Raw genomic sequence first — 72089 nt, forward strand, 5'->3', positions numbered from 1 at the left:
ATGTGTTCAGACGTCGTATCATGGATTGCCTCACTCTTTCGCACGTTGCGGCCTCTCGCGGAATAGCGTCACAAGCGTCGTGAACACGCTGTTGAAGGGTCTGCAAATCAGGAACTGGTTCAGCATACACAACGCTTTTCAGATGTCCTCAGAGGTAAAAGTGGAGGGGGTTTAAGTCCGGTGAACCAGGATGCCATGAATCAGGGCCTCCGCGTCCTATCCAGCGCCTGGGGAAGATGTTGTTGAGGTGCTGGCGAACTGTCATGCAAAAGTAGGGTGGTGCTCCATCATGCAGAAACCACATAACCTGTCTTATTTCCAAAGGAACATTCTCAAAAATCCAGGCAGTATTCTGCAGTAAGTCTTGGTACGTTCCTCCGTTGAGGCGTTGTGGAATAATAACTGGTCCAAGTATGTGGTCGCCAAGAATCCCTGCCCAAACATTGATGCTGAACCGATGCTGGAGAGACGCTTCAACCATTCCCGGGGATTTTCTGTAGCCCACAGATGAAGATTGCGTAGATTGACGATGCCATTTCTGGTAAAGGTTGCTTCATCGGTAAAGGGGACTGACGACAGAAATCCCATAACTGTGATGGCCTGGTGCAAAAACCATCGACAAAATCCTTCCCGTAGAGGGAAATCCGCTGCTGATAATCCTTTCATTCGTCGTTGCAGGTGATAGGGATAATAGCGGTTGTCATGCAGGATGCACATAATCGTAGTCTGGCTTACACCATGTTAGCGGGCCACTTGCCCGGAGCTTGTTCTAGGGTTCGTCTCAATGTCCTGCAGAACCTGTTCCTCCAGATTTGGTGTACGCACAGTTCGCCGCCTCCCTACACGTTCGTCTGTATGAAAGGACCCACGATCACACAAACGCCCAAAAATGGCTTGAAACGTTGTGTAATGTGGTTGGTGTCTGTGAGGGTACTTGTTTTGGTATGGCCTGCAGCCTCTCGACTGTTTCCATTGGCTTGGCCGTACACAAACACCATCTCGACTTGTTACCGACATGAATACCGGACCATTCTGCTTCCGACAGTACGCTTCTCAATCACACTATCTGCAACAGAAGAAACACACTGCAAGTAGTCAGAGAAAATTTCATTCGTCAGTGCCATCTAGCGTCGCAACGATGCATTTCTGGACACATATTCATAGGACATTTTTCCTCCATTTCCAGTCAGGAATAAGTCCCTGCAGTTTGTCGGTTTTATTAAAGTTCACCCTGTATAGATGAACAATGCACGACAGTGACCTTATTGTCCTTTGAAATAGTCCCCTACCATAACTATGCACTGCTGAGATCGGCGATACATGTCCTGGAAACTTTGCAAGAATGCTTCCTTTAGGATGGTGTTCAAAAACTTCGTCACGTTTCGTTGGATGCCAGGAATATCGTCAAATCTCTTTCCTTTAAAAGCGAGTGATGCGTGACTTTTCGGCTCTGACCTTTTTCCGACGAGGGGATCCCGGAGATCGCCATTCTGAGCTTTGCCGTTTCGTTTCAGGGTCGTATACCTCAGACACCAGGTTGCATCCTCAGTGACAATACAGTTGAAGGAATTTGGTGTCACATCCACTGTTTCGACAAAATCCTGTGAAGCTTTTAAACGTGCCTGCTTCTGATCGTCCGTCAAGTGATGTGGTACAAGACGAGAACACGTTTTCCTCTTTCCTAACTTCTGGGTAACGATTTGTCGCACGAATTCACGGTTAATCTGCAGTCCATCCGCTATCATGCGCACAGTTAATCGCCGATCGTTCGTGATTAATGTCCTCACCTTCTCAAAGTTTTCGTCACTGACAGCGGTCGCCGGTCTTCCGCTACGGGGGTTACAGAAACACTTTCCCGGCCTCCTCGAAAAGGGGCGATCTACTCGTACACTTACTTCAAGGACAGTGCTTGATCTTCATAAACACGTACCAGCACCGCATGCATTTCTTTCGGTGTCTTGCCAAACTTAAGACAAAACTGTACATTGATCTTTTGGTCGTTCATTTTCCTGTTAGCAGTTCAGAACCAAGTGTACCACCTCCCCTTAACCAAGCCTTTGGTGGAAGAATCGAAATATCTGACTGCTTTCGCTACTGACTGGAACCTGTGCCCCAAGAAGGACGCAGAGGATTTAGCAAAAGATACCATTGACAATCCAGCTTTACGGAGGCATTTTAGAACTTTCTCTAGATGAGCTAAGTGTCCTTCAAAGGTCTCAGAGAAAATAACAACATCGTCTAGATAATGGTACAGATATTCAAATTTAATAATAATAATAATAATAATGTTATTTATTTTACGTCCCACTAACTACTTTTTAAGGTCTTCGGAGACGCCGAGGTGCCGGAATTTAGTCCCGCAGGAATTCTTTTACGTGCCAGTAAATCTACCGACACGGGGCTGTCGTATTTGAGCACCTTCAAATACCACCGGACTGAGCCAGGATCGAACCTGCCAAGTTGGGGTTAGAAGGCCAGCGCCTTAACCGTCTGAGCCCCACACTTCGTACTATAAGTGCCACTCTAACTGATGGTCCCTTGTTAATCCGTGATATAGCGAAATACCAACGTGAATATCCAGTTCTGGCTCCTATTATGGAAACTCTTTCTTCAGGGAAACATGTTGTCGCTTATGTTTTTAGGAATGGGGTTCTGTGTTGCCCTTCGAAGCACGACCAGAAGATGGAAATTGTGGTTCTAGCTGTTCTACTGATATGATTTTCGAGTATTGCCATGAGACCCCCTTAGTGGGACATCTGGGCATCTTCAAAACTAGAGAGAAGATAAGAGGGATGTTTATGTGGATGAGTGTGGACAACGAGATTAGGGAACTGGTTAAGACATGCAAGTCTTGTTTGAGTAGCAAACCCACGTTGTCTACCAAGGTAGAGCTATTGTCATCACACCAAGCATGTCTCTCTATGGAGCGATTGTACATTGATTACGTCGGACCCTTCCCTCTATCTAAAGGGAATGTGAATAAATTCATTCTTGTGTGTGGGGATGGTTTCACACGGTTATCATAGCTGTTTCCGAGTAGGCTTCCAACTGCTCAGTCATCTATTTCCTGTCTCAATACAATTTTTGCGTCTTTCGTACCCTGTCAATACATTGTTTCTTATAAAGCTAAGGCGTTCACCTCTAATTTACTTTGTAGGTTCTGTTTCTATCTCTCTATCTCACAAGACACGACGTCCGCGTACCGCCCACAGCCATCTATAGCTGAGCGGTTAATCGTAATCTTTGATCTGCCCTTATTGCTTTTCACCACGAAGATCATTCTCGTTGGGACACTTTCTTACACTGGTTATCATTAGCCTTTAACCCAACCGTTCATGGGCCAAACAAATATTTTCTCCAATTTGTCTTATGTTTAAGTTTGTCCCAAGTACAACTTTATCAAATTTGTGTTCGATCAATGAGCTTATGTCAGATACAATAGATCCAGAGAATACTTGGGATTTATGGAGAAACGCTAGAAATGATCTTAAGGTCCAGTATAACCTAGCCAGCGGTCGGAGGCAGATGTACTGAGTTGAGTGTGCCGGGAGACCAGGAGTGGAGTGTGAGCGAAGAGTGGAAAAAGAAAGACGGGTGGGAAGAGGAAGATGATTGGTGTGGATCAATATCGGGTAGTTATTGGAAGATGGCAGGGGAGATAGAAGAAGGAAACAGCCAGGATTGAAGGAGGTAATGTGGAAACAATAATGACGGGTGAGATGATACTGGTCGCAGCGGTGATTATGGTACTGCTAGTTATAGGGGGTGTGGAAGTAAACCCCGGCCCAACTCCCAGTGGTAACATTAGCTGGGAAGAAGTGGAAGTCATAAGAAGAGTGGTTAAAGAAGTTGTGGAAGAAGTATGCCCGTTTGAGCAGATTAAAAATATGATGGTGGAACAAGTGAAAGAATTTGAAAGTATGAGGCGCTGGATACAGGGAAAAACAGATGAAACAATGACCAAAGTGGAAACCAACGAGAGAGAAATTATATCAATCAAGGTGAAAATAAGGGAGATGGAGGAAGAGATGGTGAAGCTGAAGGCAGAAATAGAAGACGGTAGCCTAGAACGCAGGAAGAAATACCTATTTATATATGGAGTGCCGGAAGAAAAAGGAGAGGACAAAGTGCTGACCATCTACAAAGTTGTGGAAGTCATCGAAAAACTGATGAAAATTAACTTTAGTGAAGCTGATATGTGGAAAGGATAGGTACAGCGCGGGGTAATAGGCCGATAAAAGTGAAGTTGTTTTCCACCCTGATGGCGGAAATTGTGATAAGAGGTGCGGAGAATATACGGAGGACAAGAATTTGAATTAAAAGAGACATGGGAAGAGAAGGGATTAAGAATATAAACACGCTGAAGAAACTCTTGGTCAGGGCTAGATTGCAAGGGTTAAGAGCCTACATTTAGGGTCTATTATTAGTGGTAACCAATGGACAATGGATCAAACTTTGGACAGTAACGAAATTACGTGAAATGGAGGAGAATATGAAGAATGAAGTGGTAATGTAGAATAGAGTGTATGAAAGGCTATTTAGAGACAGTAAAGTTTGTGAAGACGGGCATGGGGATAAAGAAAAAACCAAGGAAAATAGGGCACTGGAACAGAACTTGCAGCTAAAAGAAAGTAACAGAACAGAGGAGGTCGCGCAGGCTATCTTCGAATCGTTCATAGAAGGAGCCAGGGAAGCAGCAACTGAGATGAGGAGGGAGACCAGGGCAATATTTAAGGAGATGAGGATGGAGATCAGTGCGAGAGGAGAAAAGAAGATACAGGGAATGAATGCGGGGGGTGAAGCACAAGATGTGACAAGTGTACATAAACGAAGTGAAAATACGGCCTGGAGGGAGAAAACAGAAGCACGAGGTGCCATGACGAAAGGGATAAGCTTGAGCCTAAAGGAAATGTGGGATAAGACGAGTAAATTGGACGTAGGCGTAACGACGAGAAGTAAAAAAGCAAGCAACAGCAGTAAATAAATTGGTTAAGCACATGAGAAGAGTGGAGGGTGTGTGTTACTTCGTAACTGAGATAAGAGCGATTAAGTAGTTAAATTAATAGGCGGTGAAGTGTGTACTTAATATAGTGAGATGGTAAAATGTAGTGGTATAATTTAATATGGTGAGAGGCTTGTGTGGATATAGTTGAGATACTTTGGTTGGTGTATACAAGTATAATCCTTGATTTTCTTACTCCTGTCACACCCTCTTGGTGAGCAAGCCAGAAACTGAACGGATTTTTAGGGTTCACTTGTCTCAAGTAAAACCTCTGTGAATTCCTTTGCTTTTTCATTGTATGCCACCAAGGGATCATGTTGTTGAATTAATTATATATCTTTCCTTAGCATCTTATTAGTATATGTTTCATGTAAGCAAAGTAAGAAAAAATAGGCGTTCTTCCCCTGTTGGTTGTCAGAAATTGTATTTATAAGTTATAGCCTAAGTTAACTTTCATTTTTTGTTTGAAACCGTTTGTGAAAACTTTCTCTTCGATAATTCCTTTTCTGCCGTTACGACCCCTGCCTCCAAACCTGAGTCAGAAACTCCGTGCACTCATCTTCCAAAGTCGCCAACCTTACCTGCACCACATATAACACTGTCCGTGAATCAGTTCCTGTTTGTCCTAAAATTAAATGTTACAGTGCCCTACTTTCACCTGAGGCCACGTCGTGTCAACTTGCGAGAGACGCCAGCGCGGGGTATGGTGCCACCTCGTTCCAGCCAAGACTCCATCTAAACTGCCTCCTTTGGGACTGTCATCATTGGGAATAGCTTGGAAGCTGGACTCCAACCGCCCACTCTATCCTTGGGTCGAACAATGCTACTTGGTCCTTGATGACCATTACCTTGGCTGTTCCCCTCAATATACGGGAGGATGGTATTTCAGGATATTTTTGGGGTTTGGGCGACCCCATCCTGATATCAGCAGCGGCGGCCCTCTTGACACCAACTATGAGCACAACAGCCCGAACTTCTACTACTTCGCAAAAACCATCAAGATTACCTCATCAAGAAACAAACTAGAACGGACTCTCTACCAAGATATAGTCCAATTTTACATGATTTTCTCAAAATTTATGTGTTTGAAGATGAAGATTTCAAAACTATTCATACCGTGGTAAAACTTAACGGGGTAGAGGTCTGTACCGGGGGTACACATTCTCCATCCAGTTAAACTGCGCGCCTTCTATAAGGCCATCTATCTAATTGAGCTTGAACTAATGTTTTGCAAGAAACTTGAATTTCCAACTATTAGATGTCTCTACCATCGGCGTAAGTGCCCCCTCTGGCGAAATTAAGGACAATTAATTCTTAAGGGAAAGTTAATTTTCAGAGGTTGCTAAACTTAGTTTTGAAGATTGTTTTGTTCTTGTATCATGGTTGTCACTAATTCTGCCCCCCCTCTCAATCTCCAGTATTTATCAACTAATTAGAAATTGTGTGAAAATTTTATCTAGCCAAATAAAATTGGAGGTGTGTACAGGTATCCAGCCTATCTGTAAAGATTTCTGGAAACTTTCCCTCGTGATATCTTAAAAGCTGGGCACTTTAGGGCCGTGTGGTCATCACCCTTGCTCCAGTTTAGTGAGTGCGGCGTGTTCTTCGGGGTCAGTGGCCGCAGGTCGGCGTTTGGAAACTCAGCGACTCAAGGTAATGGCAGAATTTTCTTAACATGTGATAGCTCCGGCAGATAGCTTGAGGGGAAGATTTCAAACTTATTTTATTCGTGTACAGTTCTAACTTCATGGTTTAAATGTAGATTTTCGGCAAGTCTGAGGACACTGTTCAAATCCCTGCTGGGAAACATATTATGTAAGAAAACAAAGAGTGATTTCCCTCTGTTGATTCCCATTCAACTGGGTATGGGGTGACTAAAGTTCCTAATCATCTAAAATTCTTAACACTCTTTCGGAATTTGATGTTTTTCATTTAGGCACCAGGCGTAGAATAGGCTTAGCCTGTCTATCATAGGGCCATAAGCCCATGTAGGGTTTAAAAAACTTGAATAAGGAGTAAAACTGTTTCGCCTCCTAGCATTTTGTTCCTGGAACATTATGTACAACTATTTTTTTCCTTTCATTAAGGCCATTTAGTTTTGGCACTCATTGTCCCTGTTTACGTTTTTTAAGTGAAAATGTGAAGATAAGCCCAAACCAGGTATGCGTGACTGTAAATAACCTATTTTGAAGATTATGAAGTACTCCAACCATGTGCGCTGTAAGGAACGTATGCCTCTGAGAGGCTGGACTGCCGACGAGCTCACTATTAGTTATTGTTGCTTATTCAGATTTTCTGTCTATCAAATTTTAAGACGAAAAGGGAAGGATAGAAGTAACATTTCAAAATTTTGTGTTTTACTTACGCTCTGATCATTTCCTTGTCCGCCCATTCACACCTTTCTTACACCTCTGTAATCCACGATATCCCGGAACAATTGTATTTTAAATTGTCTTGGATGTGATTTCGGGGATGTTAATCAATGAATTAATAAACTATACCAGGCGGTCTGCCAGCACCGTACTTACTACCTATAAGTGTCCTTCATGTGGTAATGATGAAATACATGTCTAATAACTGATTTTCACAGGGTATTACTGCCTGCAGTTTAGTTACGTCACAATTTGAAAGGATAACAACCGAACGGCACTTATTTTCGAACGTTCGGTAGTAGGCTGGTAGTTAGTACAGTTGCTGTCATCATATCAATAGTGGCTAGTGTGTTCAGCAAGGACGAATACACAGACATAATTTTTATCTATGGAGAATCTGGTCGGAATGTAGCCTAAGCTCACAGACGATATGCGGAGAAGTTTCCAAATAGCCTCCTGCCTCCTATAAGCGTATTTCTCCCAATAGATTTACATTAAAAGCAGCCAATTGTTCGTTCAAGGTACATATAACATACAAGCAACTGTTTTGGTAGACTGGAATGTCTATATGCGTATGAATTAATCAGTTATTGAACTTTATTTTCTGCACCTTTGGCTTGTTTACAAATGCATCCGGTTACATAATGTAACAAAATGACTACGGTATTTGTTTCAAATCCGAAATACAGCACGTTGTAGTGCTCCTTTGTTAGCCAGCGAATAGGCATCCCATTCATCATTAGTGCGCGAGGGACACTTATAATTCGAATGTACGGGCCAGCACAGCCACCTGATATAATTTAACGAATTTTGAATTCTTGTGCCTCGCTTATATTTAATTTAATTTAGTAGAGTTAAGAGTGGAAAATTAGTCAATCAATCATTCAATCAATTAATCAATCATCATTGATCTGCATTTAGGCAGATTCCCTGTGAACGCTGCTTTAATTCGAAGGAAACTCACATGGATGTACAGGTAAATAAAATATAATTCCTTATGTATTTTAACACAGCATATTATTTATTTATATATATTTATACATCATTATATATATTTATATATTTATATATATTTATACATCATCACAATTTACAAACCAAAGGAGGTAGATATATAGTTGACGGATAGTTGTTTAGTGAACAAAGATCGATAGTCTTGGAATAAATAATTTCTTAGAATGGAATCTAAGTAGTGGGTCTTAAAATAAGTGCTGTGTGAAAAATAATGCAATAATACTGAAAATAATTCCCTTCTTTGAGTACTTATTAGTATATAGATAATACAAGAACAATTGCTGTCAGCAGTACATAACATGAAGAGTGACTTGCAGATCCATTCTCTGGACTATTGGCAGATTCTTGATATGAACAGTCGCGTTTATAACTCCCACCATCCATAATTATCTCAGTAGTAGAACAAAGTGGGCGTTTATGACAGACGATGTTAGGTCCTGAGATTGCTATATTCGTGAAAGGTGGCATTCCTAAAGTCCAGTTAGGTGACTTTAGATATGCATTGGTATTCAATATGGATACATATTTCAGAGAAGATGTGTACAGAAATGGAGAGTATTTATTAATCTCTAAAAGGTAGTTGTCGTCCAAAATAAGACGGCCCAACTTCGAATTTCTCCTAATAAGTCCTTGTGGCAAAGTCTTAAAATTATTATTTGATAGGTTAATTTCCGTCAGTTGTTCGTTACGGGCAAAAATATCCGTGTATAAATATTCAATGTTGTTACTATCCAGGAAAAGCTTTATAAGTTGCCTGTTATTACTGAATATTTCATCTGGTAATGTTTTTAGACAGTTCTCAGATAAATATAGATGCTGAAGATTTATCTGTGAATGAAACGTAGTTACCTCTATGTGTACAATATTGTTGCCACTCAGATCCAACTTCTGTAGATTCGTATTTTCCTTGAAAATATCTTTGCTTAATTTTGATAATTTATTATTTCGCATGTATAACTCCTTAAGGTGCTGTAATTGGGTAAATGTATTGGAATGCACAGAGCTCAACTGATTTTCATTCAATGATATTAATTGAAGTTCCTTGTTGTTGGAAAATTCAGTTCCTACCAGTGACGTTAAGTTGTTACGATCTAAATAAATCTCCCGAAGTTGTACGCTGTACTCGAATATTTTTCCGATATCTTCAATTTTATTTTCACTCAGGTCAATTATGTTTAGTTTGTCAAGATGGATCAGGGATTTGGACATTATGTTTTGTAGATTATTTTTTGATAGATACAACTCGCATAGTTCTTTGAGAGACGACAAGGAATCGGGAGGAATGTCAGTCAGTCCAATACCTTTCATTGAAAGAGTGTTTAACTCTGTACTATGAAGTAGGAAGCCCACTTCCGATAGAAAATTGTTAAATGATACATTCAGTGTTTTCAACCTAACTGTCGATTCCAGAGCATTTTTATCAATGTACGTCAAATTATTATATGAGAAATCTAGCGATATGAGGTCCGTAGCACTTTTCAAGTCGTAAGCTTCAACCTTTGTGATGCGGTTTCTGGACAAATTTAAGATTTTGACTCCTTGAAGATTTCTTGGTACATTTAGTAACCCAGAACCAGCATAGTCTCGTATTTCGTCACACACCACAGCAACAAGAAAAATGACGAACAACTGCAACACACTCACGGCTGTCTTCATATCTGTACAAAAGAAACAGACATCCATTCAGAATCTTAAGGTATACTCTGCAATAGTACAAGGTATCAGAGAACATTCATAAAAAGTAAAGTACATCACGTGATGATGAAATCCTTAGTCTAATTAAACAACACAGACTATATTGAAAATGAAATATAAAGAAGAAGTATTCGCCATGATTCAAATTTTCTACGAACCGTATTAGCGTGGTTCTAGTAGTGGCCCCATGACGTTGCACACCAGGTTTGCTTTAAATGGAGTCTGTGCTGTGCAAGAGTGTTAGTTACCTGTGAGACTAGACAGAGTGACTGTGAGTGGATCAAGAATGCCTTTACGAAGACAAAGAGGCCAGTATCACTGCGGTAGAACGTGGCCGTATAATAAGGTGGATTTTCCTTCTGCGCCATTGCAGAACGACTTGGCAGGAATGTCTCCACTGTGCATGCGTGCTGGCAGTGCTAGTCACGAGAAGGTACGCTCTCAAGAAGACTGGGCTCCCCACGTCCACGTGACACCACCGAGAAGGAGAACCGCCGTATTCTGCGCATGTGTGTGGCACAGCGGACTGCGTCTACATCAGCAACTCGAGCCGCAATTGGCACCGCAGTGACGCAACGAATGTTCGAAATCGGTTACTCCAAGGACAGCTCCGAGTCGGATGCCCTACGGCGTGTATACAACTTACTCCAAACCACCTCCGTCTTCAACTTGACTGGTGTCAAGCGAGAGCTCATTTGAGGATGGAGTGGAGGTCCGTTGTGTTTTCCGTTGAAAGCCGATTCTGCCTTGGTGCCAGTGATGACCGTGTGTTGGCTAGAAGGGGGCCAGGTTAGCGTCTGCATTCAACCTGTTTGCGGCGTTGACAAACTGGACCTACACCGGGAGTTCTGATCTCGGGGGCAATTTCCTATGACATGAGGAGCACTCCTCGTGGTTACCACAAACACTCTGAATGCAGATGTGTACGTCCATCTGGTGATTCGACCTGTTGTGCTCCCATTCATGAACAGCATACCCGGGAGTGTTTTCCAACAGGAAAATGCAAGCCACCATGTCGCTGTTGTAACCGAACGTGCTCTACAGAGTGTCGAAATGCTACCTTGGCCTGCTCAATCTCCCGATCTATCCCCAGTCGAGCACGTATCGGAGATCATTGGACGACAACTCCAGCGTCATCCACAACCGACATTAACCGTCCCTGTATTGACCGACCAAGTGCAACAGGCATTGAATTCTCTCCCGCCAGCTGACATCCGGTACCTGTACGACACAATGCATGCACGTTTGCATTCCTGCATTCAACAATCAGGCAGTCACATCGGTTATTAATGGACCAGCCTGGCACATTTGCGATGAATATTCTAGCGCGGATATTAACCTATAGTCTTGTACCTTTAAGCAATTAAATGTGTTACATCAATAAATATATTGCCAACATTTCTGTATTTTACATTAGTTATTTCATGGTGTTTAGATATTTTTTTCCCGCCAGTGAATATAAATAAAGTTGTAGGAGGTCCGCTGTTTTTAATTTCATTTATCCTGCCAGCTTGTCAGATATTTATCCGTTTTAGGTCAATTCAAGGTCTTATCAGTGGTTTTTAGCTTTCCTGTCTATTTTTCTGTCTGTTTGACCGTTTGTGCCATCACGAGGAAACGGATGGATAGATCTCGACCAAACTTCGGATATGTATACAATTTAAAAATCACGGAACAGACTGAAGCTTATAGGGAGATCAAACGAGTTATATCATATTTTATCATACATTATTGATTTTCTGTAAAATCTGGTAGACTGTACTGTATATGAAACGTCCATTCATTTTAAATATCTTTTGTTATCTCCATAATCTCTCTTACTCTTCAAATGACGAAGAAAATTGCTACTTTCTGCGGGTTTCGTGCTCTGCTTTGAACGACGGATACCCTCGCAGACCGAGAACGAACTTACCGGTTACCATGGCAACGTCTCTGGCTGCTTGCCAGCAGGGAAGTGACGTATTGCATTTTCGTCATCATTCCTGTAAACTCGTGGTTGTTCGTTGCGTAGAAGGCGGGTGAGAATTCAGGCTGCCATTCTGCAGGATATTTGCGGAACACCGTTGGAGGTTACAGTCGTCTTCGAATAGCACCAAGGGTGGCTGTCAATATGTCAACAGTACCGTGGAGTGCAGAATCACTCCGTGTAGTGTTTTCTGGAATTTGCTAAAGTTTTTAATGTATTTCCCGTCTACTTCCGTTTTTGTACCTCTGCCTTGCTTCTTTAGGCTTAAGTAATAATACCATAATTCATATTCTTATCTGATTACCTAGAATTCCTGCGACTACATTTCTCCTCTTTCACTGCTTTTCTTTAAGTCCGTAATTCATATCATCACAATTTAGTGAGTGTCATTTCAATTTTCCAATACATCCGCTAGGTATTTACATATTGTCGCTGAAAAGGTAAAAGGTTGTATTCCACAAAGCTCTTCCTATCAATTATTCTCCTTAAGACTGGTCACGCCTCCCAGCCACATATGGATACTCAGTCCATCAGAACAATGTCCGTTGTGTTCGTTTTCCTATGTCAACGACTAAACGAAAATGAACCTTACATGCATTGTATACTAGGAGTGCGCAAATACGTAATGCAAACGTACTTTCCTACAGTACGGTACTGTAAGGTTCATTTTCCTTTACACATGGGCATAGGAAAATGAACACAACAAAATTTGTTCTGATGGACTGCATATCCATACGTGGCTGGGAAGCGTGACCAGTCTTAAGGAGAATAATTGATAGGAGGAGCTTTGTGGAAAACAACCTTTTACCTTCCCAGCGACGATATTTGTCCCATCCGGCTGTCCTCAGTTATCATCCAGTCTTCAACTAATGTCAACTTTCTTCGTTAATTTCTCCCTATGTATACGAGTGTTAATCCCGAAACCTGGACACTCTTTCCTTTGAAGAAAATTTAAAACTGTTCGATCGTGTAACATTTTGGCCCCGAAAAATATCGAAATATGGAGGCGTAACAGATATTTTAGATTCTGGAGGTCAAATGTTCTGTATCGCAATTGACCTGTTGATAAGGTAGATCATGGGAGAATGATGACAAAAATGTGTGCATTTGGACTAGAGCAAAGTATAACTGAATGGATTGCTATATTTATAGGAAAGAGAGCTCAGAGAATTAGAATAGGTGCAGCACTATCATGTCCTGCAATCATTAATAGGGATGTTCCTCAGGGCAATATCATTGGACCTTTGTATAATTAATTGGAGTAAAGAGCTGGAATCACAAATACGTCTTTTTGCGGATGATGTTATACTGCTAAGAGTAGTAAATAAGTCAGAAGCGTGTGAGCGACTGCAGAAAGGCTTCGACAGTGTTTGAGATGTTTAAACGTTAACGTGAAGAGACAGTGTAAAGAATACAACAGCTGGTTTCATTGTAGTTGTGTGCAATGAAAGGATGACGGCGTTAAATTTCTCTATGCATCAGGCAAGAAGTGGCATTACAAGAAATGTTCAAACTCCAGGCGAATCGGTCTGAATCCTGAAACATCCTTACCAACTGACGAACGTATTAACATACCTACAATAAGTGAAATGTAAAACCTGTTAGTATATATCAACAGTGAACGTAAATCAATCAAGAAATCTAATAAAATGACAATGAATGAACTCGGTAAGTCATTGAATTTGGCCCAAGATAAACTTGACGAAACTGCAAATTTACTGAAGGTTTATGGTGAAGCTTCAAAAATATGTCTTCACACTATCGAGAGTTTGAAAAGCGAAAATGTGTTATTACAAAAAGAACTGAGTTGTGTTTGGGCAGTATGGTGGGAGGTGGGTCACAGTGCCCAATGAGAACACGTATGATGTTGTGAAGACTGTCAAGCATTGTATGTTACAAATAATATGATGCATTTATGTCATCGGCTAAGAAAGGGTAATAATGAGAATAATGCTGGAATCATAGTTAAAATTATTAGGCGTTCTGATATGGATGTATTTGTCAATAGGCGCAAAATCAAGGAAAATCTTAATGTTAATTATATTGGTTTCACTTCAGAAATGCCTGTTTACATAAATCAAAGCCTGACAAGCAATGTTGGAAAGTAGTTTTTTTACCAAAGTCCGGAAATTAGTGAAAGATAAGAACTTGGCATATATATGGGTTGAAGAAATTGGTAGTATCAGGTTAAAGGAAGAAGGAAAATGATCGATTTTGTTATATTTTAAAATCAATTCAAGGTATTAATGCCTTGATTTAATCAATGGACGCATTGCATAAGTTTATATCAATTTACCACCAAAATGTTAGGAGACTTAACACTAAACTTTGTGACCGGTACGATAACATTCTTGCTTCAGATTCTGAAAGAATAATACTCACCGAAACTTGGCTGACTAGCAGTGCATAATGAAGTAAATGATGATAGACATAATACAATATTTTTCGACAAGAGCAAATAAATAAGCGTGGTGGAGGAGAGTTACTTGCTATACTGAAGTGTAAGACATCTAAAATAGAAATAAGTGTTGATAATGCAGAAATGATGTACGGTATGTTTAGGTAATAGGGTTATTATATTTTTGCTGTATTTTTCTTTTCAAACTCGAAAATTGATACATAATTAATTTTATTGGAGAGGTGTAGCAATCCAACTGATGAGCCCACTGCTACACTGGGGTGAAACGCTGGTAATTTCAAGTAAATTTATAACAAGCATATAGAATTAAATTTGTGATCATTTATGTCTTCTGTATTTTTACCGGAAATTTCGATTTTGGTTGCTAAGTCCATTTCAACGCCGAAGCGCAAGAAAATAGGTGAACAGAATTTAATGAGAATCAGTATGTAAACTTCGGGAATAAGGTGCTACAGTCTAGGTTATAAATAATTTTTATTCACGCAGGATGAAATGCTAGTTTAAGGGCAGGTGCAGAAATTTAATTTTTTTAAGTACCTACGTTGTTGGTCCTATCGATGAGTATTAAATACCGTAACAACAGTTTTAGAGAATACAAATTCCAATCATTTATGTCTTGTACATTTTTTTTGTTGCTATTTGCTTTACGTCGCACTGACACAGATAGGTCTTATGGCGACGATGGGATAGGAAAGGCCTAGGAGATGGAAGGAAGCGGTCGTGGCCTTAATTATGGTACAGCCCCGGCATTTGCCTGATGTGAAAATAGGAAACCACGGAAAACCATCTTCAAGGTTGCCGACAGTGGGACTCGAACCCACTATCTTCCGATTACTGGATACTGGCCGCACTTAAGCGACTGCAGCTATCGAGCTCGGTATTGTACAGTTTTACCGTGCCGACTATGATAATAGAATAATGAATGTGAACTTCTGTTGTTTAGTCCATTTCAACGCCAAGAATTGTTAACATAGAAATATTGTTTAATTATGTCAACTGGCAATGGTTTTTGTCTTGATTGTCTTAAGGTGTAAAAGCGCGTGATCGTCAGTCCATATCGATGAGGAAAAATGTGAAGATGACTATAAAAATTGAGAAAAACCGTGAAGGAACGATCGCTTGAAGAATAAGACAAGAGGGAGTTATGAAAGAAGGAAGAACTGCCTTTACATTAGATGCTCTAATATCTCAGACTCGTAAGAAAACGAAATGTGAAGGCCTGCAGATTTGAATGTTCATAAAACTGATGAACAATAACATTACATTGACCATTGTTGTGATGTGATTTGTCTCTTCTGCTTTCAGTCATGTCCGATAGATGGAATTACTGACGTGTCCCGAGTAAAACATCATGACTGAATATCGGCGGAAAGTCCCGTCAACGACGTGTACTACAGGTAGTATGTATTAAAGGTATGTGCAGAGTTATTGGAGGACTCCCCTCCCCCCCTTTCTAACTCCCAATCGCCACTACTGCCATGAGGTACGTATTATTCAGTGGCGTATGCTAGTATCAAGACGTGGGCTAGGTTACCCCTTTCGATAGTTGAGCTGCGGTCAATAGCCGACGGAGAACCCTGCTGTGTTGTCAAGGCTGCTTCGCAAGCTACTGCCCTGGCCTCTGCTACTGCCAATGCTCAACAACTGATCAGTGCAGGTTTAGCAAATTAGAGTCCGACTTTGTGGCTAAATGGAGAGAATGCTTGTCTTTGGTCTGATAGGCCCGGTTCAGTTTTCAGAATCAATCCCTTCACACTGTTAATTCCCCTGGCTTGGGGACTGGGTATTTATGATGTATTCGCCATTCATTTTATCCTCATTAGAACACCACCAAGCCTATACAGATGCCATGCACCATTACTATTATTATTATTATTTTTATTACTATTATTACGGTATTATTATCTATATATATAAAGAGTTTTAACTCCGCCATTGCCGGTCCCAAGCCCGGAGCCTCATCTTCCAAGTGATGGGGAAGGAGGAGGGGGAGGAGTAACATCCTCGTAAAAAAAAACTGCGATCATCTGGCTCCGGATGGTAGCACCCTGTAAGGGTCAACGCTCTCGAAGGCGGATGAGGAATTTGATGTCCCAACGGCGGAGAGAGCGGAAGAACCTAGTGGAGTAAAGCACGAATAAAAAATCATTTCGGACTAACAATCCGATCTTATCTTGGAATTAATTTCCTACCTTATACAAACAATTTCAATTGCAGAATAGAAAGTCCGCTGAATGAAAGCACTACCCCAGGTGGTAGCTCGGAAGAGAAATCCACCATTGCGTTATGAAATGCATCGGGACCTAGGGTTCTGGGGAGTTCCACCATTTGCAGTAAGGGTGAGTCAAAGCATCCTTGGAATCCTTTCAGACTTAAATTTAGGAAGAAATTCTTTGCAGGCACTCTTAATGTAAATTCCTTGCTAAAATGGCAAAGAGAAAGAACTGAAAATTTTCTTAGACAGACACAAATCTAGACCTTAGCAGCTCATGAGATACGGTTTATGGATGAGAATGTAACAGAAACCAAAAATTATAGAATCTTTAAAGGTAAACCAGCAATCAAAATTATGAAAGGAATGCCACTACTAGGTACCGCCTTTTATGTCTATAAAACAATAGTTGATAATGTTATGGAATTCAAATCTAGTTCAGAAATGTTATCTCTTCTCACACTTAAATGCAATAACAAAAAGTATACATTTGTTAACTGTCATGCACCAATAAATGAAGATAATAGCAAGAACCTACGTAAAACTGAAGAATTCTGGAGTCTTCTAGATGATGAAATCTCAAAAATTCCAAAATCAAATGTTATTATTCTACTAGGTAATTTTAATGCACAGATAGGCAAAGAAAAAGTTTTCAGCAAAATAGTAGGGGCATATCTGGCACACAAAAGAACAAACAAAAAATGGCATGAGACTAATTAATCTCTGTAAATTCTTTCACCTAAAATTAATGTCGACCTTCTTTAAGAAATTTCCAAGAAAGGCTAAAACATGAGTGTCCCCAAACCCGATGTTAGGTGAGTTTCAATTGGACCATGTAGCTATTTCTCGAAAAAGTATTACACCCTTCCGGGTCTCGAATTGAAGACCCGCGCATAAGAATGCCTCCACATAACTGGGTAAACACCCACGGATGAGACTAGAGTAAGTGGGGCTCGACTAGCCTAACGAGCTTCGAACCGATTCCCTTCCTACTTTCTGTGCTAGCCGCGGCAGCCCGAGCACTTGGGGGAGTGGTTACGTTCGAAAGAAAGAAAAAAACAACAAATATTTAAGGTGGAGCCTTATCTAATATGAAAGTAGGATTCTCCGGGTTTAACTATTACTGGATACTGCTTAACATAACTATAAATGACAAGAATCATATAATGTGGGGTTACGAATACTAATTTATTCAAAATATGACATAATAAAAGAAGGAAAATACACAACCCTATACAATGAACTCTCCGCATACGGGAGGACAAGGAAGTAAATAACACTCTAAATATGACTCGCCTGAGGGCGTCGTCTGCACAACGGTATAATTGAGGTTTTGCGACCACTTTCGTCCATCTTTCCCTCGTATGTTCATGCCGTTTCATTACATTTTATTCTTCTGTCGATCACATCGTGTACTATGAGATGATGTCCACTTACATAATACATTACATTCTTAGCACGTAATCAACCGGTCCCTACGTTACATAATTGACACATCAAAGAGATATTTACACAATACACAACAAAACACACATATTATTTAGCTAAACCCCGGACTTCCTCATCTGTCACCAAGACCACACAACGTTGTACAAAGGTTCTGTTTGAACTCAAAAATATATGCACATTAAATATTAAACATACACACATATATATATATATATATATACACTTCATGCATAAAGGAGAGCCATTCCTGGAAGGAAACAACATGGTTATCACTGTCTCCGGCCCAAGGCGCAAGCTTAGGGGCAGCTCGCTCAAGGGGGCTATCCTGATCCGGGGTCGAACTGGCCGACTCCCAACCGAGAGGTACTGTGGATTCCTGAAAATCCCTAGACTACCTACAGTCTCATATTACCGGATATTTAGGGGAGATCCCTACTCGTTTATTAATTACCTTCTAAATCACCGTGATATTATCATTGCCGGCAGTGTTTTAGTTGAACCATTTAAACAACAGTAATTTACGGGGGAAGCCCATAGCCTCAAACCTTAACTACAATAGCACAGCGGGACCAGCTCTGTCGTGAAGGACGAGGAGCAAACACTCACAAAAAAAAGAAGGGAAGGTCATTCGCTACTACAGTCATCACTCATTCATTAGCCACGTCAGATTCTTGACCCCTCTCAATTACAATGGCCAGCCGGGGCACATATCCCTGGCCCATTTCATTTGTTTATATCATCTTACCGCTGAGTTCCCAAGAAATACACATTTATTCTCTCCCTTCTCATTATTACCGCTGAACGCCGACTGTGGGCACGATCACTTCTAACTCATCTCATCGTAAACTCCTCGGGCATTTGGCCCTCTCATTACGTCTCATATCGCGTATCTTCCTTCCTTGGGCATAGGGCTCCCATGACTCCTCAGTCAACCTTTCCCATACTCCTCGCTCCTCGCACAGGAAATATACATATATTTAAATCTTTTGACCAAAGATTAGAGACTCCTGCCTTTGTGGCTCACCCCGGCTATAGATTAAAAAAACACTCCAGACAATTCTGGCCAATTAATCAAAAATCAAGGGAGACTCGCACATGGTCCCTCACAACTACCTAAATAACACAGCATATACCTCTCCCGGCCGGGATTTCTTCTCTCTTGCTGTACATGCACTGATTATATGTGTAAGCTAGGCATGCATTGTCTGACTGACCCATGAGTTTCCCCAGCATATACGATAGCCACATGGGACAGTAACTAACAACATTTTGACATGGTTGTCCCTGCTCGCCAGCATTATTGTTCCAGCCACCCCTAAGGGAAACTCAAATATTCTCCTAACCTTGTTCCCATATTTGCTAGGACATTCTACATATTACTAAAAATAACCCTCACGATAAGCTAATCATTAAGAAAAAAATGGGTCGTCCGGGAATTCAGCTCCTTTGAATTTACTTTAATATTATAAAGATCAATAAAATTTCCATATTAGGACATGCATTATCTTACAACATGTGAATCTTTACAAATGACAGCTCATCCTACCCCCGGTCATACATTATCGTGCTTAAGAAATTTATATTTGACATCAACTCATCTGTTTGGTGGCCGTGGTTTTTCCTTCCACGGGAGACCCATGGTGGAGTTTACTCCTGCATGACCTCGGCACTGGCGTCGAGCGTGCTGTCCTGTGACCCTGGTACACACAGGTCCGACGTTCTGGCTGGCTCGTTCACTGCTGAAATCTTAAAGTAATCCAAGGAGTAACACTCCACAACTCGTCACACGGTCCTGCTGTTACCACGACACGAACACAGAATCTACCCCACGAACAAGCAGGTTATGCCACTTACAGCGAGCGCGTTCACAGCATGAATCGGGTAGCTCACAACACCTGAGCCCCTGACTTAGAGTAGCAACTTGGGTGATACCAATTTACTAATATCACGGACTCATTTAGGCTGGCATTATACATAGCCGAACCCGCTACTCGTTTATAAACTCTACTTGTAGCTTATTTACTGACACGCGGCACAGAAACATCCGCCTGGGCTCGCTTGGCTTCCCGTCCGCACTTCACAAAGGCTTCGTATTTCACCGCCGTGAAGGACACAATAGCACTGTTTTAATACGCTGACAATAGGGTTCTGACTGTAAAACTGGGGCACAACGTGACACAATGTCCCCTCTCAACGACCCGCTAAGAACTGTCTTCAGCGAGGGTCAGCTCAGCTTTTATGGTATACGCACCGGAAGATAATGGGCGTAAACGATTCACGGTTCATTATGGACAAGAGCTCCTTTCACCCCAGGAATTCAGACCATTTAAATAGTGGATATTGTAGCCCTCTTTTTCCTCTCTTTATTGATCCAGGTACGCTTAACCAACGATCGGTAATTATCCCGTAATTCGACTCCCGCCTTTAATTATTTCAGTAGCGTCCCTCGGGGGTGGAGTCATATTTTGAGCGCGACTCTTAGCTTGGGTGACGCTGTTGTATTCACATGTGCTTGCAATCTGTTAAATCTGAACATCTGGTGACCTCCTTTCTTCCCCTGAATAAAGTATTACATATTTTTAGTCTGGGAAACGCAGAAAATTCAGCTCTATTCATTGGTGTGTCTCACATAATTTTCCAATGTCTGAATCAAAATATCATCCCATTTTTACGCGCCTAAATCCGACGTTGGCACACGTTACACGTGCATAAAAAACCGGAAGTTCCTTATGTTAGTCTGGAACTCTGGGAAGCTAAGCCACACCTCGGGGCGTATCTGAATACTCCAGCATCGCGTCCTCTTCTAGCTCTCTCCGCAAGTTGAGAGGGTCTTTTCGCAGGGGCTTGGCTCTTGCTCAGTCTTCCCTTTGTTTTCCAGGCGCTCTTTCGCGGGTTCCGTTCTGGCCGGACGCTGCTCGATCCCCATCGCCCATACTACTACCAATGACGCGACCTTTAGGAGTGATTTTAATGAAGTAGAAAGGCACCCATAATTCCAATGAGTTGTACAGGACACTGTACGGTTTCAGTATTCAGGAAATTATGAATGTTAAAGTAATCACAAGTGGGAAGTTTGACTCCGATCACTACCTCTCTAAAATTAATCTAAAGCTTCTACCTCGCAGGAATCAAAGAAGGCCGAGAGAATTAATGAAATACAACACAGATAGGCTCAACATTACACAAGCAACTATGGAAAACTTTCAGGAAGAAATTATAATAACTCAGCATGGCAAATGGCCAGAATTATCTAAACAGATTAATAGTGCAACGAAGAAAGTATTTGGATCAGTTAAAACTAAAACGAAAGTACGGTGGAATAACGTATGTGAGGAAGCAGTAATGGAAAGAACGAAAAAATGGAAATGTTTCGGAAAGAATGAACACTATGAGCTATTTAAACAACAAAGAAAAGAAACAACAAGAATAAGAAGGCGGGTTAAAAGATATTTTGAAAAATCGCAGCTGGTAGAAATTGACAATAATTTTGTAAGAAATAACTCCCGAAATTTCTATCAAACCTTTAAGAATAACCTGAAAAGTTATCAATCCCCGAGTATTTGCTTCATAGATGCAAATGGTAATATTGGCCTTAACAATGCCGAGAACTGTGAGATTCTGGCAAAACACTTCCAACACCTGCTGAACTGCCCTGAGCCAAATCATAAATTAGAATTTTCAGAAATTCATGAAAAATCAAGAAGCTGATTCACCTGCAACAGCGGAAGAAATTAAGGAAGCATTAAAACTCTTAAAAATAACAAAGCTAGTGGGGAAGACTCCATAACAGCTGAACTTTTAAAATAGGTTGAACCGTAAGTTATAGAAGATCTACAAATAATCTTTGAAGAAATTTTGGAAACAGAAAAGATCCAAGAGGATTAGAAAGTGGCTCTAATACACCCATTACACAAGAAGGGTAACAAGCAAGATGTCAACAACTACAGAGGTATATCTCTCTTGCCAGTTGCTTACAAGATATTCTCAACAATACTACTAAACAGAGTAAAATCAACACTGGACAGTCAATTGGGCGAATATCAAGGTGGAATTCGAGAGGGAAGATCTTGCTCCGAACAGATTTTCAACCTGAAATCTATAATTCGACACAAATGAATAAACTCCAAAGACATAGTTGTAACATTTATTGGCTTTAAAAAAGCTTTTGACCCAGTTGATAGGGAAACCCTAGATAAAGTAATCCGTGAATTTGGAGTTAAAACTAAATTGGCCAACCTAATTCGTAAAACACCTACAGACACCATTTCGAAAGTAAAATTTATGGGTGAAATATCTCGACCTTTCAAAATAAATACAGGTGTCAGGCAGGGCGATGGTCTATCTCCACTCCTTTTCAATTGTGTCATGGAGAAAATTGTAAGAATTTGGAATGAAAAACTGAAAGGATCCAAAATATTGCCACTCATGCTGGGGAAGAAGAACAAAGGTGTTGCAATAAATTGCCTAGCATTTGCAGATGACTTTGCCATACTTTCAGAAAGCCTTACAGATGCAGCAATGCAAGTCATTCTCCTTGAAAAGACAGCCAACATTCAACATTTTGGCGAATATAAAAAGTGCCCCGAAGTTTTTAGTAACGGATATTGGTCAAATAGAAAAGGTAAAGAAATTCAAATATTTGGGTGAGACAATTCAAGAAAATGGTTTAGAAAAATCTGCTATAGAGGAGAGGATACAAAAGATGGAAAGAGCTTACGGTAGAACTAAGAATACTTACAACAAAATGTGCTTATCAACAAAACTTAAAATAAAGCACTACAACACAGTAGTGAAACCAGAATGCCTGTATGCCAGCAAATGTCTAGTACTGAACTACAAGCTTGATAAATTAGAAATATTAGAAATAAGAATTATAAGGAAAATATTAGGTCCTCTAAGAATTGCAGAGTTTTGGAAATTAAGAAGTAACGATGAAATTTACCAGAACATAGAAAACATATCAGAAACAATAAGAAAAAGGAGATTGCTATTTCTTGGACACATTTACAGAATGGATGACAATAGACTAACTAAACGAATCTTCAAGTACCTTTGGGAAAAGAAATCAACTACCACCTGGATTCAAGAAGTCAGGAAAGAGCAGGAAAGGAACAATATACGAGAAGAAGAATTATTGGAAAGAAAGATTTTTAGGAAGAAAATCTTACAAATGGAAGGGTTCTAAGGGAGGAAGGAAAAGAAAACAGGCACAAAGTGGACTGAAGACAGGAAAATGAAGCACAGTGAAACAATGAAAGAATACTGGAAGAAAAGGAAAGAACAACTAAGGAGGAAGAATTGAAATTGTAACGTGGTCCTTAGAAGGCCGGAAGGCAAGAAGAAGGAAATAAGAGTTTTGTCTGAACATTGCTCAGAATTTAAAAAAGGATGGTATTTCTGTATCAGCCGTGTCCACAGTAACAAGGAAATGCACTTTTTAATTTTCCGTCCGTCCGTCTGTCTGTCTGTCTGTCTGTCTGTCTGTCTGTCTGTACACGCAACACGAGAAAATGGCTGAAGAGAATTTAATGAAAATCGGTATGCATAGTCGGGGAATAAGTCGCTACAATCTAGGCCATAAATAATTTTAATCACGCCGAGTGAATTGGTAGTTTAAGGGAAGGCCTAAAATTTAATTCTCAAATATTTTTGTTATTAGCGGCCGTATCTTAATGAAAATCGGTATGCAAAGTCGGGAAATAAGTTGCTATAATCCAGGCTATAAATAATTGTATTCACGCTGAGTAAAATGGTAGTTTAGGGGAAGGCCTAAAATTTAATTCTCAAATATTTATGTTATTAGTCGTCATATCTTAACGAAAATAGGTAGCTGCCTCTGTGGATCCGTGGTAGAGTGTCGGTCTCCGAATCCCAAGATAGCGGGTTCAAGCCCGGCAGAGGTAGTTGCATTTTTGAAGGGCGGAAAAAAGTCCATACGACACTCCATGTCGTACGATGTCGGCATGTAAAAGATCTCTGGTGATACATTTGGTATTTACCCGACAAAATTAATTAATTCTCAGCCATAGATGCCCAAGAGAGATCCTGTTTACTCTGTCTGCCATCTAGCGGACCTAGAGTAAAACGGAACGTCGAAATTGACGAGCAGACAGCCAGATGGGGTCAAATCGAAATGTCTGCACACGGTAGCTGAGGCCATACAATTATTATTATTTTTATTATTATTATTATTATTATTATTATTATTATTATTATTATTATTATTATTAACGAAAATAGGTAGGCGAAGTCGCGGTATTAGTCGCTACAATATAGGTCATATATAATTGTATTCACGCTGAGTAAAATAGTAGTTTAGGGGAAGGTCTAACATTTAATTCTCAAATATTCATGTTATTAGTGGTCCTATTTTGCTAAAAAGTCGAGGAATAAGTCGCTACAATCTAGGCCATAAATAATTGTATTCACGCTGAGTAAAATGGTAGTTTAGGGGAAGACCTAAAATTTAATTCTCAAATATTTATCTTATTAGTGGTCGTATTGATAAATATTACATAACTAAAGTTATATAGTTTTAAATTTCCGAGCATTTATGTCTTATACATTGTTATCGTACCGGCTATGATCACAAATATATTAATGAATTTGGATTGTTGTTACTATGTCCATATCAAGGCCGAGTCACGAGAAAATGGGTAAAAAGAATATAATTAAAATCGGTATGTGAAGTCGGAGAATAAGAAACTACAGTCTAGGTTATAAATCTTTTTATAAGACGCCCTAATATCACAGAGTCGAAAGAAAACTAAATGTTAAGGCCTACAATATAGAAAGCTAATAAAATTGATCAACAATAGCATTACATTGACCATTGTTTGTGATGTGCTTTGTATCTTCTGTTGCCACTCATTTACGATAGACAGGATTACTGCTGCGTACCGAGTATATTTTTTTAAATTTGCCTTACGTCGCACCGACACAGATAGGTCTTATGGCAACGATTGGATAGGAAAGGGCTAGGAGTGGAAAGGAAGTGGCCTTGGCCTTAATTACGATACAGCCCCAGCATTTGCCTGGTGTGAAAATGGGAAACCACGTAATAACATCTTCAGGGCTGCCGACAGTACGGTTCGAATCCATTATCTCCCGGATGTAAGCTCACAGCTGCCCGCCCCTAACCACACGGCCAACTCGCCCGGTCGCAGCGAGTGTAACAGCCGGCCTGAATATTGGCGGGAAGTAGCTGGAGAGTTAGATAAATTTCTTCTTTAGCATTCCATTCCTGTGGTTCATACACTTTATGATACTACTGGTACGTAACAAACTGGTTCATCATAGCATTCCCTACACTGAGCCACTGATTGGAATGAGCTGTGTGCATATATAACGGAATAATGGCAGAGGAGTGTTCACAGTTGTCTGCGGCCTGGTCCTTCCAGCTCTGGAACTTTGGACTGTTAGATTGGCATCGTAGTACTGTTCGTTAAAAGTGAGAAAATGTGCGGGTTTCCATTTGATCGAGTATTTTATATGATGATATTGCTTTTAATCGCTACTTTCCTACTGACGTTTGTGTAATGACCTATGTTGATTTCAGTTAGGAAAACCACAAGGGTAGTCTCTCTAAGCATCCAATCCCGTAGCGAAGCACGGGTACTTGAGCTAGTATTAAATAAACATGTTGAATTCTACAGCGGTCTTACCCATCGTTCACTGGTTAATTACCTCCCTGGAGGTCAGTGGTGGTGTCCGACCTATGATAACGGCTTCGAGTCCAAGCAACAAAAGAGAACACTAAACCTGAAAGAATGCATTTCATTCTAGCAGACCTGCCTATAAAAAGAAAACTATATTACTCCTATAACAGCAGCCCTGCAGTGTCTTCCTACAAGGATGTAGAAGTAAACAGGAGTGAAATACCAGCGCTCTGTTATCTATAAAATTAAGTCAGAAGTATGAGGTGAGGAAGTATATACTATGAGGTCTATGAGTAACGCATGGTTGATACCTAGCAGTGGCGATCTGACGGAACGACGGTCCTAGCACTTATCGGACATGCGTCAGCAAGTCGCGCGATGTGGGTCGAGGGGAGAGGGACGACAGTCTGGGCTGCAGTAGCATGGTTGATACCTAGCAGTGGCGATCTGACGGAACGACGGTCCTAGCACTTATCGGACATGCGTCAGCAAGTCGCGCGATGTGGGTCGAGGGGAGAGGGACGACAGTCTGGGCTGCAGTATCAGTCTCCGATGCCTTGCTCTCAGAAATACGTGCGGCGTTTTTTTTCTCACAGCTTCCAAGTTTTGTAAATGAAACAATGCGTCAGATGCTTACATTATAATGTGCTTTAGACTTCCATCATTCTCAATTGACGTTGGGGCTTCACCGATAGCCTTGGTAGCCCTCATTGTATGCCACTGGTATTATTACTGTCTTCTAACTGCTCCGTTCCTTTAAGACACAACGATGCATTGCTTACACTTCGGAGCAGAAACGACTAAAAATGCATTGCATGGTATGGATATTTCTTTGGAGAAAATAATGGAAGTAGTAATCAACCTGAATATACAGACACAACTTCGAAACACATAAACTCTGTCGAAGCTTTATTTCTTGTGTGCAAGGAAAGATGAGATTTTACAGTGTTTAATGATGTAGAGAAATGGTACGTACCTGATACCATAGCTTTACCCGCCATGGTTATGGAACACCTCGAACACCATTTACACACCCACTCTCTCTCTGTCCGCCTAACTCGGTGGAACTGACGAACCTGTAGAAGAGTTAAGCAGCTACTAACACTGATTGCAGCATTCTGTAACGCTCCTTTCACACTACACGGTTTTGACCGTACGGCAAAAAAAAAAAAAACGGACGGCACTTTGCCGTGGAGATGTTGCTTTCTCACTACAACGGTTTTTTTTTTTTTTTGCCGTACGGTTTTTTTTGCCGTGGGAAGCTCAGTGCATGTCTTGATGCTAGTCATACAAGAGAGTCATTTTAATAATAACATGATTTCTTAATATTAGTAGTTTGTGGCTGAACATTAAACTGTGAAATTGTATCATAAGTAGGCTATATATTTGTGAATTTGTATTATGTAATAATATACACTATATATATATATAATATACTGAAAAAACACTTCAGTTACCAAACACATTCTTTTCTTTGTCTTAAATTAGATCAAAATCTGGTTTCATTTCTAAGTAAACTTCAATTCAGGCATTTCTTGGTCGCAATCCGATCTTTATAAATGCAGTAGCGTCGATTAGGGGGGCGAGGGGGTGCGGTCGCCCCCGTCCCACTTTGTGGAGAAAACATTACATTATTATTCCATTTTAGGTGGCTGAAACTAGGACTTATTTTAATTATTTTAAAAAGCAATTTGCACAAGCCCTGTTGTCTTATCAGATAAATATTTCTTTTATTTTCTTTAATTATCAATACAATTATTAGCCGGAATATGCATAACATGTAGTTTGTCGCGGTTAACCGATTTATATAGCGCCATACCAAGTAGTGGAGATTGTGAGGAAGGGTGGCAGGGGTATATTTTATTGCCAAGGTCATGGACACTGAGGTATGATTCACTTGCTTGCCGCGCGCATTCGTCTATGTGGCAATCTCTTTAGTGTGGTGTTTAGTTTGGTGTATATACCTACTCCCACCCCCCACGCTATACACCATAAACCCGGGAACGTTTTGTTGTTTGTACATTTCGCCCCCCTCCCCTCCCCCAACACACACGTCCAATACCCATATCGACCAGAGTAATAAGAATATCAGAATCTACGTCAGCTATTTCACAAAACCAACGATAAATCCTACAAAGCAATGCACTGAACATTTTAACAACAAAGTAAAACAATAAAACAATAATGTTATTGGCTTTACGTCCCACTAACTACTTTTACGGTTTTCGGAGACGCCGAGGTGCTGGAACTTAGTCCCGCAGGAGTTCTTTTACGTGCCAGTAAATCTACCGACACGAGGCTGCCGTATTTGAGCACCTTCAAATACCACCGGACTGAGCCAGGATCGAACCTGCCAAGTTGGGGTCAGAAGGCCAGCGCCTCAACCGTCTGAGCCACTCGGCCCGGCAAACAATAAAACACTACCGTATGACACTAATGCGTATATAAGTTGTGTCTAGATACCCTCGCGTTATCTCCTCTACAGCTGCTCGAGAGCTGCCGTACGATTAAAAAACCGTACAGTGTGAAAGCACGCATTTAGCTGTGTGCGGCACTGAGTCAACGGCAGCCGTCCATTCCAGTGGCAAGACACGGCTGCTACACGGCACGGCAACAGCACGGCTGCCGTGCCGTGTAATGTGAAAGGTCTAATGCTCTTCTTCACGCCACAAAAGGAATGTCACCGTACGGTTTTTTTGCCGTACGGTCGAAACCATGTAGTGTGAAAGGAGCCTAAGGAGGCGGGGCTCCAGCCTGATCGTGGACGTTAGTGGGGAACCCGTAGCTGTCAGATCGTACTTCGTACACGAGAAGTTAGTTAAATTATCTGTGTAGATGTGGTGTCTGCACTGATGTGTGCATTTGTAATACAGTGAAACCTCTACACGACGGAACCGCATGGAACCACAAGTATCTTCCGTTGTGCACAGGTTTCCTTTTACAACGAGTACAACCGATGGAGTTGGCGAGGCTGTAAAATTGCACTCGGGAGATGGAGATTCGAATCCCACCATCGAAAGCCCTGAGGATAGTTTTCCGTGCTTTCCCATGTTCACACTAGGCAAGAGCAAGGGAATGTGGGCGTGAAACATAATATTAAAATTCATGTTTTAATTTTTTCACTTATTTGAAGAGAGCTTTCCTGAATACAAAAATATAAGATATGTGTATGTTCCTGTAACAAACGTGTATTAAATGGCTATTTAAATATGGCGCCATATTCTCGGCTTTGACATTTTTTCCGACATTTTTCGGTACACTTCTCTACTCGGAGAAAAATATATATTTCCCTGAAATGTAAATAATATGGCAAATATCATATCCAGATTGTTTACGGGAAAGAATTTTAAATGTATTTTTTAGCCGATTTTAATAGGGGGGGGAGCCTCCGTGGCTCAGACGGCAGCGCGTCGGCCTCTCACCGCTGGATACCGTGGTTCAAAATTCCAGTCACTCCATGTGAGATTTGTGCTGGACAAAGCGGAGGCGGGACAGGTTTTTCTCCGGGTACTCCGGTTTTCCCTGTCATCTTTCATTCCAGCAACACTCTCCATTCTCATTTCATAGCATTTATTAGTCATTAATTAATCACTTTGGGAGTGGCGACCCCATCGTACTAATAGCCTATATCTGAATCATTCATTACATCCCTGACCCGGTCAAAGACTGGAAAACAGGTTGTAGGTTTTCATTTTCATTTAATAGGGGGTGCTTCGACTACTTAGTCCGCAGTGTGTTCGTAACCCTCGTGGCGTGCAGTTGCTTGTATGTTCGCTCTGTGTGACTCACGCTCACTTATCGTACGACAGTACGGACTTTTTAGTTGTGTGGACATTCATTCGTGCATTTCAGTGACTACGTCTACTAGTGTGTAGCCTAATGACATACCTCGCAGTTTAATTAGCAGTTAGTGCTATGGACGGAGGCCTATATGGGGAGGGTGTTTTTCCCCCCATATCACAGTCTAATGTGCTCATACCGAACAGTATACAGCAGGTGTCTCATAGTGTCGGGAGTGCTTTGGCGGTTCTAAATCAACCACCTACCTACGCTTGTAATATGAAGGCGAGTTTTCCACCTGTTGTGGCGGCCAACAAGCGAGCATTAGAAGAACCTTCAGGTAACATCGATAAGAAACAAGCAGTTACACCAGAAAATGCTACAGGTAATGTTTCACAACAGATATCTTCTCCCAGTGATTCAGGATATAGCTCAGCTTCTAGTCACGGTGATAGTGCTTCTGACATGAATGCGGTACAAGCTGTGATTTCCTCCTCAAAATAGTGGAGCACCGCCTCGGCTCAATGCATATGATTATAACAAAGCGAACCGGTATCACATTGATTCTTCAGGGCCTTACTGCATCTATGTGGAAGGGAAAGAAGGAAACATAGGTAAACTACATCCGATGGCGTTTGGTAAAATAATTTATCGGGAGTGTCCATCTCAACGTCGAAATATCAAAGATATATCTCCCGTCGGGAAAAATCGTCTTAAAATGGAATTTCATTCAGCGCAAGCAGCAAACTGGTTCGTTAGTTCTACTTTCTTTTCCTCACATCAATTAGAATGTTACATTCCGTCTCATGTCATAACTCGACATGTACGAGATGTACATACAGAAATAGAGGAAGACGAACTATTACAAGTGATAGATTATTCTGTTAAAATCCGACGAGTCCGTCGTGTGTATAGGCGCACAATAAAGGACAATGTTTCAACTGCTGTTCCAATACGGACTTATGTGGTTACTTTTGACTCTCAGACGCTACCAGACAGTGTGTCAATCTATGGGGCACGTTGTGCGGTTTCTCTATATGTGGCTCCAGTACGTATTTGTTACAATTGCTTGCGCTTCGGCCACATAAGTAAACACTGTCGTTCACAGGGTAGATGCAATAACTGTGGTGTGTCACGTACTCCAAACCCCTGCTCACTGCCTCAGCCTCAGTGCGTACATTGTCAAGGTCAACACAGTGCCCTCAGTAAAGATTGCCCGAGTATAACAAACGATTAGAGATAAACAAGGTTTCGGCCAGATATAACATGCCATTCAAGGAAGCTAAGGAAGCTCTTATGAAAAAACCGTACGCTGAAATGGTTCACCCATTACCCCTCATACATGAGCAAGCTTTCCCTCACTTACCAAGACAACAAAATCACAAAATTACCGTGTTCCAACCACCATCTACCCCCCCCCCACCCACCGGTATTTTACCATCCCCATGAAGTCAGTGGTGGTCCAGTGGGCCCACACCGTTATCCACCTCAGCCGCATTTAATGGCACCCCGTAGTGCAAGTCCCTTGCCTGGCAGCTCTTCTCAACCACCACTTACCTCATCAGAATCCCTTATTACTGGCATCCTTAACCTAGTTACACAGCTTCTACACGGAATTCGCCTATCTAATCGTGGTATCCCTTCGGCATCGGAACTTCGCGAAACGATAACACAAAACATTCAGAGAAGCTTTTAAAATATTGCAGTGGAATAGCCAATCAGCGCTGACTCATAAATACAGTCTTCAAAAAGAATTACATGATCGGCACATCAACTTGGCAGCATTATCCGAGACTTGGTTTCGTGCAGGTATACCAGTTATGTTCCCTGGATATCGTGTTCTGCGTTCAGACAGAGATGATGGGTATGGAGGAAGTGGTCTGTTAATAGGCAACAATATTCGTCACAGTGCAATATCCCTTACTTTTTCCGGAGTTCTTTCATTCCAAGTGGTAGCGGCTCGTATCTACCTCCCTACGGTGGGATTTACATTAATATCTATCTATTGTCCATCACGTCTTGTAATTCAACGAGGCAAATGGGACAGTTTATTTACCCACCTGGAACCTCCGTACATTATATGTGGAGATCTGACGCCCATAGTGTAGCTTGGGGGTGTGCTTATGCGGACCGTGCTGGAATAGCCCTTCAAGATATGATGGATGACTACCACCTAGTCATACTCAACGACGGTAGTCCTATAGTCCTACCCTTATATCTCGGCCTGAACATCGACCTTACGCAGTAGATGTAACTATTTGTTCTCCAGCCATCGCTGCCAACCTAACCTGGGAAGCACGACGATACTCCCTGGGATCTGATCATCTTCCTATCGAAATTCATTTACAAAACAGCTAACCCTTACCTACAACCTTCTACCCCACCACCAGATGGAACACCAAACGAGCAAATTGGATTGCCTTCAGCGAGAACATAGACTCCAAACTTCGTACTGCAGCTCTCCCTACCGACCCACTTTAAAAATACGACTGTTTAATACACATCATAAATGCTGCAGCTTCGGTTAGTTTCCCAGTGGAACAGCCTTCCTGTTTTCCGAAACATACTCCTACGCAGTGGTGAGACACAGAATGTTCCCGAATGATTGCAAGAAGAAAACTTGCTTTTAAACAATATCGACGTCTTTCATCCTGGGAAAATTATTCTAATTATCAACGCATCAACGCACAGGCCAAAAGATTTTTAAAACAGAAAAAGCGATCCAGTTGTCGAAGATACTGTGAAGAAATTAGCAGAGAAACCCCGCCCACTACAACCTGGAATAAAGTAAGATCCTTAAAATGGGTGGGGAGTAGCTCCCCACGTTCTTCATTTCCGCCTGATTCCCTCGGGGCTTTTCATAGTCATATTGCTCCACCGACTGTGCCGCAGTTGCCCGGTTGGCGCACTCATTTCCTGTTACAGCCATTTACTTATACGTAACTCCAGCTGTCGTTAAAACATAACAACACTGCCCCTGGTAAGGACTACATCCAGTACTCGATGTTATCCCATCTCCCTCGCACAGCACATTTTCTATTACTAGACATTTTAACAACGTTTGGACACGGGAAGAATTGCCTTTGGACAGGATTACTCAAATTGTCATCCCTATTCTGAAGCCTGGAAAGGACCCTAGTGACCCTTCTCCTTATAGAGCAATTGCTCTTTCCTCGTGTGTGGTAAACACTCTGGAAAGGATGGTGAAAACACGACTTGAGTGGTGGTTAGAACACCAGCAGCTGCTTCCTCAGTCGCAGTATGGATTCCGCCGTGGGAGAGGAACATGGGACCATCTCAGTATATTCACTTCTGCAATAGAACATCCTTTTGCGATTAATGGATATCTTACGGCTCTCTCACTGGATATCAGCTAAGCTTACGATAACGTCAGTATACCGGTTCTCTTCAGTAAGCTTCAAAGATTCATATACCCTCCAGCTTTTATATATGGTTTCCATACAATGTTTCAAGAACGACATATCTACGTACGAGATGGACACAGTCGTTTCCATGGCCCTCGTTGCGTGTGTAAAGGTCTCCCACAGGGTGCTGTGCTCAGCCCCCTTTTGTAAACAATTTATACTGCTGATCTTGAGCATCTGTTCAGCCCCTCGATTCATGTTTTACATTACGCAGACGATGTGTGTATTTACTCTACTTCCTCTAGCTTCGAGGTTACATCTCTTCGTTTACGTTATGTGGCCTGCGATCTGGCAAAATGGTTGCATAATAATGGTCTTGAATTGTCTCCATCGAAATCTACTGTGGTGACTTTTACCCGGAAGAGGACTTTACCTCAGCTTGGTGATATCCATTTAGGACCATTCACATTTCCAGTGAAATCATCCTTACGCCTATTAGGTATGCACTTTGACAGTCGATTAACTTGGAGTTGCCATACTGCTCACATTCTTCCGAAAATTGAACGAGCCATTAATATTCTCCGTTTTGTGACCCGTACCTGGTGGGGAGCTGATCCTGTTAAACTTTTGACTCTGTATCGTTCTATGATACGCTCTATGATTGATTATGGGTGTTTTTTGAATGGGAATGCTCCTGCATACGCCACGAAAAAACTCGACACCATACAATTTCGGGCGATCCGCATCTGTTTGGGTGTTATGGGATCCACACCAACAAATGCTCTCTTAAAAGAAGCTGGAATAATTATCTTTGCAAATGCACCGAGAAATGATAGGCACGAAATTTCTGTTACAACGTTCTTCTATTTCACAGCATCCCATTCTTATTGCACTTCAACGATTGACCCTGTTCGAGGAGAGACATGGACGACGCTCACGATACAACCCACAGCTTCTGTACGCTGCTACAACGAACTGAAAATGATTTTCGCACTCTCTCAAAACACGAACCATGCCCGGATTTGAAGTCAGCCTTCAGTGTTCTTCATATCGACTGCCGATATACTATCTACCTAGATATCTCACCACAGAAGCTCATACACAGAACTGCATTCCGACTCTGAATTCGCTCCATGTGGCCCAATAGTACTTATATCGTCACGGATGGTTCCAAATTCGCCGACTCGGTGGGATATGCATATTACTGCCAACAAACGGGCGAATGTGGTAGCTTCAAACTGCCGCCTGAAACCTCTATTTATACAGCGGAAATTTTAGCTATCTGTGCTGCACTTCGGTTTTGGCAAAACAAGCGATTCGCTTCCGCTCTCATCATTACGGAATCCCAAAGTGTTATGAAGAAATTACAAAATCTCAAGTGGGATCTCCAAACGCATGGTTACTTGTATGACATCGCGAAGCGAGCTTTTAACATCTACTCTTCAGGTTGCTCCATAGCATTTCTTTGGGTCAAAGGACATAGTGGAATTTTCGGCAATGAAAAAGCCGACGTACTACCCAAACGTGGTGCATCGGAAGGGCTATTTACAGCGCTGCAACTCGCATGGATGGATTTTCTTCCCAGTATTCGACAATAAATTCGTCACAAATGGTCTACGGAATGGGAAACATCTCAACAGCATAAAGGTAGAGCTTATGCTCTCGTACAACCCAACATCCCTCCTAAGCCGCGGTTTTATGAGTTTCATCGGTCACGAGGTTTAACGGTATCCGTCATCCGAATGCGGCTCAATCATGGATCATTCCCTTCACATCTCCATCGCATAGGAGTTTTGGCTTCACCGCGCTGTCGATGTCAGTATGCGGAGGATGGAGACCTCAACCATATTTTCTTTAAGTGTGGCCTTTATGAAGCCTCTCCAAGCCGCTTTTCGTCTGAACTATCTGATCTACAAGTGCCGTTCCCGACCAGCGCATCATTGGTGTTGCACGGTGAAAACAGTTCAGTTCTCAATGCTGTGATGGACGTTTTGAGAACCGCAGAAATAAGAATTTGACTTTGTGCTCTTCGCATTGTTGCACAGTGTTTTGTGTTTTGTATTGTGTTGTGTTTGTTCCCCCCTCTTCCCCAGGAAGAGAGATTCAGTGTAGTGTTCTCTACTTGAAGACTGTGGCAGTTTGATCTTCACATTCTTATATGTCCTTTCCACTGACTTTTTTTTTTTTTTTTTGATGTGTGCTGTGAGTGTTCCTTGTACATGGAGGATGACCAAATGTTGTACCAACAAACTGTCAATTAAATAAAAAAAATTAAAATTAAAAAGACTACTTAGTCCGCAACGCGATTTTCTTCTCGCGATGTCATTTTAAGTAATTAAATTTGATTTAGTGCTTAATAAAAATAGTTTCTAACCACAACACTTTTTTAAAATGTGGAAATATCGAAATGCTTACTACTATTAACTGTATTATTAAAACTGCTGCAGTGTAATTTGCAATTATATTAACATTTTAGTAGGAAGAGGTACATTTTAGGTCCGTTAAATAGTAATTCTAGCAGTCTGAAACTGTATTTTAGGTGCCTAACATGTACTGTAGGTTTTATTATTACTATTTACGTCGCACCGACACAGATAGGACAGGGACAGGGCTAGGAGTGGGATGGAAGCGACTGTGGCTTTAATTAAGGTACAGCCCCTGCATTTGCCTGGTGTAAAAATGGGAAACCACGGAAAATATCTTCAGGGCTGCCGACAGTGGGGTTCGAACCCACTATCTCCCGAGTACTGGCCGCATTTAAGCGATTGCAGCTATCGAGCTCGGTTTTTTATTCACTTTTAGGATTACTTTTGGAGCATGGGGTATATTAGGTACCGTTACTGAAAGTTGATTTCCAGGACTATTTATCAGTAGAGAAGAAGCCTAAGAGGATTGAATGCCGGGTAGAGAATACGAAACTGGAACAGGTGCATCATTTCAAGTACTTATGATGTACATTCTGCCATGATGGTAGTTGCGATCAACGGTATTCACGGGCATGAAAGCTGGGTGGGCTTGGGATATCTTATTCGCAAGTTAGAAGTAGCAGACATGGAAGTAGGGAGAACAATTGATGGTACAAACAGGTGAGAATAATGGTAGGAGGGTACTCGAAGTGAGGGGATAAGGCAAAGTTAGTAATTAATCGATGGATGAAGCTGTACGTACACACCGGCTTCAGTGGTATGATCATGTGAGGCGAATGGAGGATGGAGATAGTAACGTATTAGTGGTTTCTCTCTCGTGAAACATTATTAATTGTCGAATTCAAAGAATTCCACCCTGGGCCCGTTGTTATTCTTGGCATTTATAAACGACTTATTTGAAAGTTATGTACCCCCATGACGTACTGTATGCCGATGATTGCAGATTATTCTCAGCTTTAGTAATTATGCTTCACTGTAACGTACCCAAGTGCGTATCTATGACCTTGACTCGCTCTTAACCTAGCCACTAGCTACTAGCGTAGGAACTGTGTATCAGGGTGATTGATGTAACCTTTACCACTAGTCACTTGCTTACAAAGCGCATATGAGTGTAACAGGGACAACGCTGAGAAGCAGTAGCGGCGTTTGGGAATTACAAAAGCAAGGGAGGGGGGGGAGAGGGTGAAGTGTATAGACAACAAAAGTACCCGGATTTGTGGGGATATCGCGTGTGGGCGGGGAAGGAGTGTATATACATCAAAACTGAAAATAATGCTACACAATTATAAGTTTTTTATGCTCTCTGACCGAATTTCGACATTCAGTAAAGAGGTAAAGTTTGACATTTCGGTAATAATAGTTTTCTGAGATTATACTTCTTATGCAATATAACTCTCACCAATTGAACAATTACACATGTATTACAATTAATTTGATGTGCGCAGTGATTATACAATTAAAAGCCAGTTAGTATTGGAGTACACAATAAGAAACTAACAGACTGCCAGACGAATGTCCATGAACTGTGCAAAAGAACCTGCTACCTTTCCTTACAGCATATACAAAGACTCCACTACTTGCTGTGGCGCTATACAAATCGGTTAGCCGCGACGAACGACATGCATTTCCGCCAAACATTGTATTAACCCTGCTGTTCTGTTCGGGTCTATATGACTCGAAAAGAATATACACGTCATTTTTCATATATGTTTATGAAACTCGGTGACTTTGTCTGAAAATAGAAGAGCAGCACGGTTTTAAGTAAGTTTTTAAATAGTTTAAGTAGTTTGGGCATAAAATGTAATAGTTACTTATGTAACGTTCGGGTCATTATGACCCTACCCAAATATGAATACTGTAATTCGGATTTATTAAAAAAAAATAGAAATGTTGAACTTTATTTTTGTTTTATTTCATGGGAATACAGTAGTGGTTTTTATCATTCCAGCTTAACAATCAACTAACCCTCCATGCGTTTACAACAGTGGGCTTGTTTCTTGATTTTCCTAGGAAATCAGCTCTCAACAATCTCAATGCTTTGTTTCTGCTCAGTTTGAATTGTGACACCATGGCGATTAGACCATTGACTGATGAAGAGTTGTAAGAATCAGTAAGTGCCTAGGCAGATGAAGAGTCACTTTCTGAGTTCGAAGATCATGTCAGTAATGCATCTGAAAGAGTGTGTTCTGATGAAAATTACAACAGTTCACAGCTTGTACAAAATAGTGTAGAAACTAAAAATGGGAATATAAAATGGCAGATGCATCCACCAGCAGAACATGGCCACCTACCAGTTTCGGACATCATCAAGAGTACCTCTGGATTTAGCGGGCAATCGGAGTGGCACCAGAAAGAAATCAGAGAATGAGGGTAGAATCTGATCTCACTTTTGAGTTACATAATCAGAATACCACGTGTAACAACATTTTTACGATATACAATTTGGGAAATCTGTTTCTAAAAAGGAAATCGACAATGTTGGGAAATGTACCATTAATGATGTTAAAGATGTAACTGTTCCCAAGAATATTAGTCAAAAGGTGAAAAAATTCCCAAGTTTGTTTACTAAAGAAATTATAAATACTAGAAAACTAAAAGAATATAATAGGAGACTAGCTAAGCACTACGAATTTAGTTTGTCCTTATGTAGGGATCTAGGAAAGAGATCTAAATCTCTCATACGTGAAGCATATAGATTTTTTATTCGTGAAACCCAGCCAAATATAAAAAATAATACAAAGGGATTTTGGAACATTCACAATTGCAATAGAAAAACTAATACATTCTCTCAGAAATATCATTTATAGGAAATAACAGTAGTTTTACAAGTTCACATTATATATCTGATTGTTTTGCCACGTATTTCTAGAGTGTATATAGATTACCTCATATGGAATAACTTATTCAGATGACTTGGTACGTCAAATATTTTATCAATATAACGTATTGATAAAAATAAATACCAGCCAGCTATTAGTAAGCATAAACCGGTAAAGTGATGTGAGTTCGAACCCCACTGTCGGCAGCCCAGAAGATGGTTTCCCGTGGTTTCCCATTTTCACACCAGGCAAATGCAGGAGCTGTACCTTAATCAGACCACGGCCAGTTCCTTCCCTCTCCTAGCACTTTACTTTCCCATCGTCGGCATTAGACCTATCTGAGTCGGTGCGACGTAAAGCAACTTGTAAAAAAAAAAAAAAAAAAAAAGTGATGCAGATGGATTATCGAGCAATGTGGAACAGAATTTCTAGAAAATTCTTCATTGAAAACCAGAATCACTGTGCCAGTCTGGAAAGGCAACGGTGACGTTACTATCTGCACCAACTACCGCCCAATTTGTCTCCTTTGCCGACCATGAAAATCTTTGAGCGGGTGATCAACGCACGCCTAGAAGTATCATTATTGTCTCATCAAACCAATGTGGCTATCTTAAAGGCTGCAGAACCGCAGTTGCTATCCATGCTGTCCGGTTTCTGGCAGAGAGGCACAGACAGAAGACAATAAGTATCCATATGACCTTTATAGATTTAGAATAGGCATTTGACCGGATCCTCCATGAACTCATCTAGTATTTGCTCCGTATCACTGTGTCCCAGAAAAATATGTCGGTTGGATTCAGCTCCTCTACCAAAACTCTACAGCCTCTGTCCACTGTGCAGCTTGCGTCACAGTATCATTTTACATTCGTGTGGGAGTTTTTCAAGGAGTTTATTATACTGTATTATACTTTTGTCCTTAGAAACAGCAAACATTTAAGATGCTATTCAATGAGTAGTAGTTGTTAAGCTGGAATGATAAAAACCACTACTGTATTCCCATGAAATAAAACAAAAATAAAGTTCAACATTTCTATTTTTTTTTTTAATAAATCCGAATTACAGTATTCATATTTGGGTTTTATCATACTCCGAACAGAACACGTTCTTTTCACTTGGGTATCAATCCAAACCTACAGCAGTATCGCAGGGCCATGACTCACAGCACTGGAAACTGACAAGAGAGGAAGCCACTTCCAGAAGGCGATAAAGTCTTGGGTAAGGAGTACAAGATGAAAATAAATAAGTCCAAAACAAAAGTAATGGAGTGCAGTCGAACGAAGGCAGGTGATGTAGGAAATATTAGATTAGGAAATGAAGTCTTAAAGGAAGTAGATGAATATTGTTACTTGGGTAGTAAAATAACTAACGATGGCAGGAGTAAGGAGGACATAAAATGCAGACTAGCACAAGCAAGGAAGAGCTTTCTTAAGAAAAGAAATTTGCTCACTTCAAACATTGATATCGGAATTAGAAAGATGTTTTTGAAGACTTTCGTGTGGAGTGTGGCATTGTATGGAAGTGAAACATGGACGATAACTAGCTCAGAAAGAAAGAGAATAGAAGCTTTTGAAATGTGGTGTTACCGAAGAATGCTGAAGGTGAGATGGATAGATCGAATCACGAATGAAGAGATACTGAATCGAATTGGTGAGAGGAGATCGATTTGGCTAAATTTGACGAGAAGAAGAGATAGAATGATAGGACACATCTTAAGACACCCAGGACTTGTTCAGTTGGTTTTTGAAGGAAGTGTAGGTGGTAAGAACGGTAGGGGTAGACCAAGGTATGAATATGACAAGCAGATTAGAGCAGATGTAGGATGCAATAGTTACGTAGAAATGAAAAGGTTAGCACAGGATAGGGTGGCATGGAGAGCTGCATCAAACCAGTCTATGGACTGATGACTCAAACACACACACATTCAATGAGTGTTTGATCGTATTTGTTTTTATCATACTCCGAACAGAACACGTTCTTTTCACTTGGGTATCAATCCAAACCTACAGCAGTATCGCAGGGCCATGACTCACAGCACTGGAAACTGACAAGAGAGGAAGCCACTTCCAGAAGGCGATAAAGTCTTCGTTAGTTCTGTTTCGAAGGAACTCCTTGAACTTATAGTGAACCGCAGTGTTGTACTGAAGCTCTAGAATTTCCATCTGTACATCATAAGGGTAATGAATTATATCCTCAATGTATGCAGAGAGATTTGGAAGATGTTGAAGATTTGGCAGTCTAGAGAACGTGCTTCGATAAGTAACGTTTTCAAATATATGATTATATATGTTATTCCTTTGCGTGTGCCACTACTAACACGTGTGTCTAGAGCTTGACCGCCCCTGGCTTAGCTTATTTCAGGGTTCGGAAATCTTCCTCTGTGCACTATGATTTGTGTTAAGTAATGACGATCAGGGCCGGATTAAGGGGGGGGGGGCTAAAGGGGCCGCAGGGCCAAGGGGCCCCGACCCTTGGCTGAACCTAAAATTGTATAAAAAGGCCTAGTGCTCCACCTCCGTGCATGTACAAGAATATTTACGCTCGCAAAATATCGAACACGCACTCTTCCTTCCTTCCTTCTTATCAGCTGTCCGCGTTAGCATTTCATCACTGCTAGAATCAACTACCGTCCGGTGACACGAATCCTCGCTACTTAGGCACTGTAATTATTGTAAAGGTTATTGTTGACGAAAATTTAAATCTGGCAGCTTGGGAGTACAGGCAGAGTGAGAAGGGGGGAAGATGTCTAGGAAGTGAGCCAGAGGGGACAGGGGAAGCACGGTGGAATGCGCATGCTATACTATATCTTTGCATCAGGAAGAGAACTTCCAGTTCACATCTGATTATTGAGCCATTTGTAAGTTACAACTGTAATGTTCTTGTAAAATGGACAGAAAATATCGCAGTGATGCCAAAAAACGTAAGTTCTGTTTTGTATGTCGATTAGATAGTGATGATGAGACAAGTGTAAAATATGTTTTGGCATTATGAAATATTAACATGAAAAATGTCCGACTCGTTGTCTGAACGATCAGCGTACTGGCCTACGGTTCAGAGGGTGCCGGGTTCGATTCCTGGCCGGGTCGGGGATTTTAACCTTAATTGGTTAATTCCAATGGCACGGGGGCTGGGTGTATTTGTTGTCTTCATCATCATTTCATCCTCATCACGACGCGCAGGTCGCCTACAGGAGTCAAATAGAAAGACCTGCACCTGCCGAGCCGAACCCGTCCTGGTATATCACGGCACTAAAAACCATACGACATTTCATTTCAACATGAAAAATAGAGAAAAAATGTAGTCTATTTCAACACTTCACTATTGATCAATTTAAGTGGAAGTAGTTCTATAACGACTTCAGTATGCTAGTCTTACGTGATGTTACGAAGAAGGGGTCCCATATTTTTAAATAGACCAGGGCCCCCAAATACCTTAATCCGGCACTGAAGACAACGATTGTTATGTTAAAAGTACGACTAAGAAAATAACCTTAACACTAATAAAGGTAAAAAATAGATAACGCAAGACCCATTGAAGATGTAGGAAATCAGGGAAAGAATAGGAAGGGCCATAATCTTTCAGTTTCGTGCCTTTGTCTTTCTTTTGCCGATACTATAATTTTATGAAGGTCAGACCTCTTCCATTTCTCTTCTAATTAGTGATAATAGAGGACGGCTTTCCAGTTGTACTTATTTTTAAAACAATAATCACCATCACTACCACCATCTCCACCCTCCTCCACAAAGTCTCGCAATCTAATACCATCGTGCTCGGAACACAAGGAGAATTGGGGAAGACGAGCTAGATGAGAGTGTAAGGGACTGGCACATGTAAGTTGAGGCAATGCCAGACTCAGCTAGAGGTCCCATAGTCACCAATCCACGGTCTCATGTTGGGAGCCTGACAATGAGGAGAGTTTCCGATTTTAGTCGTCCCTTACGACAGGAAAGAATAGCTAATAATCCAGTTGATTTGCTCCTTCATACAACAATCACCATCACCACCACCACCACCACCACCACCACCACCACCACCAAACAATAACGTAATCAAACATTATAAAATACCTTCATACCTAATTATAGGAATTAAATAAGATATTTCATATCGCTTAGACCACGAGGAAGAACAGCAAGCAGATGGTTAGATCAGGCGAAGAAGATCACTGGCCTACATATCAATCAATCAATCAATCAATCAATCAATCAATCAATCAATCAATCAATCAATCAATCAATCAATCAATCAATCAATCAATCAATCAATCAATCAATCAATCAATCAATCAATCAATCAATCAATCAATCAATCAATCAATCAATCAATCAATCAATCAATCAATCACTACTGATTTGCATTTAGGGCAGTCGTCCAGGTGGCAGATTCCTTATCTGTTGTTTACGTAGCCTTTTCTTAAATGATCGGAAAGAAATTGGAAAATTATTCAACATCTCCCTTGGTATGTTATTCCAATCCCTAACTCCCCTTCCTATAAACGAATATTTGCTCCAGTTTGTCCTCTTGAATTCCAACTTTATCTTCATATTGTGATCTTTCCTACTTTTAAAGACACCACTCAAACTTATTCGTCTACTGATGTCCTCCCACGCCATCTCTCCACTGACAGCTCGGAACATACCGCTTAATCGAGCAGCTCGTCTCCTTTCTCCCAAGTCTTCCCAGCCCAAACTTTGCAACATTTTTGTAACACTACCCTTTTGTCGGAAATGGCCCAGAACAAATAGAACTGCTTTTCTTTGGATTTTTTCCAGTTCTTGAATCGAGTAATCCTGGTTAGGGTCCCATACACTGGAACCATACTCTAGTTAGGGTCTTACCAGAGACTTATATGCCCTCTCCTTTACATCCTTACTACAACCCCTAAATACCCTCATGACCATGTGCAGAGATCTGTACCCTTTATTAAGATCGTTAAGGAAAGCTCTAAACCGCTCTGGATGGAGAGATCTCGCCAAGGTTACAAGGCAGAAATGATAGAGTTATGAGGTCAGCACACTCAGCAATGAGCAAAACGACTAATGATGATGATTCATTTCACTGTCAATGCTCTCCATGATCTTATCGGAGAAATTACACAATAACGCAAACAGTGAAAGGGAAAATCAAATGTATGTCTCCCGGTCATGGCCATCCATCAATGGCTGATAATTTCAGGCAACCACCAGCCGTAAGACATAGCCAGCACGATTGCTATAGTTACACTTCCATCATAGATTTTGTGACGGTAATTTCTAATCCTATCTTACTGTATATATGTAAAAATGTTTGTACGTGTGTAGCTGTGTGTGTGTGTGTGTGTGTGTGTGTGTGTGTAAATGACACATCTCCTTCTAAACCACTGGAGCTATTTTAACCAAACTTGGTACACTTATGAGACATCGTCTCAAGGTCACTCGTATAATCCATAATACTCCGCACAAAGATCACTTCCGTTTCCTACGAAAGCGCGGCAACAACTGAACATTGACAATATTATTAACGTCCGCCCCTAGACGACCAATAATATAAACAATATCCCCTCCACTTTTAAATACTGACGCCCCGAGATCAGAAAATCTGGATTTCATCAATATCGCTTCAATATCTACCGTCAATACTCTTTCCTTCATCTTACACGATCAATATTATTGTCAATATTATTGATCGTGTAAGGGCAGCTTTAAGGACACGGTTGTTTCCTTTCCTAACCCATTGTTTTCATAAGACCTGTCTGTGTAGGTGAGACGTGAAATAAATAGCAAAAAGAAAAGTCTCTAAATGTCTCCAGGGCAGATACGTTTATTACGAATTAGCCTTTTTCCCACTGCGTGTCAATACTATCATCCACAGTTTCATTGCCTTTTACAGCTTATCTTCTAATTTATACATATATTCTTCCTCTACCTTCTGGTATGTCCTGCATTTATTACAACTGATGATCTATTTATTCCCGTGAGTCTATCCGGTAGTATCCAACTCTCCTTATGTATTTGTGGGCGAAGCAAGTTATTTTAATTATCATTCCGTTAATAAAATAGTCTCCGTAAATTCCCATCCATTTCTAAGTTCTTTCTATGAAGATCTGCAACAGGTTGATTTCCTTTCTCTGTGTCATTATAATGCCCTAGCACATTTTTTACAACTTTGTTAACCTATCGTATACGCTCTCCAATCATTCATAATTATTATCAGATCAATTCATTCTTCGAATCACTATTTGGGAAGCTTTTCTTAAAATTCACTAGATTGTCAAAATATAATTTTCGTCTCTCCAGTGATGTGTTCTTCTGATTTATCCAAAGTGCTATTAATTGCTCTTTTCTGGTCCTCGCTCATATCTTTTCAGACACTCCCGTATTCCTATAATAGAGTATGGTCCATGTAAATATTAGCACCTCAGTATCTAATCACGTCCATAACTCTCGGCTTCTTTCCATCCGTACACGTTGACTGATCGTATTGTCATCAGCATTGTCAGCTTCACGCTTAAATACTGAAGTTAAGAAGACCAAGGAATTAGTTGCAAGTAAACATCTTGAAACACCAACATCAAGCTTATTGGTAAGATAATGGAACAAGTCACCGTGTTCCCTGCCCGGATCCATGGCTAAATGGTTAGCGTGCTGGCCTTTGGTCACAGAGGTCCCGGGTTCGATTCCCGCCCATAATTGGTTAATTTCGCTGACACAGGGGCTGGTTGTATGTGTCGTTTTCATCATCATTTCATCCTCATCACGACGCGCAGGTCGCCTACGGGTGCCATTTCATTTCAGTTTTTTCACCAGTTTTCCTTATCTAGGAAGTCTGGTCATCAATGACAACAGGTGCAGCAAAGAGATCAAAAGGCGAAAGAGCTAGCAAAACAGGCGTTTAATAATATAAATCGTCCGATCATTGCAAATTCAGATTTTAGAATTAGGATGACATTTATGATTTATTTTGTATAGAATGTGCTATTGTATGGCTGTGAATCTTAGACAATCAGAGATCAGGGCTGGAAACGACTGGAAGCATTTGAGATGTGGATTTGGAAACGAATGCTACAGATTAAATGGATTGAAAATAGAACAAACAAAAGCGTTTTGCAAGAAATTCACGATACAAAGAAAAAGAGCTAAATTCACTAGCCACGTCTTGCAACATAATCTACCTTTTACGAATCTGCTGGAAGGGAAAATCACGGGGAAGAAAGGCCGAAGACGACGAGGAAGAAATTCCTTCAACACTTGGCACAGAATCTTGCATTATAGTTCTTACTACGGAATGAAACGAGGACCTGAGGAGAGAGAACAGTTTCATGGACATGGCATTGCCTTTAGAGATTGACGATGATAACCTTGACTGCTCAGAAAAATGAGTATAAGTTGTAAAATGGCCAAAATAAGATACATCTCTGTTATACTTGTACAGCGTGTGTTCTACAGGTTACACGTAAAAGCTATCTGAAGACAGTTTGGTTGGTTGTTTTAGTATAACTCAGCTTTAAAATTTCGTTAACAGCAAGTGACTGAAGTCTGTGTTGACTGTTTTGCAACCAGCCTTTATATATGGTTTAATACACTGATACATTAGGTGAACTGAGTCTCAGTTGTATAATTGGTGTAATAATATGGTAGATGTAATATTATGACATAACAAATAATTCAAATATTTTGTACGTTTGCTCCCATCCATGCCAAACTAAGTGTGAGAGAATTTAAAAAAATGAAATATCTACCCTAGATACAAATATCAAGCGTTATGGGTAAAGAAATCAAAAACATTTAATTATGGGACTAAAGGTTTAGGTACATGAAAGTAGGAAAATTAATGGAAAGTTGGAACTGTTTCTCAATTTTCAACTGCTTCTTCTTAGAAAACTACAAAATAATGGTTTGTAATGAATACCTGAAAGAAAATTATCCTATGGTGAAACATTTTTGAAGGCGTGGTGTGAACCAATTCATGTGAGGGAAACCGATTTGCTTCGGTTATAAGGATTGGTCTCTAAATAGTCCAGATTCCTGAACTCCCACAATGTATGCAAGGAATATTTTCAAATACCCGATAATGAAGGGGGGGGGGGCGGCGGGGAAGCACTAACACCTCGTTAAAACACCTGGATCCATCTAGCTCCGGATGGTAATACCCTGTAAGGGACCCTGCCTATGGTTACTAGGTGAAACCTGGTCAACGGTCTCAAAGGCGGAAGAGGAATGTAAGTTTACCAACGGCGGAGAGAGCAGAAGAGGTGCCTCCAGGACACAAAATCTTGGTTGTACTTTTGTGGTCTTCGGACCTCTCCAGAAATAACTTTCATCAGTCATGGCAGTGTGTGATGTCAAACAATTTACCCCAGGTGGACGATCCACCGTATGCCAGTACGTCAGCAGACATTCGGATTCTGGGGAGTCTGCAACGTTACACAAAGACAATCTCATCCAAATTTCAGCATAGACAACCAACATACTTAGCAACTTTTAATGTAAACTCATTGTTAACAATTGAAAACCTCAAACATCTAACGGATACATTAAAGAACCACAACATCTCACAACAGTCATCCAAAAACGAAGTAGGCCTACATACATACAGATACCTTCGATTCTGAAGGTTTTAGGATATACAAAGGGAAAGTGGGACCGAGAGTGATGAAAAACGTACCACACCATGGAACAGCCTTTATAATTGCCAAAATATTTTGAATTCAATAGTTGATTTTGATTCCCAAACTGAAAGACTCAAGTCTTACATTCAAAAGCATAAACAAAATCTATACAATTATCAATGCACATGCCGCTATAAATGATGATAATAGGAAAAAAGTGAAGATTTTTGAAATCAAATAGATGGCCTTATTCTGAAAATTCCAGATGCAAATAACATCATCTTTCTCGGAGACTTTAATGCACAAATTGGTAAAGAAAAAATATAAGAAAATCGTTGGAGTTTATCCTGCTCACAACAGAACAAATAGAAACGACATTAGGCTAATATAACTTTGCAAGGCACACAATTTCATTCTTAAATCTATAGCTTTCAAAAAATCACCACGAGAACAAAAGACCTGGGTATCCCCAAATTCCAGTGTAGGAGAATTCCAACGTGATCATGTGCCAATCAAGAAACCCTTCACAAACAAATCGTGAATGTTAAGGTACTCAGCGGTGGCAATTTGGATTCAGACCACCACCTCTCTAAAATTAAGTTTAAAGTCATCCCAAACAGGAAATACAAAGTAAAGCAAATTAAGGGTTTGAAGTACAGAAAAGAAAAAAATGTACAAAATTCAGATGACTTCACAAAAGCAACGGAAACAATTCAGACCCAAAGTTGGGTGAATATCAAGGAAAACCTACTTACTGAAGCTGAACAGATAGCACCCCAAGTAAAAATTAGAAAACATACCTGGTGGTGGCTAGAATATGATGCACAAATTGAATAAAGAAAACAGGAATGGCAAAATTGACAATAACAAAAACAGAAAGAAGCAGACTGAATTTCATTACATTTAGGAAACTGGTAGATGAAAATATAAAAAGGCTTAAAAAGGCACATAAAAACCAAACTATCCTCCAAACTGACGAAGAATTTACCAAAAACAACACGAAAAGCTTCTACAGAACTTTCAAGCAAAAGTTATCGAGATACAAAGACCCACTCTCCAATTTCGGGATGTAAACGAGGCTATTGCTCACAATAACATAGAAAACTGCAAGATACTAGTAGAATACTTTGAAAAACTCTTGAACTGTGAACCGATCCTCCAAAAAATTGAATCAATCCCAAATAACTTTGAAAATCCAGATTCAGAACCACCGATAACTGAAGAATTACAAACGATACAGAACTAAACAACAAAGGTTCTGGAGAAAACGAAATAGTGGCCGAATTGTGGAAAAAAGCTGACAAAAACGCAATTACATTCCTTCAATGTGTTTTCGATAACATCTTGAAAGAAGAAGAAATACCCGTAGAGTGTAAAACAGCTATCATCCACCCTATTCACAAGAAAGGCTTGAAAACAGACCCAAACAGTTATGGAGGAATATAATTGATAGGTGTAACATACAAGATTTTTTCTAAAGTTCTTTTAAACAAGGCAGAGCCACAATTTGACCCATAAGTTGGGGAATACCAGGGAGGTTGTAGAAAGGGTGGGTCATGTTCTGAACAAATACTAAACTTCAAGAACATTATGGCATACCAAAAATCAAGGGTAAAGACGTATGTAATCTCCTTCATTGATTTCAAAAAGGATATGATTCGATTGATATAGAATCCCTATTATCGGTCCTGGAGGAAACGGGTTTGGATAAGAAAACAACTGATATCATAAAAGGGACTATCACAAATACGTTTCCGAAAGTGAAATTCTTGGGTGAACTATCAGATTCCTTCTAAATAAAAACGGGAGTAAGACAGGGATATGGGCACTCACCGTTGTTGTTCAATTGTGCACTAGAGAAAGTGGTTAGAGAATGGAACAAAAATATAAAGAGTCGAATTAGATTGGGTTGCAAGAAGAAGTATCTTAAAACCAACTGCATTACTTTTGCCTATGGCATGGCCTTGTTTGCTAAAACAATCGAGGAAGCAAAAGAGCAAGTCCTTGAATTAGAGAAACAAGCAGCTAAAATAGGTCTTCACTTCTCCTTCCAGAAAACCAAAATCATGACAAACAACAAACACATAAATACGTCAAAGTCCAAGTACAAAAGATTGAAATAGTAAAATAATGCAAATATCTCTGAGAATGGATTAGTTGGAATGTTGTGGAATCAAAGCAATGGAATCCAGAAAAAATTAACTTGAACTAGCCTTCCAACTAACAAAATATACATACAACAAGAAATCCCTTTCATGGGAGTCCAACATTAAACATGATAAAATAGTGATTAAACCAGAAGCACTATACGCAGCACAAACACTAAACACAAATTTCAAAGGCTAAGCGGAGAAACTCGAGCTTAAAGATAGGAAAATTTTGAGAAATATCATTGGACCAAAATTTCAGGACAATAAGATAACATCAAGAATGAAACGCTCTACAAGAAAATTGAAAAACTCTCTGATACTATGCGAAAAAGAAGGATAATATTTTACGGTCAACTTCTCAAAATGTACTGTAATAGATTAACCAAACAAATCCTCGACTTCTTCCGTAACCTGGTTTAAAGAAACTGAAAAAGACCTAGTAGAATTAAAAATTACAGAAAATTCACAATTCAATCGAACAGCTAAAGTAATAACTAAGACGAAAAGGTATAGTTCCAAGACAAATCTATATTAAAAGTCAAACCTATTATCTCAGCAACCACAGTAACTCCAGAATCATCACATGCAGTCTTGTCTTGCCGAATGATTCGTTCAGATCTTGCAAACGGCATATATAATCTGTGATTCTGAACTCTGCGCCTGCGTGAAATGACTCGACCGCAACGCCCTCTATATAGTATGCGCAATCTAGCAGCAAATTAATGAACTAGGAGAGTTAAAGAAGCACGAAAATAGGTGGCAGCACTCTACTTAGAATACACTTCCAGTCTAAGAAGTGAAAGAAGTGCAGGACGTCTAAATAATGCCGTGTTAATTCCATGATAGCCGTTTTAAGTCGGGAAAAATGACCATATAATTAGGATGAACAAATATGTTTCATTCACCCTCTGATTGTACGGCTCCGTGGTTGAGTGGTCAGCGCCTTCGGTCCTCGTGACTCCGAGTCTGATTCCCGAAAGTGTGGAGGGATATTTAATCTTAAATGATTGATTTCCTTGGGACAGGAAATGGGTGTCTGTGCTGTCCCCAACATTTCCGAAACTCAGAAACCACATTCAACACTATCCTCCACAACACTGACACACAGTTTTCCATACACGGCAGACGCCGCCACCCTAGTCGGAGGATCTCACAACGGCTGCACACGAAATTATTATTATTATTATTATTATTATTATTATTATTATTATTATTATTATTATTATTATTATTATTACCCTCAAACTGATTTTTCGCCCCGCAAGTCTTATTCAGATCACTCAAAGAGAAAGTTTCATTACGATAAGTACGATAAGTACGTTCTTACCTGAACGCAGTCATTTTCGAATACAGCCACACCCTTATTTCACTCATTCTGAGAAGGTTTTTTTATTCCCCTAGTTTTCATTTCAGTGAATTCCACTCACAGTGAAACAACTCTACCGAACACATTCAACACAAGCACTTTGCAGCATAGCCATATATAAACTGGAGTTTTGAGATGCTGTTTTCCTCTTAGGCTATCACCGGAGGTTGGCTCATGATAACATGTTTCAGTGTTGCCAAGTATTAGTGATAACGAGAATCAGCATGTAAAAGACATTTGGTAACACATTCGATATTCACCTAATAAAATATATTTAAAATCACAGCAACATGTCGTCCATAGAGTCTTGGATTCTCTGTCAACTGGAAGAATAAACGGAAATTTCGAAATTAACATGCAGGCAGACTCAATAGTATCGAATTAATAATAATAATAATAATAATAATAATAATAATAATAATAATAATAATAATAATAATAATAATAATAATAATACTTATTTACCAAAAATAGTTCAGATTATATGGATGGTCTAGCAAAATAGGGCAAGCCCCATGTACATTAGTTGCTTCACAATCCTACTAAGCTAATATATACAGTAATTACAGTATTCACATATTTACACCCGTACAGTAATTATTCATTTACTCGACGACATTTTTTCTCCCATTCACTCCCGTCCAGAGATTTACATCTTTTTACTGTATTATGGTTTGTAAACTGCGTTAGAGGCAAGACTTTTATTTTAGGTGGTAACTTATTCAAAGACGTGCAGAGCGTCCGTAGTAACCGGATTGGTAGGAGGTGGTGCGGGCAAATAGAGGGACAAGACTAACGCCTCTGCTGACAGAGAGAAAGGATAGGGAAAGGTGGCGAAACGGGTCAAGGTTAATGGGGCCGGCGAGGGATTTTCGGAGGAAGATCAGTTCGGTTCTTTTGACAATGGTTTCTATTGTATTCGTATACGTATTCGTATTTTCCGAAAATGGTTTAGATTTGTGACTGTGGTGAGACTCCAGGCAGGGAAACCATAGGATAGTATGGGTCTTACAATACTGAGGTAGGCTGTCCGTAGGGCCCCTGATTTGAAGCCTTTTATGTTCCTGCTAAGAAATCCCATGAAATGCCTGCTCACAGTAGTAGTCCAGATCATACGATTATTATTATTATTATTATTATTATTATTATTATTATTATTATTATTATTATAATTATTATTATTATTATTTGCTAGTTGCTTTACGTCGCACCGACAGACATAGGTCTTATGGCGACGATGGGAGAGGAAAGGGCTAGGAGTGGGAAGGAAGCGGCCGTGGCATTAATTAAGGTACAGCCCCAGCATTTGCCTGGTGCGAAAATGGGAAACCACGGAAAACCATTTTCAGGGCTGCCGACAGTGGGGTTCGAACCTGCTATCTCCCAAATACTGGATACTGGCCGCACTTAAGCGACTGCAGCTATCGAGCTCGGTATTATTATTATTATTATTATTATTATTATTATTATTATTATTATTATTATTATTTCCGGCTCCTTGGATGAGTGCTTGGCGTCTTTCCCTTTGGTGCTCTGGTTCGATTCTCCGCTTGGTCAAGGGATTTTAATCGCAAACTATTAATTCCTTTGGTTCGGGGACGTAGTGTTTGCGCTGTTTCAAAAATTTCTGAAACTCATACACTACACATAGCACAATCCTCCTCCACAATAACATGCAAGTTACGATTCCTTCAGTCATCGTAGATCGCCTCTAGTGATTCGTTCGTATTCCTATAACATGCCTTTTACGCAGTAGGGAGTGCACTCGCGCTGTGCAGGGACACGGCTCCTGATCCGGACAAAATTCATATTAAATGCTTAAATATCTGAGTGGCCGATGTATCAGTGATATTCTTACCTTATTCAGCAGAATATGGAGTGAGGGAGAGTTTCCATCTCATTGTCGTGAAGGAGTTGTAATACAGCCTGTGACAATAAAGTTCAGTGAATGAAGTCACAACGGTCAATCCGGCAACACTGGCAACACACAACGTTGCACCTGCGTAGCAGCAGATTTTGACCACCTGCTCCCAACGTTGTTCAGTTGAGCATCATGTGTGTGTGCCATGTAAGACCTCTTTAACACAGTGCGTGTTTAGTGCGTTGATTCTGAACTGCGAACAGGAACATGAACGACCCTAAGATCAATGTACAGTTTTGTTTTAAGCTTGGCAAGACATCGAAAGAAACGCATGCGGTGCTGGTACGTGCTTATGAAGATGAAGCACTGTCCTTGAAGTGTGTGTACGAGTGGTTTGCCCGTTTTCCTGGAGGCCGGCAAAGTGCTTCTGACCCCCCCCCCCCCTTGCGGTAGCGAAAGACCGGCGACCGCCGTCAGTGACGAAAACATTGAGAAGGTGAGGACATTAATCACGAAAGATCGGCGAATAACTTTGCGCATGATAGCGGATGAACTGCAGATTAACCGTCAATCCGTGCGACAATTCATTACCCAGAAGCTAGGAAAGAGGAAAACGTGTACTCGTCTTGTGCCATATCACTTGACGGATGATCAGAAGCAGGCACGTGTAGAGGTTTCACAGGATTTTGTCGAAATGGCGGATGCGACACCAAAGTTTCTGAACTGTATTGTCACTGAGGATGAAACCTGGTGTCTCAGGTACGACCCTGAAACGGAACAGCAAATCATAGAATGACGTTCCCCGGGATCCCCTCATCGTAAAAAGGTCTGAGCCGAAAAGTGACGCATCAAACTCGCTTTGAAAGGAAAGAGATTTGACGATATTTCTGACATCCAAAGAAACGTGACGAGGCTTTTGAACACCATCCCAAAGGGAGCCTTCTTGCAAAGTTTCCAGGACATGTACTGCAGATCTCAGCAGTGCATAGTTATGGGAGGGGACTATTTCGAAGGACGGTAAGGTCACTGTCGTGCATTGTTCATCTATGTTGATAGTACATGACTATTCACCGAACTTTATTGTCACAGGTTGTACAAATTCCCAAGCCAGGTAAGATCCAAAGCTTCTGGATAGGTATAGGTCAATATGCCTGACGAATGGTCTCTGTTTGTTACTTGGAGGAATTGTGGGACTTGGAGGAGAGAGGACTCCTGACCAATTACCATTGTGGTTTTCGATTGAGTCGGTCTGCCATTGACCACCTGGTCTGACTGGAGGGCACCAGTCAGTGGCGCTTTCGGAGGGAACAACACTTGGTCGCCGTGTTCTTCGACCTCATAAAAACCTACTAGGTGTATGGAAATATCTCCAATCTACACCATTGAGGATTCCAGGAAAATTTGCCTACGATTATTTAGAACTTGAAGTTTCCGGCTTTATCGAGTCCGCGAACGGAGAGCATATTTTCAATATAATGTTAAACAAAATGGAGTACCACAGATATCTGCACTGTCCATAGTCGCTGTGCTCGCAGTTGTTCCATCACTGTATGTAAACGATTTAACTCTACTTTTTTTTTTTTTTTTTTGCTCCGGAAGGATAGTGGCTGCTATAAATCGAATCGATAGTTGGAACCTACAATATGCTTATTCGATTTTCAGAGGCGAAAACATCAGTTGTTCACTTCTCCCGACGTCCAGTTTTGTATTCTGAACCAGAGCTCCACTTGCGAAACGATGTATTTCCATTGGTGGGCACTTGCATATTTCTGAGTACCAGTTTCGATAATATACTATCGTGGCAGCCTCGCATTCGTCAATTGAATGTTGTCGGCATGAAGAGACTTAGCGTACTAGCTCCTCAGTGGCACTTCTTTCGTTGGTGGCGGGGGGGGGGGGGGTCTAACCGTACGTTTTTACACGGCTAAGTTTCTGTCCCGTGTAGATTATCGTGGTGCAGTGTATAGTTCAGCATCAAGAACTGTGCTTAACATTTTAGATACTGCACATCCTAGTGGAGTTAGGCTTGCAACCAGAAACTACTCGCCGAATCTGGAGTTCCACCTTTATGATAAGGACGGAAGCAGATACTCCTCACGTACCCTTCCGCTATTCGTTAAATGCTGCAACCTCCAGGCTAGCGAAGCTTCCTTATTACCCAATACCAGGAGAGGTACTAAAAGCGACCGAACGCCACACAGCTGGTTGGGAATAGACTTGGTAGCTTGTGTTGTGAGTAGGATAGTGCTATCGGCGGTTGTCTTAAGCGGACACGTGAGGTATCTCCGTGGTGAGATTTGGGACAGGATATACCAATAGATGTAGATAGATTTATTTATCATCAACAGCCCAGGTACATATGATTCAATAAACCATAAAATACAAGGAATACACCTTGAATAAATAACACTCATTTCCTAAAATAATAACCAAGTTCAAACTAAACCTAGAGACATTTATATTGAGCCCAACTGGTTCATGTCATTGACATATCATTGTAAAAAGGGTATAAAAGTAATATTATATGAGGCAAAGTTATATGGGAAGCCGGATGCATGTTGTAATCCATCTTGCTAAATTTATAAGTCCAATAGCGCACGTGTCAGGGTTGGCGGATATTGCACAAGAGAGAAGGCAATGGAATCTTCTACTCTGGAGAGAGAAATATAGAGTTAGGCGACAGTGATACCCAAATTTAAGTTGGCAGAATTTTTGAACCAGCGAATCACACAATAGCGCGCGAGGAGCTAAGTAAAGCAGGAGCATGGACACCAACATGAAAGCACTACTATATTAGCTTAAATCTGCAAGGAGATATTTTAAAAGACAATTTAGACCTTCACATAGTTGGAAAAATTAAGATGAAATATCCTGGTAATCTTCTGTAATTTAAATATGTGGCTGCTGAAAGAAGGATATCGTGAACCTGGTTAGGGGATTCCCAGACGCCGTGCCACGAGGAAGGCAGACGGAGGACGCCAAGCAGTTAAGAAGACACTCACTTCGCTACATACGAACTTTGGAACGGTTCGGACGTGTAGGTGTGATCGCCGTCGTAGAAACATTGACCTGAGCATTTCTCGACCTAATGAATACTAACGTGCTAACGCAGAACTGAATCCGTGAGATTCATTCCCATAAGGGAATCTAGATATTCAAATTACCATAAATTTGAGACATTAATTAACAAGTGGTGACAAACCTGTTCACCGAGCAGCAGTAACGTAATTATATGAAGTCGCGGGACGCTTTGGAGTGCATCGTAGATTCTTGCGAGATATAATACTTATCACACTGTTACGAGAATTGTACGTGAGTGACAAGATTGTAAATTTTGTGTATAATTGTAATATAACTAATTTGTATTTTCTTCGTGTATGCTCAGTGTTAAACGTGTGTGGACAACGTGTGTAATGCCGTGTATAGAACGTGTCAAAAACATCGAATTCAAGAAGAGCATTTGTACATACGGTAATGCAATCGTTATGATGGAGTGAGCCCAATACTGATGGGCCGATCAGACGGCCAAATGGTATGTGGCTGAACATGGAACGGAACCGGACTTAGATAAGTATATTCTGATTTTATATAAAACATATATGAATGATCAGTTGTAATTAAAGTTGTACTTAATATTTTCTTGCATGTGATGCTTAATTTCATTTTATTTTTCAAAGATTCATGTAGGTGGCTCGAATTAGATTATTTTGTTTGAAGTGATATAAAATTTCCTGAACTTCCGCCGACGAAAACCGTGAAGGCATAGATATTAACTAAACTACGTAGCTGGTTTCATTTATTCAAAGGAAGTTTGCCCAACTTACATAATGGGAAGAACGTGACAGTGAAGCAATGTCAGATATCATCTCGGCGATTCAACCCTCGGAATTGAAACAGGTAAAAGATTGTGTCACTTCGCGCGAACTGTAGCTAAAACTCGAGTCGATTTACCAATCGAAGGGGTCAGCGCGGAAAGCAACATTATTAAAGCAGATCGTGTTTCAAGGAATGAGGGAAGATGGGGATGTACGCGATCATTTGCGGGGATTTTTCGACGCCGTGGACAAGCTCAATGGTATGGACGTGGCAATCAACGATGATTTGTTATCCATGTTACTTCTGTATAGCTTGCCAGTCAGTTTCGAATACTTTCTGTGCGCGATAGAATCTCGCGACGAACTTCCTAAGCCCGAGATATTACGCATAAAAATTGTCGAAGAAAGTGACGCGAGGAGCAGTGATCGAAACAACGTGATGTTAAAATGTATGACTGTTGAACGAAAATGCAGGAACAAGAATTATAGAAAGCCCACAAGCAAAGTCGATAAAGGCGTAAAAGGAGTATCCACATATCTTCGTTGCTATCGTTGTAAAAATATAGGTCATAAGGTGAAGGAGTGCAAATCGAGTAAAAATGATCATGGCAATGCTCACAAGGCCGAAAGAAGTACCTCGCTATATATTACATCAGAACTGAACTCGTGCAAGTTCGTGGCGGCCCGCGACGCGGATACACTGTGGTGCCTCGAAAGCGGCTGTACGTCACACATGTGTAAAAATCTGGACTGTTTTTCACAAATAGAATCCAATGTGTCTGACGATTTAAAATTAGCGAGCAGTTCTACAACGAAAATAAGTGCAAAAGGTGTTGTGACAATGTATATGAACGTTGATGGTTGTGATAAAAGTTTCAACCTATGCGATACATTATACGTACCTGATCTGCGTACTAATCTACTCTCAGTCGGGAAGATCGTAGACAGGGGTCACCGCGTAGTGTTTGACAAAACATTCGCTCGAGTTACAGATGCGAACGATAATACCTTATTCAATGCACATAGAAAAAGACGGACTTTATTTTGTTAATGGATCGTACACCGAAGAGCAGAGAAAAATTGCCCGAGCTGAAGATACGTACAAAGGGTCTATTATGGACTGGCACCAGTAGCAAGACTCACCTCAATACGAATGACTATTGCGCTCGCTGCTCATCATGGAATGTATGTCCGACAATTCGATGTAGCAACTGCATACTTAAATTGAATTGTTGAAGATTAAATGTTTATGGAATTAGCAAACTACACCAGAGAAATGCTCGAATTCATCGTACAGGAAAGCAATGCAACATTCGAGATCATAGCTGAAGCCAAGAGGATACCGAAGATGTTGAACAAGGATTGCGTGTGCCGTATTAAAAAGGCTGTGTATGGCTTGAAGCAGACTGGCCGCTGTTGGCACCAACGCTTCAACGAGCAACTACTAAAGCTTGGTGTCAAACCAACGTCCGGCGATTTGAGCGTCTATGCGAAGGGTTCTGATGCTGATGCTCTCTTAATCATAGTTTATGTTGATGATATTTTAGTTTTGTCACGGAACTCTAGAGAGATTGACGAGGTCCACAAATTTCTAAAACAATCGCTTGAGGTCAAAGGCCTGTCTTGGGATTGAGTTTTCTCGAGATGAATCCGGTATCACATTGAAAGAGAAAGTTTATATTATGGACATTTTAGATCGCTTTTGAATGTCTGATTACAACCCCGTGGCCACACCAATTGAAGCTGTTATGAAACTGTCAAGATCAAATACTTGGTCCAAGGATGATGGCGAGAGGCTCCCCTACAGAGAGCTCATAGGTGCTGTTATGTACCTATCAACTGCAGCGCGTCCAGACATATCTCATGCAGTGAGTGTTTTAAGCCAATATAGTGATTCTTTTGGCGAAGAACACTGGAAAGCAGTAGAGAGGGTACTGAGGTACCTGAAGGGTTCTTCTGATGTAGGAATCACCTTTGGAAGCGATACCAGTAATTTAACTGGCTATGCAGAAGCTAATTGGGCTGCATGCATCAACGATCGCAGGTCATACACTGGCTTTGCTTTCACAATGTATGGCGGAGTCGTATCTTGGAAATCCACGAGACAACGGACAGTGGCATGTCCTCAACGGAGGCTGAATATATGGCCTTGAGTGAGGCTTCAAAAGAGGCAGTGCACTTACTACGACTAGCAAGGGAGATAGGCATTAACAACGTGTCGACCGAACAGCTATATAACGAAAACATTGGAGCTCAGAAGCTTGCTGGAAATCCTGTTTTCCACTCTCGGACTAAGCACATTGATGTGCGACATCATTTTGTACGAGCGGTTCTTCTATCTGGGGATATTCACCTCGAATACATCTCAAATGAGAGGATGCCTGCAGATATATTAAACAAGGGATTACCGAAGGATAAGCACTGGAAGTGTTTAGAATGTCTGGGTGTCAGAAACGTCGAAGCTGGTTCAGCCTTCGAGAGGGAGTGTTGAGAATATTTATATATATATTCATATGACTCTGGCTGACCCCCCATCAAGTAGCGCCACCTACACACTACGTTTTCTTCGTCCATTCTGAAACATCACGATTGTGATCTCCATGTCAATTGTTTTCAATGCATCCATCCTGTGATTTACGTATGTAATGAATAGTGGCATTTTAATATAAACCGTGCTGATCTTATTATTTTCCGAAACATCGTTTATCTTCAACAAAAGAAAATGCCCGTTCTGTTCTATAATTTGCTTTATGCAGATAAATAACATGTAAATAAGCTCCGCTACAGCACACAAAAGATCTACGGTAATTTTTACGGGCAAGCAGATAATAGGCTATGAGATAATGGAAATAATCAACAATTACTGTTGAGTTCAATAATTTTCACACCTCTCTGTATGCGTAGTAGGTATTGTACCATTTCATTGCCCTGATTATTTCGAGGTGATAAAATAGTTATTTTGCCGTGAATAGCGATTAAGTGTCAGAAATCATGCGGCAGAAAATACGAAATATGACATACAGACATGTGGAATCAAACAGGCCGTAAACATGAAGTAAGAAAGTACAGACGAACGGAATCGAAGTGGCCGTGATTTAGATAAATGCAGTGGCTTTAAATTGTTAAAACCAACAGTAGGAACAGTGGAACATCGCATTGAGTTACCAGACGAAGATTTACGAGAGGATTTATATGCAAGAAAAACAGCAGTAAAAGGAATAGTTCCTAAATTATTGAGAAAACAAGTTGCAATATAAAGTTATAATGCTATATTTCTCGAAAACATAAAAGAAATCCTAAGCGGAATATCCAAAAGGGGACGAAGTGAATAGTTGAGCAGAGATTGGGATTGAACTAGAGATTATCAAAGATTTATTAGAGGAGACGCTGAAAATCGCTAATTTAAAGTATCTAGTCATAAAACAAGACAATATTTAAGATACCTTTCATGTCATTCAAATTAAAATATTGACGTTTGCGACGTCATAATCCACTTTGCTCCTCATAGGCATAATTCAAGGAAGATCTGTAAATAGCAAGATTATGAAACAAATGTTGCTTTTAATTATGTTTCTCATGCATGTCTATGAGAGCAACATATTTGCCAACTAAACTGGAGATGGGATTGACGTCTGGTGGTAACCCAACCAGCTATTCCTACGGACCCGAGACTTGAGACCGCAGCCCAGACATGATGCAGCTGTAATCCGGAGATGATAGTCCCGTAGGAAAACGAGAGAGCAGCCGTCCCAGTCCAGTCAGAAAATTTCTACAAAATGTAATTATATATATTTTATTTAGTAGCAAGTTGTTGATGGTGTTATTATGAGAGATAGGTCGATATATCTTCGACAGATGATCTCAATGTGTAGTTTCAGCGCGAGTGTACTAATAGTGACGTTTAACTGATGAATTTAGGTAATCTTCCAAAACATATAAACACACCCATGTATAGGGAAGATAATACTCGTCAATGAATTGCTTTGCTAGCAATTTTCAGCTTTCTTTCAAAGAATTGTACCATGCATAATCTGATCTGAGATATCTGAAATGTGAAAATGAAGCATATTGAATTGTAGGTTATCGAGAACGTGTACGACGTCAACTTATCGCCAAATATAAGTACATACAGGCTTAATATGTTCGTACTTCGAAAAAAGAAGTGCATATCGATATGAATGGTAGTTGCTGATCCTTATATCATTAATTGTGATGAGATACCGAATCTTATGAATTGAGCGTTACTTTGAATAGATATAATGATGTTTATATTTGCTGTGAAGTCATATACGACGGAAATATGAGGTAAGAAATGTTAATGTTATGAATAATATATATTCGTTGATATAGGTGAGGAATTATGACAAATACGACGAGGAATAAGGAAAGGATTTTACGTAAGGCTAATTGATGTTAGTTCATGTAACGCACTTATGGATCAGGGTATATTTGACGCTAATAGCGACATGTAATATGGGTTGACTTATAATATGAGTTGATGACATTTGGTCAGTAAATTTGCAGGTTAATAATAAAGTACGATCACCAAAAATAACTCCAAATAACCTATAGCAAAGATTAATGACGGCATTTCCTAAGTGAATTTTACATGTTACTTAATATTTAAACTGATTTAAGTTGAAGCAACAAATCATTGACGGTAGTGTCTTCACAGTGTTATGTTATTGCTATTTACGAGTTTGAAAGTTTCATCTATGGTATTCCTTGACTATTAGTAACCATATAATTGAGTTTTACGAAGCTTTATGACCTTAATAAACTATTCACAAACTTGTTGAGATTTTATTGATGAATTCTTACATATTTCTTAGGGAATATTTTGAATATGTCCAGGTATGATATAATAATATATATTTTTATGTCTATTGGTATATTAACAAAGGTAGCAATTGAAAGCTACACATGTGAAACATTGCTTACTCCGCTTACGTTTATTGATGAAAGAGTTATGAACAGTATGAGACATGGATCAGATGTCGTATCAAAAACAAGCATTCTTCATGATTGTACAGATTCTTAATCATCATACACATTCTTAATGAATTTACATATTCTTAATGTTTGTGCACATTCTCAATGTTTATACATATTCTTAACGTTTATTCATATAAAACACAACACCATGTAAATATTTATCGTTTTAATGAGAATTTGACAACTCTTAGGTGTTAGTCCCAAAGAATTTCATTTTATTTTATTCTTAATATAACATATCTTTAGTTTTGAGTTAGCCACGTGGTATGATGGAATTATTTATATCAGCCTAGAGAATTAACATTTTAATTTTCTTTTATATGAGACTGAGGAGATGTAGAATGTTATCCACGTCAGGTCAGGAGAACTTCCATAAATAATTTAATTCCTCAGGAAACTATAGGAAACAAATTATTTATCTGTGAAGATTTATCATGAGATAAATGATGTTAAAATGATTGATGATGTTGAATCCAAACTTATGAGTAAGATTATAACTTCAAGGCAAACAATTTTTTACTTATTTTGAATGAGATACCTACATGTACAAAAGAATCATTAGAAAGAACTTTAACTTATCCTAACATGCTAAAATAATTTTGAATAAAGTTAGTATTTAAGAATTTAACTTATTATTATTATTATTATTTATAGACTATGAGATTAATTTAAGGCAATTTCATCACTGATAATGAATAATTGAACTTAAAATCGGTTATATTTTGATTTAATGTCCTGATATACATGCAGATATACTGAAAAATAAGAGGCACGTTTTTCAGTCGGATTCACGTGAAATATATATTTCTTTTTGATATAATTTAATCCCTGAGTGGTGTATCATAGCTAGATGTAGATTTTCTTGAACGCCGGCGTGTAGCTAATTAGAGGAAGGAGTAGACGCCCAATCGCCAAAAATGATTTAATTGGTCGCCCGATTGTAGAGATGTGAAAGGAAGAAAAGGGTCGAAACCGGTGTAAGAATGATTGGTCGTCCAACTGTGGGGCAAAGGAAGTGAGAGGATATCCAATAGCCACATATGTTCAAGAAAGATTGGCGCCCAACAGTGGAGCAAGAATGAGAACCCCCCACCACAGTGACAAAATAAATATAGGTCGCATCAAGGAAACTTAATGCCCAACTTTGGAGCAAAACTGATGATACCCAGGGTGTATACAAGAATAATTGTTGAGAGTAACAAGAAAAATCAATGCCAAGCAATGAGGCAAGGCTGAGAAAGGGGATATCATGACCAAGAGAAAGAATAATTAAGAGAGCTTGATGCACAATTTTTAAGTAAGTCTGAGAGGAAGAAGAAAATGGTAAGAATTGGACACGTATGACTGAGGTCAAGAAAAGAAAAGGATAGTATAAGAAAAGAAATGATTTCACGATACTACACAGAACGAAAAGTGGAAAGAAGGACAAATCAAGAATCAAGCGAGGAGATATGCGGATGCATATGGAAGCGGAAGAAGAAATATATGAAAATAATATGAATAATAAGGTAAGGTAAGGGTTATTCTGCCCGAAGGCAGGTCCAAACCTCCGCAGAAGTTTTCCTGAGCCGGAGTTTACGTGCGGTAGGGTGGCCAGTTCCTTTCCGCTCCTCCATCCCCTTACCCCCACCAACAGCGCGAGACAACCCATCCAACTCCTGAAAACGCCCAATGTTGCTTAACTCCGGAGATCTCACGGGATCCGGTGTTTCAACACGGCTACGGCCGTTGGCATATTAATAATAAATTGCAATAATAGTTTGAATAATTAATAGGTTAAGATGATTTATAATATTAATTTAGATTATGATATGATTTTACTTTAAGATAGAAATGGTTAATAGGATAATAATTTAAGAAATATCAAGAACGCTTCTATTTATATTTCATGAATGACTGTTATAGTAGGATGGTTGGTTTGTTGGGGAAAATCAGATTCTCAATCCCAAATTGGATTGAACTATTGATATAATTATTGTGAGTGTAATTTGAACATATATATGGAGAAAATGGAAATTTAGCGAAATTTAATAATACAAATATTAAAATGTCGAATATAAATCAACTTCGCTCGCAATTCGAGGAATATCAGAAGGAGCAGGAAGAGAGATTACAGGAAAAGGATGAGGAGATGGAGAAGATAACCGAGGAGTTAGAGAAGGAGAAAGAAGAGCAGGCTGGAATAATAGAAATATTAAAAGAGATGAGCAGAATACAAAAAGAAAATCAACAAGAAATGATCAGGAGACAACAAGAAAAACAACAAGAGATGTTGAGAAAACAATAAGAGATACAGTAGAGGCAACTGAAAGAATTATTTGGAAAATTTCGAGAAGAATACCAAGAGAAAAAAGAAGAATACCGGCAGAAACAAAAAGAATATAATCAGAAACAGGAGGAGTACCAACAGAAACAAGAAGAACTACAGCGAAACCAGATGGAAAAGGTAAGAAATATGGAAGAGAGGCAAAAAGAGATAATGAGAACGGAAATTGGTAAAATCGGAAGAGAAGTTCTCGAAATAAAAACTGGGTTAACTGATCTTCGAACCGAAATGATTGAGAGAATTGAAAATAAGGATAAATAAATCCTCGGAGAAGTAAATAGAATCAGAGGGGAATTAATAGAATGTAAGAATTACATTCAAAGCTTGAATGGGGAGAGATCAGGAGACTAACGGACAATACGGAGTCAATAAGAATCGATTCACATGAAAAATGGAATCAGTACGAATTAAAGATAGAAAGAATAAACGAAAATGTACAAACGACGAACAAAACAATGGAAGCAACCATTATTACAGCGCGTGACCAGTTTGGAGATAAAATGGGGATCATAAAAGGATAAATAGAAAAGAATAAGAATGAAACCTAAGAAATAATGATTAGGACAGAGCAAGGATTGGATCAGATGACGAAGGAGATCCAAAACATTAAAAATGAAATCCAGATAACAAAATCGGTAATATCGAAGCAACCGAATGAACGGAAGATGGCGGATGTACAGATTAATGAGAGAGAGGGAACACCAACTATATCCGGATAAACAGACCAGAGCAATAAGGATATAAAAATAGGAAATAATGGAAATGGAAATCCAGCCATTATAAATATCATTAAGACTTATGATGACCATCCTAAACATTTCAACAATATCGCAGCCATGTCACGGAAAAGATTTCTACGTGAAATGGAAGAGTATTTCCGACTCCCAGACGAGGAACAGCTTAGGGTAATCGAGAAACACCTAGACGCCAACCCAAACCTATGCTATCAAGCTTTCAAGTATAAGTTTCATGATTACGAAGAGCTTAAATTAGCTTTCCTAAAACGACTCTGGAATCCGGAGATTCAACAAAATCTCAGATAAGAGTTGTATTCAAAGAGATACTCATCAACAGGAAAAACTCGATACAGCGATTATTTTTTCGTACCAGGTGCATAGATTTCAAGATATGGATTCAGCGCCTAGTGAACTGGAGGCGATAAAAACGATCCAAAAACAATTCCCCCCAGAGATCCAAAGGCTACTCGCGGCTGCCACTGTAGAGTCAGCAATAGATATGGAAAGTATACTGAGATAATTCGACATGACATCTAGTCATACAACGAATAGAATAAATAGAAGCGCGAACATTGAAGACGTAATAAATGTATTAACTCGAGAAAACGAACAGAGGAAATCGTTTAACGAAAGGAGAGAAAATTATAGGAATCCTGGAAGAAGGGAATGGAACGAAGACGAAAGGATGAGAGAAGAGAGGCGATGTACGTGCAGGCAGGATTGTCACGAGGTCGGAAGACAAAACGGAAACGGAAGATTTTTGACATATCATTGACCGAATAACCAATACAGGAATGGTAGAGATAGAGGCAATTATAGAAAGAGATCAATGTATCGAGAAAGACAGATTAACAATTATGACGGTAGAGAAAACAGAAATCGGCAGTAAATTCAGGATTTTAGGTGAGAGACCCAAGAGAATAAGAAATGGGGAGACGCAATCAAGGATCGGAACATAAGCGGAGGCTCAGAAGGGGCCGAAAGTATGGAATTACAAGAATATAAAAAAAAGAAAGAGATGAACAAAAGTTAAACCCGGAAGCACAAGCATATGAGTTGGATACCCGGAACAAAGGAAACGAGAATTTTAAGTTAGGGAAAGAAATAAATACTATAAGGGATAAGTTAAATTACCAAATTGAATACTGGTATATTTTACAAATTGAATCTCGGGATATAGATCCGGATGAATTAATGGAAGAAATGCAAAGAGATAAGGAAGGTAACAGAGCACGCTTACCCATTATTATCGCGAGGGTAAACGGGCTGAAGACGCATTGCTTAGTTGGTTCTGGAGCGAGCATAAGCGACATGTAAAAAATATTATTTGATGAAATCAACCATAAAGATAAATTACCTGTAATACCGGTTGCGCAAACTACGATACGAGGAATAATAACGGATAAGACAGTTGAGTGCAAAATACAAGCTTATCTGATGATAAAAAATTGGTAGATGATATTGGAATACCCGTTTATAATAATGAATAGGATGAAATATAATATAATTCTTGGGTTCAATTTTAGGGTAGCCACTTAAATGACCATTGATTTGAGAAAGCAGGAGATAATATTCCCCATTATCGAGGTTGATGGACAGTTAACAAAAAAAGAATCAAACTGAATGAAGAAACACAGGATTTTGAACATATGAAAATTGAAGTAATAGAAATGCAAAGACAGGCGGAAGAATATACAGCACAAAGGAGGCTGAGTGAAGCTGAAGAAGGAGAGGAGATAATACAAAGAATAGAAAAGATTTTGAGTGTTGAAGATGAAAGGGAAGAACCAAGAATATGGAAAAAGTTTGCTGAAACCAAGCTGAATGCTAAGGAAAAACAGGAGTTGCATGAAATTTTAGAAACGTATTCTGAGATATTTAAGGACAAACCTGGCCAAATACCATATATTAAATACAAAATTGTTGTGAACGATTTTACACCGTATAAGAGAAAATTGTACGACGTCCCTGAAAAACACTTTCAAGATGTAAAGAAGCTTATCCAAGAAATGGTACATGATGGAATAATCATGAAGACAACACCATATCTAAATCCAATTGTAATTGTAAAGAAAAGTAACGGGAGTTTGACAATATGTCTCGACGTTAAAAATTGAAAGAAAAATCCATACCGGAATATGATCAAGTCCCAAAACAAAGAAATAGTGAGGAAATTAGAGAACATGAAATACACTGACTGACAGAGCAAATGCAACACCAAGAAGGAGTGGTCAGAACTTTATGCCAATTGTAGGGTAGACTGACGTCACTGAGATATGCTCATGATGTGAAATGCGCCGCTGTGCTGCGCACGTAGCGAACGATAAATGGGACACGGCGTTGGCGAATGGCCCACTTCGTACCGTGATTTCTCAGCCGACAGTCATTGTAGAACATGTTGTCGTGTGCCACAGGACACGTGTATAGCTAAGAATGCCAGGCCGCCGTCAACGGAAGCATTTCCAGCAGACAGACGACTTTACGAGGGGTATGCTGATCGGGCTGAGAAGGGCAGGTTGGTCGCTTCGTCAAATCGCAGCCGATACCCATAGGGATGTGTCCACGGTGCAGCGCCTGTGGCGAAAATGGTTGGCGCAGGGACATGTGGCACGTGCGAGGGGTCCAGGCGCAGCCCGAGTGACGTCAGCACGGGAGGATCGGCGCATCCGCCGCCAAGCGGTGGCAGCCCCGCACGCCACGTCAACCGCCTTTCTTCAGCATGTGCAAGACACCCTGGCTGTTCCAATATCGACCAGAACAATTTCCCGTCGATTGGTTGAAGGAGGCCTGCACTCCCGGCGTCCGCTCAGAAGACTACCATTGACTCCACAGCATAGACGTGCACGCCTGGCATGGTGCCGGGCTAGAGCGACTTGGATGAGGGAATGGCGGAACGTCGTGTTCTCCGATGAGTCACGCTTCTGTTCTGTCAGTGATAGTCACCGCAGACGAGTGTGGCGTCGGCGTGGAGAAAGGTCAAATCCGGCAGTAACTGTGGAGCGCCCTACCTCTAGACAACGCGGCATCATGGTTTGGGGCGCTATTGCGTATGATTCCACGTCACCTCTAGTGCGTATTCAAGGCACGTTAAATGCCCACCGCTACGTGCAGCATGTGCTGCTGCCGGTGGCACTCCCGTACCTTCAGGGGCTGCCCAATGCTCTGTTTCAGCAGGATAATGCCCGCCCACACACTGCTCGCATCTCCCAACAGGCTCTACGAGGTGTACAGATGCTTCCGTGGCCAGCGTACTCTCCGCATCTCTCACCAATCGAACACGTGTGGGATCTCATTGGACGCCGTTTGCAAACTCTGACCCAGCCTCGTACGGACGACCAACTGTGGCAAATGGTTGACAGAGAATGGAGAACCATCCCTCAGGACACCATCCGCACTCTTATTGACTCTGTACCTCGACGTGTTTCTGCGTGCATCGCCGCTCGCGGTGGTCCTACATCCTACTGAGTCGATGCCGTGCGCATTGTGTAACCTGCATATCGGTTTGAAATAAACATCAATTATTCAACCGTGCCGTCTCTGTTTTTTCCCCAACTTTCATCCCTTTCGAACCACTCCTCCTTGGTGTTGCATTGTCACTGTCAGTCAGTGTATTTTACGAGCTTAGATTTTACGTCATGGTTTCACCATATAATGTTAGAAAAATCAGGACTCTTGACTGGATTTATGTTTAATAACCAAACTTACGCGTACTGCAGATTGCCATTCGGATTAAAAACTAGTTGCGCGGTATTAATAAGAGATCTGGACAGGAATTTATTGTTACGTTTATGATTTGGTTTTCGCAAGCGAAACATTTGATTACCACTGTAACAAACTCGACCGGCTGCTAGAAAATTTGGAAAGTACTAGTTTAAAAATTAATTTAGCCAAGTCAAGGTTTTGCCAAGAATGTGTAGGACACATTATCGACGGTGATGGAATAAAACCAAACCCAGTAAAAATCCAAGCAGTATGTGAATTTACTCTTCCGACGAGATTTAAGCAAGTCAGGCAATTATTAGAAATGACCCAGTTTTTTGCGAATCACTGTAAGGGATATACGGATACAGCGGCACCGTTACAAGAGCTGTTTAAACCGAAAAACAAATAGAAATGGAATGACAAGACAGAGCAAGCGTTTCTTGCAATGAAAGGATTACTAGCTAATAGCGTTAAACTGGGATACCCAGATTACACCAGGGAATTCGTGATTCAAACTGACGCTTCCAATATTAGAATAGGTGCTTGTCTATATCAAGAGGTAATGGACGAAAGTTGGAAACGAACTCACTTAGCAAGACTGTAAAACTCTAAAACACGAACTAAGTTATACTACCACTGAGCAAGAACTAGCAGCCATTGTGTACGCCCTACAACAGTGGAAGAAAATTATATACGGATTCTCAATAACAATTCAAACCGACCATAAATCCTGGGTATTTGGACTCAAAGCGGCAAGGACAAGTGAGAGGATCACACATGGATCTTATTTACTCAGCAATTTCAGATCAAAATAGAACATTGTAGTGGGAAGAGTAACATCCTTGCAGATGCACTGAATAGAAATCCTTTCTAAAAAGAAGAAATAATACAACAGATTGAGATAGTACAGCAGGACGAAGAATTCCTAGAAAAACTAAGGAATATTGCTTACTTGGAAAGATTAGACGAGAATCTAGCGCAAGAAGTTATAAGAATAGAGCATGATGATCCAGAAGATAACAGGCGAGCAAATGAAAACAAACAGTATGTACTGAAGGACGAAATGCTAATGAATTGTGTTAACAAGGATACGAATACGTTAAGGATAGTGGTACCACAGGCATTGGAAAAAGAAATGATTTGGCATACTCATAGGATCATAGGACACGGAGTTATGGAGAAAGTAGCAAGAACAATATTGGAAAGATTCACATGGAAAGTAATCAGAGAAACAATCAGAAATGTTATTAAGAATTGCGATACTTGTCAGAGAACGAAGCACAATTCATTTTTAACTAAGCACAAACCAATTGCCATATTACCGAAAACCACAAGAGAAATTTATGCACTAGACATCTTCAGTAAATTACTATCAGACACTAAAGGACGAAAATTTATAGTTGTCATCATGGACATATTTTCGAAATTTGTAACATTGCAGCCAATCCAAAGAGCCACAACTAAGCAGGTACATAGAGCAATAAATAAAGGCGTTATACCTAAAATGGGAAAACCGCAGAAAATGCTAACGGATAGAGGCACCCAATTTACAACCCCTGAATTTCAGGAAGCGATGCATGAAATGTAAATTAAGCACATATTATGCTCAGTTAGGCATTCTCCGGCCAATCCTGTAGAGCGATGTATGTGGGAAATATCAAAACATTGCAGGATATATTGTTCTGAGAGTCATTGGAAGTGGATCGAGGTTACAGGTATAATTGAAGAAAGTATCAACAATATAGTCCACGAATTGACCTACCAAACACCTAGTGTCGTACATATAAGTTAATATCAAAAGAGACCATGGGATGATATATTAGGGAAAACCGATGAACTAAGACCTAGCAGCGGAAATATCAAACAGATGGTAAGCGAAAGTCTAAACAACAGGCTGGCAGGCAACTGAAAAGAGTCCGGAATAAAATATTTCTTCCACTTTTGAAGAACAATGAAATGGTGTTGATAAAGGAAACACCTAGGTCTAATATTTCAGAGCGTGTATTTTCTAAATTTGTTCACTTATTCGATGGCCCATATGTTATAAGGAAAGTATTAGGCAACAACACATAAATTGTAGAAAATCTAACAGGAACATACAGAAATGTATACAACGCCGCCAGTATGAAGTTATATTATAAACAAGATCATGAATGGAGCTTAAAGTAAAATGTTAAAATCATATATGACAGAATTATTCTAACACACAATGAAAAGTTCCATTCGTATAAAGAAATGGAATGGAAATTAATATACTGCAAGAAGTATATTTATTTGTCCGTAGCAGGGAAGAAAAATGTACCAATTCATTGCCCTAATTAGTTCGAAACGAGGTGTTAAAATAGTTACATTTTGCCGTGAATAGCGATTAAGTGTCAGAAATCATGCGGCAGAAAATACGAAATATAACATACAGACATGTGGAATCAAACAGGCCGAAAATATGAAGTAAGAAAGTACAGACGAACGGAATCGAAGTGGCCGTGATTTAGATAAATGCAGTGAATTTAAATTGTTAAAACCAACAGTAGGAACAGTGGTACATCGCACTGAGTTACCAGACGAAGATTTACGAGAGGATTTATATGCAAGAAAAACAGCAGATTTAAAAGAGGTATTTCCTAAATTATTGAGAAAACAAATTGCAATATAAAGTTATAACGCTATATTTCTCGAAAACATAAAAGAAATCCTATGCGGAATATCCAAAAGGGGACGAAGTGAATAGTTGAGCGCAGATTGGGATTGAACTAGAGATTATCAAAGATTTATTAGAGGAGACGCTGAAAGTCGCTAATTTAAAGTATCTAGTCATTAAACAAGGCAATATTTAAAATACGTTTTATGTCATTCAAATTAAAATATTGACGTTTGCGACGTCATAATCCACTTTGCTCATCATAGGCATAATTCAAGAAAGATCTGTAAATAGCAAGATTATGAAAATAATGATGCCGTTAATTTTCTTATGCACGTCTACGAGAGTAACATCATTGCCAACTAAACTGGAGATGCAGCCGGGCTGAGTGGCTCAGACGGTTAAGGCGCTGGCCTTCTAACCCCAACTTGGCAGGTTCGATCCTGGCTCAGTCCGGTGGTATTTGAAGGTGCTCATATACGACAGCCCCGTGTCGGTAGATTTACTGGCACGTTAAAGAACTCCTGCGGGACTAAATTCCGGCACCTCGGCGTCTCCGAAGACTTTAAAAAGTAGTTAGTGGGACGTAAAACAAATAACATTATTATTAAACTGGAGATGGGATTGACGTCTGGCGTTAACCCAACCAGCTATTCCTACGGACCCGAGATTTGAGACCGCAGCCCAGACATGATGCAGCTGTAATCCAGAGATGATAGTAGGTAGGATTTAAGGAGACTGGACCACAAGGAGTCTAGACTAGTAAGGATTCTAGACCAGCCGCTGCCTCTGCTCATGCGCGCTTCACTCCTTGCAGGCGCCTCTCACTTGCTAAGGCGCGTGTGGAATGTTAACTACACATACCCCGGATTGTCTTTATGTAAGAGGTAATTATTTCTTGAAAGGTGTGGGCAAGGTGCTGTGACTGGATTTGCTTTAAAAGGTCACTTGCTGGAGTGGCCTTCACTGGCTAAGGGGGTCAACCACATGTGGAATGAGAACAACACACTCAGAGGTCTTTATATAAGAGGTAATTAATTTCTTGAAAGGTTACTGTTTTGGGCGAGGAACAGTGACTAAGTGGCAACTGGATTTGCTTTAAAAGCTCACTTGCTTGTGAAAACTGAACAGGATGTTAGTTTATGTAAAAATGTACTCTCCCTCTTCCCTTACTGGGGAGGGGAGAGGGGAAAACACTAAGGAGTGGTATAGTGAAGCTGTTACTAAGCAAAATCCGTTTTCTAGCTTGTTGAAGGTTATCTCCATCACGAAAGGTGAACAGGATGTTTATGATAGATAGTAATTTCGAGGGAAGGTGAACCAGTGACAAGTCCAGCCTACTGGTGAGGACTGAAAGTGGTGGCAGGGAGTATTTAAGGATCAGAGCACAACACGAAAATTATCATCTAGTTGGAAGAGAACTTCTCTACTACTACTACTTTTCTTTCCTCTTCAGTAAGTTTAAGTTTATTTAGTTTGTTAATTTTAAAAGATATAGTAGCTTCAACAGAATGGATATGCTAATGAAATTAAATAAAATTGCAAAGGCACCACAATTACATAATAGAAAACTAAGCAAGTTGCAAATTAACCATCCATTTAAGGTTAAAGCGCTGAGAGCGGTGGAAACACGATTCGGAAGGAAAAAAATCGTTGATATAGAAGGGGAAAATGAGGAGACTGTGAGTGTTTTCCTGCCGGCGCAATTCGAAAAACTTTCAGCAGAAGAAATAGAAGA

At 40.2% G+C, this 72089-nt stretch overlaps 1 protein-coding gene across 3 annotated transcripts; it reads right to left on the reverse strand.

Annotated features, from left to right (window-relative positions):
- Window positions 1-8369: 8369 nt before the first annotated feature.
- LOC136858143 (leucine-rich repeat-containing protein 15) lies at window positions 8370-50365 on the reverse strand. 3 transcript variants are annotated; one of them, XM_068228625.1, is made up of 3 exons: window positions 49456-49472; window positions 26764-26863; window positions 8370-10046 (listed from the first exon to the last, which is right to left on the reverse strand). In XM_068228625.1, the coding sequence occupies exons 2-3, from the start codon at window positions 26786-26788 to the stop codon at window positions 8641-8643; spliced, it is 1431 nt and encodes a 476-aa protein (XP_068084726.1). In that variant the 5' UTR covers window positions 26789-26863; window positions 49456-49472; the 3' UTR covers window positions 8370-8640. The 3 variants fall into 3 exon arrangements, with proteins under 3 accessions (XP_068084726.1, XP_068084727.1, XP_068084728.1); XM_068228626.1 differs by lacking the exons at window positions 26764-26863; window positions 49456-49472 and adding an exon at window positions 50239-50365; XM_068228627.1 differs by lacking the exons at window positions 26764-26863; window positions 49456-49472 and adding an exon at window positions 10242-12266.
- Window positions 50366-72089: the final 21724 nt, after the last annotated feature.

The sequence above is a fragment of the Anabrus simplex genome, chromosome 1, assembly GCF_040414725.1.
Source record: "Anabrus simplex isolate iqAnaSimp1 chromosome 1, ASM4041472v1, whole genome shotgun sequence".
Lineage (NCBI taxonomy): Eukaryota > Metazoa > Arthropoda > Insecta > Orthoptera > Tettigoniidae > Anabrus > Anabrus simplex.

What these genes read in the sequence shown, in the direction of transcription:
- LOC136858143 (XM_068228625.1), bottom strand. Translation starts at nt 26,788, where the DNA reads ATGGCGGGTAAAGCTATGGTATCAG. An exon ending in GGGTAAAGCTATGGTATCAG is followed by an intron (nt 10,047 to 26,763) that starts GTACGTACCATT and finishes TCTTTTGTACAG; the next exon opens with ATATGAAGACAGCCGTGAGT.